The sequence below is a fragment of the Trachemys scripta genome, chromosome 1 (assembly GCF_013100865.1).
Source record: "Trachemys scripta elegans isolate TJP31775 chromosome 1, CAS_Tse_1.0, whole genome shotgun sequence".
Lineage (NCBI taxonomy): Eukaryota > Metazoa > Chordata > Testudines > Emydidae > Trachemys > Trachemys scripta.
The window spans coordinates 164,357,046-164,428,670 of NC_048298.1; the positions used below are offsets into that span (position 1 = coordinate 164,357,046).

General features: G+C 48.4%; 1 protein-coding gene across 1 annotated transcript; it reads left to right on the plus strand.

The window, feature by feature from the left end:
* The first annotated feature begins 2,532 nt into the window (after positions 1 to 2,532).
* On the plus strand, positions 2,533 to 29,842 carry CD101 (CD101 molecule). The gene is made up of 9 exons (XM_034791915.1): positions 2,533 to 3,049; positions 5,127 to 5,504; positions 6,765 to 7,178; positions 9,699 to 10,082; positions 12,204 to 12,584; positions 14,480 to 14,896; positions 25,108 to 25,521; positions 26,123 to 26,515; positions 28,595 to 29,842. Exons 1-9 carry the CDS (start codon positions 3,004 to 3,006, stop codon positions 28,861 to 28,863), a joined length of 3,096 nt encoding a protein of 1,031 aa, XP_034647806.1. The 5' UTR covers positions 2,533 to 3,003; the 3' UTR covers positions 28,864 to 29,842.
* Positions 29,843 to 71,625: the final 41,783 nt, after the last annotated feature.

Below are 71,625 nucleotides of genomic sequence, written 5' to 3' on the forward strand. Positions count from 1 at the left end.
CTTTTTGTTTAGAGAGCTCTATACACACACCTGTGGGGCTGGGTAAAGCAAGTGTATCGTGTTTTTCTTTTGCAAATGCAAAGGTCAGTTAACACATCATTTGACTTCTAGACTCAAAGCCAAATTGTCCCCCTGTGCGTATTATTTCCACCCTGACTGAAGGAAACTCAGTGAGTCTGACTTCTGCGTTTCTTTTCCGTTGCTCTGTTGGGATAGCAATGGCAGTTTGCTCTTCCACTGACTTGGTAGGGGGATTGACCTGGGATCTTCAAGTAGGAGAGGCAGGCCAGAGTCATCCACAGGGAGCCATTGCAATAAAGCACTCCCGGAATGCTCCTTAACCCCTGCCCAAGGGGGTTTCATTCTGGGGTGGAAGAACTAAAGTAAGCTAAAGCAGGTGTGGTGAGCACTGACCTAGTTCAGGAACAATGTCATGGGCTTCAGCCATTTGCTTGACCCCCACACCTTGCCAGTCATCTCCCATGATGCTTTGTCTCAATGGAGGGGCTTTTTCAGGTTTGTGGGGGAGGGCAATTGGGGAATATCCCACAGAGCTTACCCCCTCCCCCTATATATATATATATATAGAGAGAGAGATGCTGCTGCTTGTCATGATCAGCCACTTTCTACTTCCTGCCATTTGTGGAAATAGAGGGCAGAATTAGACCCTTACTTCACCAGATCCCTGAAAGCACGTGCTGCTTTTATATGGTTGCACATAGGAGGCAGGCAACATCCTGGCGAGGAGCTCTGTATGATGGGTGTGTCACCAAGGACCGAGGCTGGTCTCTGTAGCTGAGGCTGCTTGTCTGTACTGAAATCATTCAAGCAGGCTAACAAGCAGCCTGAGTAGGAGTTAATAACGTACCGAGTCTTGCAGCAAGCAGTCTCTATCTTTATCACCCAGACCTGCAGGCTCTGTCATATGAATCAGTTTATTAAAGGAGAAAATAGAGATCTTATGTTTGGTTTTGTTCTTTAAATGAACCTTGCTTCCTCTCCCAGTCTGGTGGGATCACGCTAACGGCGTTTGTTTTACAATCTGCATTCCAACGGCATGTCCCTAAACCAATGTTCTATTGCAGCCGCTACCCCAGCAGTGCTGCGGGGAGCTACACAACTCTCGACTAACCATGTTGTGTCAACAGCCTTCCTATGGAAAACTCCTTTCAGAAAGTCCCTCTAATTCAAACCATTTTCTGTGGGTTAGCCAGATGCCTGGGGGGCTGGATTTCCCCTTGGCTGGGCCATGCATCAGGCTGTGTTGCTCTCCTGCACGTTCCAGGTGTGCATAGAGACGGTGTGGACAGACCCCAGGATGCCCTGTAGGGGGCAGCTTGAAGCTGAAAGCCAGAGAGGTCATGGTGTTCCAAACCGTCCAGTTGAAATGAATGGGAAAGCAGCACTGGCCAGGACGCAAAGCTTTGCCTCTCTCTCACAGAAGGAGAGAGAAGCAGCAGTGGTCCCCTCTGTAACTGTATGTCGGACCCTGCTGCCACGGCTCCAAAAACTAGGAGTCTCAATTTCCATTGCAGTCCCCCATCCCCCTCAGCGCTCTCTGGGTTTCTTCAAATGTTTGCCAATGCCATAGGTTTTGCTGAGCCTCTTGCACGTGGTTGCCTTTCCACCAGCCTTGCTTTGCTCTGGCACATTTCATGGGTGTGTGCAGACTGCTGAGTGGGGGGGTGTCTCGTTTTACTCTGTGGCCACCATTTCCTCAGCAACTGGAGAAAGGGGGCCCAGAAGCTTTGGAAGCAGGAGGCCTGTTCAGGGATTTCCAACGCCTGACCATAAAAGTTAATTGAAGCAAATGCCCGCTTTTGGCACGCAGCCTCTAATGAGGTCATAGAGAACCGTGGGGCAGGTGCTCTGCTCTCCCGTTAACCTGCCTCATGGTGTTAAAGGGAGCTGTGGGGGGGCAGCTGTTTCCTAGCTGCAAGGCAGATAAGTGGAGGGGAGGCTTTCAAGAAATCCCTCATCAATGAGACCCCGGAAGCCATGAAACGACATCTGTGTTGAGATTTAAAGCAGAGTGGGGCTGATGGTGGAGATTAGTACATCTGCGGGCCTTCAGCTGTCCCACTAAGGGGGCTGTGATCCTGTGAGTGCTAATAAGCCGCACAGGTTGGGCCTACTCAGCATCTGGATATGAGAGAGATTCCCTTCTCCCACGGGAAAATGAGGTGGCCAAGAGTGGCGTTGGTGACTCAATCACACAGAGCCAGCATGGAGTCCGTGCCCCAACACTGTAATGGAGGTGCCACGCTGCCTGTTGTGTGAGATGTGAGGCCACGCTCTTGGCCACACGTGGTCATGTGAATCCCAGTGGATCTAAGTAATGGTTTTGTATTGCTCCTCAGCACCTTCCATGCACAATAGCGGGGCAGTATCCAGATCCCGAAGTGGTCTCTCTGGAATCGCTGGCCCTTCTCCCTCTGCTGGGTGGTGTGTGTGTGTGTGTGTGGGGTCTGTTTTGGTTTGTTTGGGGTCTCTTTTTAGGTTTTGTTTTTATTTAATAACAAAAATCAAACACAGCGGTGCGAACACCAGTGTCGGGCACATGGGGCTGTATGGTGGGCATTTTAATGGTGGCCACAGTGACAAAGGAGGGGGGTGATCTCTATCATCCGTTGTAGAGCACTCACTGCACACTAGGTGCTGTACAGACAGCAGAGAAACCACAGTCCCTGCACTGAGAGGCTTACAGTCTAAGCAGGCTGCACCTCAGCACCGGGTGAGATGCAACCAAAGCAGGGCAAGGCAATGGGGGCATCTGGCACGTAACATCTTAGTTTTGTGGCTGTGCACTGGGACCCTGCCTTTGCGGCTCTGAAATAAGTCACTTCGCCAGCCTCTTTCTGCCCACCCCCTTGAAAAAAGGGAAACCACAGCGTGGGCCGGCCGCCTTCCATCCGGTGGCTCTTGCAGGGCTTGGCGACTGCAGCTGTCTGAGGAGAACTTCCTGCCACCTGCAGGGGAAGGACCTGTCTACCCCTGTTTGTAATGGGGTCCATCCAGCGCTCAGCCACTTTGCTTCTCTTCGTCCTCGGTGAGTGTCATGGAGCTTGTTGGTTTTCCTCTCCGTTCAGCACTTGCGGGGGGGATGGGGGGGGGATGAGAGGGGGTGTAGGTAAAGGCCAAAGGGAGGGCTTAGACGTGCAAGCCATCCAGCCCCCTTCGCTGATTTTTGTCAAAGCCACCCACTCCTTTGGCTCCTCTCAGGGAGGGGACTCGGCCCCTGGGGTTCTGGGTGTGTCTGGGGTTCTCTGTCGCACTGGCCGCTGCAGCTGGCAATGAGGTGCGCTAGGGCTCAGTAATGGACAGAGATTCGCCCTCTCAGTGGCTTAGCATGGCCCACCCAGGGTGCTGAGAGCACTGCGGAGGTACCTGAGCATGGACAGGTGGGGCTGCTTTCTGTCACTCTCCTTTTAGTTGCTTCCTCTTGCTATGCTCCCTTGGCTGAGCTACTCCTGATCTCCCCCTTCGATGTTCCCGCTCCCTTCCCTTTTCTGTCCATTTACATGGTCCCCTCCTGACTGAAAGAGCAAAACCAAAAACTTGTGGCGCTAACGTGACATTTGCTGCCATCCCATCATTCACGCTGCTTGTGTGTGACAGCCCTTCCCCTGCCCTGTCTTGGCTATTTGGACTGGAAGCGCTCCAGGGCAGGACCCCCTACTACTCTCTATGCAGTGCCTAGCTCAATGGAGCTTGTTCCTGGTTGGCCCTTGATTAATATGATGCTAATCTCTCCAAAATAAATGGCAAAACTCCTGTCTGTTTCAGTGGGGCAGGATTTGGCCCATTTTGTACAACCGCTGAATGCCCGACTGGCACATGTTACATGACCTTGCTGCATACCCCCATTTATCACAAGCTTACACTGGACCTGCATGTTGCCCCATAAATTCCATCCCACGGCCTCCCTAGGGAGCTGCACCTGCTGTTATTGGTCCTTTTGCTTATGTTGTTGTTTGTACTCTACTCAGGAGACTAAGGGCTTATCTCCAAGGGAAGCTATTCCAGTATAGCGCAGGGTGGGACTATAAGGGCTGTAGTTATACTGATGTAACTCCCCAGGTGGACACTGTGTTCCAGAATACAAATGCCTTGCTCTGGGTTAGTGTAATCTACTGCCAAAGTTCAATCAGAAGAAGGCACTCTTCTTCTAGCATAGCGTCCACACAGGGGGCTACTCTGGAATGGCCATTTTGGTCAATGTCCCTGTGTAGACAAGCCCTTTTTGGGACTCTCAAAGACTTGCTCTGAGAACTCCACTTGTAATGAGGGGAGAAAAACTACCAGCTGAGTAGACGACCCGGTTGCTTCCCTTTCCCACTCCATTCAGGCCGCATGCAAACAGAAGGGGGATGGGCCATATGGCTAAGGGGTGAACCGGCCTTGCAGGCTATTCACCTCTGCGGGGATGTCCTTATCTGCCTGCTCTGATGAGGCCTCTTTTGGCACATCTCATTACCTGACATGTTCCTATAGCTGTTTTTCTAATGGCAAATCAGCCTAATCCCCCACTGCACTTGCAGCCCATTAGTTGTCCATGCTGGCTAGTGAGATCAGTTTTCTCTGCCCTCTTTCTAACATCCCTTATCATACTGATAGGCAATTCTGATATCCACTCACCCCGGCTGTGTTATCTACAGGCTAATCATGCCCAGTTCTCTTAACCTCTTCATAGAACCCCACTGAAACCTGTTATCCTCTTTGGTGCTCTCCTCTGAACTGGCCCCATTTTGCCTCGTTAGAACTGTGGGGCATCCATCTCAACACCATGTCGCTCTGCTCTTCCCCTCCAAACAGAGGTCTAAGCAGCACCAAGGAGGGCAGAATAATCATTAAAAGGACACTGATCCTTAAAATGTGAGGCTCTCAGTTTGAACATGCAGTTACTGCAGCTGTATGTGCACATGTAAATGAGAGTTGTGCTGATACCTGATTTGCTCTCGCAATTGTGGTAAATGCACAAGTGAAGTAAGCCTGTGACTGCAAGCACTCCACTTCTGCAACTTAGATTCCAGGTATTTTTAAAACCCAAATCCCCTCTTTTGGGATGTGCCTCTAGAAGAACTTGCATTGCCACATAACACTACTGCTGTTTCATTTATAAGCAGGCCTCTGCGTTGGCCAGAGAGTAGTGCTGGTTCAGGAAGGACGTCTTTACCGGGCTAGAGGTTATAACATCACCATCTGGTGCAATGTCAGTGGCTACCAGGGGCCCTCGCAGCAGAATTTCCAGTGGTCCATTTACCTGCCATCTGCCCCAGAGCGGGAAGTGCCGATTATCAGCACCATGGATCCCTCCTTCCCTTACGCCATCTACACCCAGCGTGTGCGGAGTGGGGAGATCTACGTAGAGAGGGTACAGGGAGACTCTGCCCTGCTGCACATCACAGGGCTCCAGGACCAGGACGCCGGCGAGTACGAGTGCCATACACCCACTACCGACGAGAAGTACTTGGGGAGTTACAGCGCCAAGATGAACCTCTCAGGTAAGAGCTAGAGAAGGTTGCTAGCCTCATACTTGCCATTCAGCCACCTTCCATCGGCTGCTCTGAGGCACTGGGTGAGGGTGGCCAGATAGGACGGTTCAGGTTTTGCTTTTCTTTTGCTGTTGACGTTGTCCAGCTGTGGTGGTCCATGTTGGCAGTGAAACCCTGTATGTCAGCATCCAGTTTAGTGAAGGGAGAGGCCAGTGAAGTGCAGTGTCTAAAAAGCACAGGGACATCAGATGGCTGCTCCCCCGTAGAGAGGGAGATGGTGGGGACAGGTGTCTTCTCTCTTGGAGGGAAGGGGCAGATGATGTGGTAGTGGGAGAGGAGGTGAATAGGGCCTCTTAGCTGGGCCTTCCCTTCTTCCGCATCTGGGGCTTTTGCTGCTGCTCCACCCAGTGGTGGGAAGGCTGGGGGGGCCTCAGCCAGTCACAAACCCCTCCAGCGGCTCCCACTTCAGGTTCCTTTCCTGGTGAATCTTCACTTCCACTAGGGAGGAGGAGCTGAGCCCCCCTCCCCCGAGCCAGAAAAGGAGAAAGGAAGGGAAGCTGCCGTTGTGCTCTTCGTTGAGGAAGGGGAGCTGTGTTCTCCACACCTCATTTCTTGAACCCCTAGTCATGACAGAGCTCTAGCAGATCACATCAAAATATCTCCATGGGTACAAAGGCCCTCAAAACTGACCCTCAGCATCCTTTAGACCAGGCCTATAGGACACAGGGTCACTCTGACACATGTGGGATGCCCATTGACATTCCAGAAAGGATGACCATCCTAAGGGACATCTTTGGGAATGGGGAAAGAGTTAGGAGGAGGAAGCATGACTGGATGGGAGAGGCAAAGGAAAATGCCTTATTCTGCACTCTCCTGTGTAAATGACGGTGCAGCATTCCCTGGAGAGAGATGCTCTGTGGTAACTTTGGTGGGGCCTCTGGGGTACCTCCCCCATGTTTTCCCTTTATCTTTGTGGGGAACCAGCCCATACTCTTTCGCCTACACCTGATTCTCTTTGGAGTCAGTTAACACTGGCCCGGGTTGATTGAAGAGGGCACAAGAGAGCGTTGCAGCAAAGGAGACAAGCTCTGCCCACCCGGTGCTGAGCCCCTTTATGTATCGGTGGCAATCAGCAGAGAAAGCTGCTAACGCCACAGAGTGGAAATCCATGCACCAGGAGGAGGGTGTGGCTGATAAGCAGGGTAACTATGTCTAGACAGAGAGTTGTTCCACTTGTGACCAGCATGGCTGTGTTTTTGTTGTGTTTAGTGATCCCCGACACTCTCACCGCCACCATGATACCGCAGGCCTTCACCCTAGTGGAAGGAGATCAGCTAGAGCTCACCTGTGAGGTGTCAAAATCCACAGCTCAACACACCCACCTTTCTGTTGCCTGGTACCATCTCCAGGGGTCAGGAGATGCTCAGGCCATGGTGATCCTTTCCCTGTCCAAGGATTTCATCTTGACTCCGGGCTCCTCCTACACGCAGAGGTTTTTGTCAGATGTCCGGCTGGACAAGGTTGGGGACACCACATACAAGCTGTCTATTGGCAAAGTGCAGCCCTCTGACCAGGGCCAAGTGTACTGTGAGGCGGTTGAGTGGATTCAGGATCCTGGTGGGCCTTGGAAAGATATAACTCGTAAACAAACGGAAAAGACATTGCTGATTGTCAGGAGCCGAGGTAAGATGCCCACAGCCCGTCGGTGAGACGCACTGTCGTTATAAAATACCACAGCTCCCATCTGAGGGGCTGCAGAGGGATCCTAACTCGTGTGCTTACCCTTTCTACAAAGGTGCCTTTTGTGTAAATGAGAGTCAGGCCTGTTGTGTGTTTCTGAAGCCTCTTCACCCACCCAGTTATTAAGCCACTGCACAAAATGTCACTTTACACAACAGCATTAACGTGAATGAAAATTCTGAAGTTCTAGGTCCTGTCACATTTGATTGACAGGGGCTCTAGGCAGGAGACAGAATGGCTTCGGACGTACAAAAATCCTGTGTTTGATCAGAAGTGCTTGAGGGAGGGGGAGGGATGACTCAATATTGCCTACCCCAACTCGCACATCATGAGTTAATCCCTGACAAATTTTAAGATCAGCTTAAAAATCATGACCTTTTAAAACAAACTTTGGGTTCTTATTTGCCTTTGGGCATCTGAGCTTTTAGGGTTCAAGTTTTCAAACTTTTATCTGAAACCATGAGGGCTAGAAACACTTTTTTTTTTTTTTTTGCTAAATTGAAAGCTGAGATTCTCATATAATCACCTGACTCCACTAAAAATACCCAATTGTGTGAGACTTTTCATAAAATGGTGATAGTTGGCAACACCAGCACATTCCCAGAGACAAGTGTAAGCGATGCTCCCATTGACTGCAGTGGGTACAGCATTGAGGCATTGTTGCCCAAGACAAAGGGGATTATGGCAAGCACAGAGGTAGCATGGAGGAAGGTGGGAAGGGAGCAAAAGCAGAGGGTCAGGCCTGGGGTGAGGTGGGGAAGCTAAAGCAGTGAGAGAGGAAGGAGCTTAATGGAGGATACGGGCTCTTGAAAGTGAAGACGAGGAGCTGGAGTTTGCTGGGGAATGCAGTGAAGAGGTCTGACTAGGGAAGTGACGTGGTGGGAACGGTGCACAAGGAAGGTTATCACAGAAATATTTTGGAAAAGTGGGGCTGATTTGAGATGTAAGGTGGCCAGAGGAAAGGAGGGTGTTGATGGTGTTGAGGGTGAGGAATGGAGGGTGTTGAGGTGAGAAATGATCATGGTTTGGGCCAAAGTTAGTGGCCTGGGTGGAGAGGAAAGATCAGGTTTTAGTGTGTGTGGTAAAGGAAGCTGGTGTCTAGTAAAGACCCTGATATACCACAGGAAACCAAAGAAGCAAATAGCTAGGTCAGTGTTTTTCAACCTTTTTTCATTTGCAGACACCTAAAAATTTTCTAATGGAGGTGTGGACCCATTACCAGGGGTCTGCGGACCGCAGGTTGAAAACCACTGTTATATGGTAACAACAAACTTTTGCGGACCCCTTAGACACAGTCTGAGGACCCCCAAAGGTCTGTGGACTACAAGTTGAAACCCACTGAGCTAAATGGTTCAAACAGTTCACTGAGCTATGGGCAAGATGCCATGATGTGCACCAGTCAAACACTGCAAAAACTCTCTTAATGACCGTAGATTTTAATTAGGAATGGCTGGCAGGTTTGACACAGTTTGTACTCTTTGTTCCCATTCATAGGAGAGGTTTTTGTGTGCACCATTGTTTGGAGAACAACTGCAGTTCATATGAACGTTCATAGCAGACAAGAATATTTGCTTTTTATTATTCTCCTCTTTAAAGTTTCATCATCCAATCAGAAAGCAGAAATAATACCATGTAACTTCAGTTACCAATCATATGCTATGATTCATGAATAGGGATTAGCCCAAGAGTTTGGAAACTCCCTATAGGCTGAGAATTCTATTCTACTTACATTAGTATATTACACTCATCATCAAGATATCTGAACAATGTACACCATTGTTTGAACTTGGAGGCCTCTAGATCTCATTATTCCTGTAAACAATTCAGCCAATATTTGGGAATACCAAGCATATGTGCAGGAATCAGGACATTTCTTCTTGAATTGTTTATGAGCCAAACATTTAAAACCATAGCATAACTTATTTGCAATAGATACTTAAAGCAGCTGTAAATCTCAGGAGTTACTGTATTTTTACCTTTGGACAATAATGTATGGTATTTCCCTTGGAGCTAGGCATGTCTGTGTAGTATTGTTCTAAATAGTCAACGCAATGGTCATGTAAAAATGCGACCTGTGTACAGACAGTTCTGTGTTTGATTTTTGCGCAGAATTCTCATTGATTTCATGAGTTCCATGCATGGGAGTTTGGTAGGGGATCATATTCCCCACTCACTCAGCAGTGACCAGTTTCTATTAAAATCTTGTCCTGAATCGCCTTTTGGGCTTTGTTTCAAATCTAAGAATTCCTGGCTGATGCCTCAGCAAGGGTGGAAGTTAGTCTATGTTGTATTAGACCTAAAAATACTTCTCCCTCCAAGAACAGAGAATCTTATCCAAAGGAAATGGACTAACGGACCCATTTGATCGAGGTCCCTCCTGACTCTAATGAAGCTAGTAATAGGAAGGGATAATTGAACCAGGGCCTCTTGACATACACTTACCTTGCTTTTGTTTTTCCACAGACAGAGATTTCCAAGCTAATATTGCTGCTGTTGAAAGTTCCCTTGCAGAAGGGAAGCCCTTGCAGGTAAATTGCTGTGTGAAAGCCCAGAATAGCCAGAACCGATGGTTCCAAGTGGTTTGGCTCTTCAAAGGAGTAGAAGTAGCCAGGATTGACCCACATGGGGTACTGGCCTTGAAGGAGTATGAAGAGAGAGCTGCCTTGGGACAGCTCCAAGTGGTGAAGAAAAGCAATGAGATGTATATCCTCAAAGTATACCAGGTGGGGCTGAAAGACAAAGGCACATACAGCTGTGAGGTTTCAGAAATGGAGAAGACTTCCACAGGTTTTTCCACCATCCAGTCCAAGATGTCGTCAGGCATTGATGTCAACGTGAAGCCAATAGGTCAGTGAAATTAAATGCCCTTTCTTCTAAATGAAATCTGATAAAGGTCCCTGGTCTGGGTTCCATTGCTATTTGGCCTCCTGGCTTGGCACAAGGAAGCTGTCCCCCCAAAAGGGGCAGGTGGGCTGTAGTGGTTGATACAGTGATAGAAACAAAAGTATTCACGCTGGCACACATAACACTTCTACTGCAGCAAGGGAAGTGTGCGCTCTAATTCACTGTCTGCACCAATTCACCGGGTCACCCCCACAGTGTGTCCTGATGACCTGCATCCTCTCTCCAGTAGACATAAGAGTCTTTTGCCTCTCACCTACAATCCCTTTTGTGGTTTCCACCACCTCTTCTGAGGCAGCTGCCTGTGCACACCGGGTGACTGAGAGCCTACGTTTGATAGGATCATTCTCAATTTCATCAGGGCTCTCTACTTATTGCCTTTTTTATTGCCGATGCTTATGCATGGTACAATCAGTGCTTAAAATGTGGGGAGATGCAAGGGGAGGGAGGGGCAGATTCCCCCACCCCCCTAAAAAAAGTTCAAGTCAAGCCGGGTTGTTGAGAGATGTACTTTTAAGAACTGTCTTACCAAAGATGCTGCTCCCAGATTATGAGCCACCCCATTTCCCCCCACCCCACACACATACTTTTTTCAGACCACTTTAAGCATTTGGCTACAATAGCCTATGTGGTAATGGTCCAAAGTCTGACAGCTTCCAGTATTAATACTGCTGTGTTTGGGGTTATTATTGTAGAATACTGCAGTATTATTTTTTTAAGGCCAGGATGGCTAAATGAGCTATACTGACACTCCCAATGACTTTTCCTACCATGGCATGCTGTTCTACCCAACATTACAAAGGCAGACAACCATCACCATGGTGTACCTGTGAATAAACTGTCAGGGGTGGTTACAACATTGGATTGGGGCTCAGGAGATCTGGATTCAATTCCCAGCTCTGTCACAGTGACTTTAAGCAAATCACTTAATCTCTCTGTGAAATGGGGACAATAATACTACTCTCCTCCCATCCTGCGTCTGCCTGTTTAGATTGGAAGCTCTTTGGAGCAGGGGCTGTCACTTATGCTGGCTGGCTGTGTGTGTGTGTGTGTGTGTGTGTGTGTATGTACACACAGTGCCTAGCACAATGAAGCCCCTGTTTTAGTTGAGGCTTCTAGTACTACTGGAACACAAATAATAATGAAGACCATGCACATATAAGTTAGGAGTCCACTCTAGAAAAATATCCAAGCTGGAAGAGTTCTTACTGTTTCTGTATTTACTTGCCTTTGTTCATGCAATGATGCTGTGTGAATTTTGCAACTGTGCTAGGTGAAAATAGGTATCTGACTGACTGACTTTTGCTTTGACCATCCAGTCGTGCTTGGGATGTACCCTTTACTCCTTCTCATTCTTTGGTGTCTCTGCAAGTATTGACTAGTTTTCCCTCATCATGGCTCGGCACGACTTGTCCTTCCCTATTATCTCAGCTCCCTCTCCAGAGGACACCTCACTTTCTGTTCCAGTTCACCCATACTCTTTTTAAACAGAGGCAATTGCTCTTTCCTCAGATGGTGCTACACACACTGTGACATGTAGGTAAAATCTGGCATGTGGAGCAGGTGTTTTACTGCAGGCCTCTTGTAGCCATGACAGCTCATACATTCTATTTAATACCCATAGGTGCTCAAATGCCAGGGTGATCGGCACAGTACAAGAACCTGAAGAGAATAATTTGTTTTCTTTAATATATTTGTCATAACTCTTCTTGTGACTTAAAAAAAAAACCCTTTTAAAATGAAAGTTAAATGCATCTGGCTCAGCTATGAAGAGCTGACAAGAAATGTGTCCACACTGGAGCCCGGAATTCGCCTGTCTCAATGCAGCAGGCAGAGGGAAAGTCAGAGTCTGCCAGTTGAGTGTGTTCATTGAAACATTCCCTAATGCGACGGCTCCAGGAATGCCATTGGCAGAAAGAAATGCACTTCAGGGTACCGAAAAGATGGCTCCAAATTTCAGGACAATTCCCCCTACCAGTTATGCTGAGATTTACCTTGTCACGTTGTGTAACATAAGAATACTTCTGACTAGCTTGGAAAGGTAATTGCTATTGTTGTTTTTCACAGAAAGCCACATGCAAGTGTCTGTGCTCAGCAGCGAAAGGCAGATAGTGGAAGGAGACACCTTGATCCTTCACTGTGAGGTGAGTGGAGCGACAAGCCCATTCTCGGTGAATTGGTGGCATCTGCAAAAGAGCGGAGATCAACCGGAGCACATAGTTGGGATGGAACGGGATGGCATGCTGAGGCCGGGCCCCTCCTACCAGGAACGCAGCGCTAATAGGGACCTCCGACTAGAGAAGATTAATTCTACCACGTTCACCCTGGCGATCTACAACACTTCAGCCACCAATGATGGAGGGTCTTACAAATGTGAAGTGACCGAGTGGTCCATGGACAGGAGCTGGAAACAGGCACAGGAAACATCAGTAGCCATTAGCCCTCTCAGTAAGTTGATAGAATCCCTTCCTTACATTATGCTTGGGCCTGAGAAGGAAGAGATCTGGGTTCTACTTCAAGCTCTGCCATTGACTTACTATGTGACCTTAGAGAAATCACTTAACAGCTGTGTGCCTCAGTTTCCCCAAGTGTAAAATGGGGGGAATACAACCTGATTGCCATGCAGTCTGTTTTGAGAAGTTATCAATGAAAACTGGTAAAGTGCTCTGAGCAGGGCTGGTGCTACCATTAAGGCAAACTAGGCGGTTGCCTAGGGTGCCAAGATTTGCGGGCGCCAAAAAGTGGTGCCCCCAATTTTTTTTTTTACAGTGTTCCTGGGCTGTTTTGGCGCCGCAAGCCTGGGAGGGGAGGAGAATTAGAGCGGGGGGCGGCGTGCTCGGGGAGGAGGCAGAGCAGAGGTGTGCTGAGGTGGGGAGCTGCCGCACGGCTTGGGGGGGAGCTGCCGCGGGGCTTGGGGGAGAGGGGCGGCGCAAGGTGGAAGTTTCGCCTAGGGCGTGAAATTTCCTTGCACCAGCCGTGGCTCTGAGATCCCTGAATGCCAGGCACTGTGTAAATACCAATTACTACTTAGCAGGAACCCTTTTGGATCCTCAGCTTCTTGAAACATGAAGTGATTAATCTATTGCCACAATTGTTTATGGAAATGAAACTGAACAAAAGGTCTTGCTGAGTTGTACTACAAGAGTTCTCAGTGAGGGGCCCTTGATTTTGGAACACTCTTTGCCCACCAGAGCCTAGCTTGGTTAACTTTTCCAGGCAAGCCCCTTTTCTTTTTTCCCCTTTGGCTGTTGAGGATGGTGTGAGTTGAAGTGGATATATTTAGGCACCTTTCTTTCTGTCCACGTTGTGACTTTTAGTTTATGGGATAGGCGCCAGTAGCCCTGGTTGGGCCACTGTATTTTAAAAAGTGAAATAAATACGTAGATAAATATTGCAGATGATCAGTGGGGAAAGCCTGCTTGGCAAAATGAAGCACCAGTCGTTAATCCAAAACAGACCCTTCCGTTAGTAGAGCTGTGGTGGAATTCCAGACTGTGCTGCAGGGCAGGACTGAGGTATGGTGTTGGCAGAGCTGTATGGAGGACCCAAGGCTTTGTCTACATTGCAGAGCCTGTGCTGGCAGAACCCTCTAGTGTAGACGCAGTGTACGCTGACAGTTTTTCTACCGGTGCAGGAATGCCATCTCCCTATTACGGTACTTGTGCTGACAGGAGCCTTCCTCTGGGGGTTTGTCCGTGTAGCTCTGTCACTAAGGAGTGTGGTTTTTCACATCCTGCTCCACATAGCTATGCCAGTATAAAAGTGTAGCTCAGACCTGAGTCTGGAATAGCAGGAGATGCTGCAGCTCAGGATTTAGGCACAATGCCAGAGCTGAGCATGGAATCAGGAGTGGAATAGCAGGGTACACGTCAGGAGCGAGATGCATTCGCAGAACTGAGGGATACAGAATGGGAAAGCAGGGGATGGATGACTTTAATCAGGACTGAATTTTATTGGCAATGTTTGTATGATCCAGAATAGCCTGGGGGCTCCGTGTCATGATGGAGGCACACTGACAGAGCAGGGCAGCCCAGATTGAAATAGCATTGAGGGGTAAGGAAGGAGCAAGGTGTGTTATCAGAGCTGTAGAATGGCAGGGAAGCTGGGTCAACGCTTCCTGCATAATGATCAGGACAGTGCTATTAGTTCCCTAATATCATGAGCCTAAAGTTCACTTGTAAAATAAACAGCTAAACCCCGAATCACCCAATCAGTGTGGGAACAGCTCCCGGCAGGGGAGGATAGTGCTGCATGTGAAGGGATAAAAGCAGGGAGAATGGTTGTACAATCTCTGTTATAACCTTAACCAACCCAGTTCCAATGATGTGCTTCCTTCTTAACAGGTTTGGATTTGAGAGCCACACTGATAAGCCGAACAGCAAATGTCAAATTTACTCAGGATTTTGAACTGTTCTGCCAGGTCTCTGCCCCCTATCTCATCACCCAAGTGCCAGTATCGGTAACTTGGCAATTCCAGCCCATCCTACAGACTAGTGGCTATCAACAGCTGATCAAAATCATGCCCAGTGGCACTATCGAGTGGGGGACTGCCCAACCTCACTTTCAGAGGAAGACCAGAGTCACACAAGCTGCATCTTCCTCCCAACTTCTAATCCACAGTGCCACAGAGCAGGATGCAGGCAGGTACAGGTGTGAGGTGGAGGTCTGGAGGAGAAGCTCCCAGCAAGCACGACACCCAGCTATGGCAGCAGCTGCTGCTGTGAAGTCTAACATTGTGGAGATAAAGGTCAATCCACCAGGTGAGCTGCAGCAAATGCTTTTCTCAGGAGCTGTGTGACTTGCATAAATCCAAAAAGAATGTAATTAGCAGTTACTTTGTCTCCACGATCCTAAAACTGCTAGAACCCCGCCGGGCTGGATCATGCACCAAGGCCACAGCAGTAGGTGCTGCTTGTATTAATTCTACCTTGTCTAGCGTGGCTGTTACGCATGTTTTTAAAGTGAACTTAGTGCTGGTGAGTGCAGGCCTCTGGTTATCCATTGAATGGGTACAACATGGGGAATGGCTGTTGAAGATATCCCCCACCACCACCCAGGCTTGCCGGTGGGCTTTAACCCTAACCTCTGGGGCAAAGTGGGAGTTCATTCCGTGGCCTATTCAGTCTTTGGCCTCTCTGCTCACACTGTCACAAAACGGGGCCAGTGGAGGAGCGTCTGAGACATGAATACCTCCTTATTTCACTAGAAAATACTTAGTGCTGCCTCAGTGCAGGGGACTGGTCTAGATGACCTATTGAGGTTCCTTCCAGGCTACATATCTATACCAGGCCCCCGAATGGCTACCATATGGTCACTACTGCCGTGGGTTGGACAGGAACCAGTGACTTGGATGTAAAAAGCTCCATTCCCTACTACCAATCCCTTGAGCCTTCCAGTGTCCGCTTGTCCAATGTATCCACAACACGTTCTTTTCTTCTTACCAGCCTATGCACACTAGAGGCCAATATAGCCTACTTGGGAGGTGTCATGGCTTGTGAAAAAGAAGCTGAGTGGGTTTGGGGGTTTGTTTCTGGTACTCTCTGACTCCGGTGGCTGGGAAGGATCCCTCTGAGGCATGGTACATCCTGGATTAAACAGCATTTGTATATCTGATTCTCTGTCAGTAACCAGGACTTTGATAGGGATCTGTAATCTGTGTCGTATCTCTCAGGAGTCTCCCAGTATCTTGTAGGGAGTCACAGACTGAAATTCCCCATATGGGACCATAGAATGTTGTTAGTGAATTTAATTCCTTGTGCAGATCCTCAGCTGGTCAGTTTAACTCCATCAAAATGGATAGAGCAACATGAATTTACAGCAGCTAATTATCTGGCCCCTTGAGAATACACGGTGACTGTCCAGGCCTGATCCACTAGGCCACTGAAGCACGAGCCTAGGACTGTGTCCCTGTTGCCACTGGGGATTTCCTAGTACCAGTTCTGTTCATGAAAAATCAGTCTTTTTTTTGCATGAAATATTTCCAGTTTTTCCACCTAACCTATGTCTACACTTTAAACTGCTACAGCAGCACAGCTACAACTTTGCAGCTGCACCGCTGTAGTGCTTCAGTATGGATAAGAGGGATTCTCCCATCACTATAGTTTTAATCCACCTCCCTGTGAGGCGGTAGCTAGGTTGATGGAAGACTTTGGTCAACCTAGCGCTGTCTACACGGGGGGAGGGTCAGCTTAATTACGTCCCTCAGGGGTGTGGATTTTTCACACCCCTAAGCAACATATCTGGGTCAACCCAACTTTTTAGTGTAGACCTGGCCTTTGGCTTATAAGGAATGCAGTCCCAAAAACTGAAACCTTGAGCTTTCTGCGGTCATAAGTGATGGGCTTGATGTAGTGTATTTTAATATGGCCTCTCCTGTTCAGCCCCACTCCCATGACTCCCTATAGGTCCATCACTCCTTAGAACACAAGAACAGCCATACTGGGTCAGACCAAAGGTCCATTTAGCTCAGTATCCTGTCTTCTGACCAGGGTCGTTCCTAGGGGGGTGCCGGGCCCAGGGCATAGGCGCTGAGTTTCTAATCTGCCAGTGGGTGCTCCCCCCCGGCTCCGCTCAGGCCCTGCCCACATTCCACCCCTTCCCCCAAGGCCCCACCCTCACCCTGCTTCTTGTCGCCCCGCCTCTTTCCCGCCCAGTTCCGCACCCTCCCCCTAGTGCACTGCGCCCTCCCCGCTCTCCCCTCCCCCCCATCACCTCCTGATGCTGCAAAACATCTGATGCATGGCAGGCAGTAGGTGCTGAGAGGGAGGGGGAGATGCTGATCAGCAGGGCCCGACAGTGGGCAGGAGGCCTGAGGGGATAGGGAGGTTCTGGTAGGGGGGCTGCCAGTGGCCGCTGCTCGCCTCCTCGCCCTCCCCCCCACCCGACTGCCGCTTTCCTCCTTGCCATCCGCCTGCCTTCTCACCCCCCTCCTGCCTGTCCACCTGCCACTCGCCTCCCTGTTTGCCTCCTCACCCCACCCGCCTGCCTTGCCTCCCCTCTCCGCTTGCCTCCTCACAATTTTACCAAAGCACAGGGGCCCCTAAAGTGCAGGGCATGGGGCGGTTGCCCTGATTCGCCATACCCAAGGGACGGCTCTGCTTCCGACAGTGGCCAATGCCAGGTGCCCCAGAGGAAATGAACAGAACAGGAAATCATCAAGTGATCCATCCCCTGTCGCCCATTCCCAGCTTCTGGCAAACAGAGGCTAGGGACACCATCCATCATTGCTGCACCTTTCCCTTCCCCGAAGATTTGGCCATTGTGACACTCTGGTTTGCATCTGGAATACAGACTTTCAGTGAGCCCGAGGACCCTGGGAAGCAGTAACACTGAAGGGGAACAAAGGGTGATAGTGAACAGCAAACTTAAAGTTTTAATCTAAAATGGCAGCCAAAAACACCAGTGGGAGACTGTAGGTTACTTCTGTAGATGTATCTTGGTCATGGAGCAGGAAGAGGCTAGGCTTGCTCTGTATGCCCCCAGGATGTTGAATTCATTCCTGGAAACTGCAGTATTGGAAAGATACTAAAGTTGAGAGAAGAACAACAAAAATGATCAGGGGGATGGAGGGATTGATTGGAAAGATAGCTATGTACTGTTTTGGTAAGAAGGTCATAGGCTTATGATTCTATCTGGTGGACAAAAAAGTACCAGAGAGGATGGTACAGGGGTTTGGGGAAGGGAAATTAACTTAGAAATAACAGAATGAAATTGAGTAACAGAAAAATTAGGCTGCAAATCAGGAAAAACTTTGACAATGAAAACTACTAGGCTAAGTAATATTGTCAGGTGGGAGATGGGAGCCCCATTGTTTGGGACACTTTAAATGGAGACTGGGCAAAACCCCCTAGAAAACGTAGGCTACGAAACAATCCTTCCTTTGCAGGAGGAGGCTAGATTATAAGATAACAGATCACTTCCATATCTAACTTAGGCCCTGACTGTTCAGCATCCTACTTCCCTAGGGTGGCCAATACCCATTGCTTCAGAAGAAGTTTAAATCTATCCTTAATGCACCTTAACACTGTACAGGAGAGAAGGATAAAGCTCCTTTCTAGCACTTGCCCAAATGGGTTCTTCCAGAACCCCGAGAGATGCCCTTCTGGTGCTGCTGTGTGTGTGTGTGTGTGTGTGTGTGTGTGTGTGAGAGAGAGAGAGAGCGAGCGAGCGCACAGGTAGGCTCTTTTGCATACTCCAGCTGTTCCCCAGCTTGTCAAAGCAGAAAGTGCTTTGTCAGCAGACAGGGTTCAAAGCGAGACAGTCAATGGGAGATTCTGCTTAGTTAATTAAATTGAAATTGGTTCTGTTTTTGTTTTCACGTCTTTCTATGGAGGGAAGCGGCCTGTCTGCTTTTTATAGTAATTGAACTTTAGCAATGTGGTGGTGAGAGACAGAAGCTTAAAGCAAAAGGGGTGGTGCTTTAGCAAGCACTCTGCTTCCTCTTGGGGATGATCTTTAGTGGAGTTGCAACAAAAAATCCTCTCATGGGAATCAAGTGTCCCTTGTTAATAGCAGGCTATGTGAGCACATTCCCCTCGTGAGCTCTGATGACCCCACATCAGTTTCTCTGGAACATTTCCTGGGAGGAGACTGCCAAGCCACACACATTAAAGTGAGGTCCCCTTCCCCCTCCCCCCTCAGGTTGCTGTAATGCTAGCTAGGACTAACAAGCCATCCTCACTTTTTTTTTTTTTGGAAAGGTCCCAGTTTTCATGAGTTCATCTGGAATCCCATGAGGCCACCATGAGGTTAGCCTGAATTTGTGTTACAGTGTGATGCACATTTTCCTTTCTTTCCGTTCAAATTATTGACCTTGCTATCACTCTTTGGCCTCGGCAGCGCTGTGAAGCGCGAGTGTAGTCGCGCCGCCAGTGCTGTGAGAGCTCTCTCGCAGCACTGCAAGTACTCCACCTCTCCGAGGGGAATAGCGTGCAGCACTGCAGGCGCTGATTACACTGGCGCTTTACAGCGCTGCACTCGCTGCACTCGCTGCACTCGGGGGGGGTGTTTTTTCACACTCCTGAGCGCAGCAAGTGCAGCGCTGTGAATTGCCAGTGTAGCCAAGGCCTTTGTCTCCAAAGGTCTGAGTGTATTGCAAATTATATGCAACAATCAATTTGCCACTACTGGAATAGCATCCCCTCTGACAAGCAGCTATTTTACCATGCTCAAGGCTGCCATCTAGAGGAAGAACAGGAGTACCCGTGGCACCTTATTGACTAACGGTTTGAATCTCAGATGATGAGCCTACTCTTATGAGACCACAGCTATGGTGGCCATCACAGGGGATTGAACCAGGGACCTTCAGTGCTGCCCATGAGTTGTTATAGTTTGAGCTAAAGAGCCTGCCTTTCGAGCTGAGAATGGTAATGGGCCTGTATCTTCTGTGGATCAGGCACAGAAGGGGACACAACACATAGACCAGCAGGATACAAAAGTCACAGCCTTTCAGGAAAATAAATGAAGACGAATAGTGTAACCCTTTGAAAGTGGAGGTGGAAATGGAGGGAATCAGAATGTGATTGTATAACTAGGCTAGGAGTCTGGAATTCATAGCCCTATTCGAATAAGGAAGCCCAGTATCTTTAATGACCACAAGTGATATCACGGTTTTTGCCTTTGTCTCATCTAAGAAATGGCTCACTACTCTGAGATTAAGGCGATTAGCTGAGTATTGAACAGCACCCTCTATTAAGCCATCGCACCACTTCCTCTGATATGCAGGTGTTCTCATGCCATTGATGCTGGCATAATTTTGAGAGCCCTATGGTTTGGGTCCTAGCTGCCTGAGGAAGCAACACCTTCCCTCTGCTCTGCATAAGAGCGGAGATCCGCTGGTGCTCAAGTCTAGATTTAAAAGCCTGCTGGCAAGGTATTCTCAGTGGATGCCTCTTAACCCTGGAATTTCCTTCTACTTTTAGTCAGATGGAGGCAGAGTCTGTGTTGGCCTTTAGGGCACAAAATAAGACTTCCGGATCTGGACTGGAGGCAGGCACCATTTCAGTTATATTTAGCAGTTAGGTTCAGGGGTTGAATCTGTTTTAGGTTATGAAGAGCTAATCTATGTTGCATTAGATTTGTGCTAATACCCAGAGCTGGCTCTGATGGGTGCATTTTTAAGGATGGAGAAATACAGAAATGAAGTCAAATCCAAGTCCTGCCCATGCTCAGCTCTGCTTAGCCCATGGGATCTGATGAGGAACAGTCAGAGGGGTGCCTGGCAGCAGAACAGATGACTAAAGCGGGTGACCCTTGGGACAGTAATTCACTTGCTCCTCTTCACTGCCTAGCCATTCCATGCATTCACACAGGAGCAGCCCTAGCCATTTTGCTGGCCAGGGTGGAAAATGTTTTTTGGCAACGATCTGTTTTCCCCCTTCCCCAACCCCTACCCCTTCCAGCAGTCGAGCCAAAAAAGTCAGAGTTAAAATGTTGGCACCCCCAGAGCAGCTGCCCTGCTTGCCTGCCCCTAGAGCCATCCCTGCGTTCACAGCTCACGTAGTACCTTCAAAGCACAGATGTCATCTGCTGGGAAATACAGAGCAGCAAAACATCCTGCCACCCCATTTAAAGCATCTGTCTTCTTTCTATCGCCCCTTCGTGAGTCTTGTCGCAGTAGGACCCAAATCCTCGCTGCTGTTCTCACTCTCACGGGGCAGCCTGCAAAGAGCCGGGCTGCGGAACGTGCCATTTCCACCTGCCTGAAACATTTATGAGGCCAATCCCGGTGTATTGCGTTTTCAATTTCAGAGCGACATGTGCTAATGTCTCCAGTGGGATTGGAGGGCGGGGGGAGTGAGAAATATAGAATAATACAGGGGTCGGCAACCTTTCAGGAGTGGTGGGCCGAGTCTTCATTTATTCACTCTCATTTAAGGTTTTGTGTGCCAGTAATACATTGTAACATTTTTAGAAGGTCTCTTTCTATAAGTCTATAATATATAGCTAAACTATTGCTGTATGTAAAGTAAATAAGGTTTTTAAAATGTTTAAGAAGCTTCATTTAAATTAAATTAAAATACAAGAACTAGGGGTCACCAAATGAAATTAATGGGCAGCAGGTTTAAAACAAATAAAAGGAAGTTCTTCTTCACACATCGCACAGTCAACCTGTGGAACTCCTTGCCTGAGGAGGTTGTGAAGGCTAGGACTATAACAGCATTTAAAAGAGAACTGGATAAATTCATGGAGGTTAAGTCCATTAATGGTTATTCGCCACGATGGGTAAGGAATGGTGTCCCTAGCCTCTGTTTGTCAGAGGGTGGAGATGGATGGCAGGAGAGAGATCACTTGATCATTACCTGTTAGATTCACTCTCTCTGGGGCACCTGGCATTGTCCACTGTCAGTAGACAAGATACTGGGCTAGATGGATCTTTGGTCTGACCCAGTACGGCCGTTCTTATGTTCTTATGTAGAGCCCCCCGGACCGGTGGTCAGGACCCGGGTAGTGTGAGTGCCACTGAAAATCAGCTCGCGTGCCGCCTTTTGCACACGTGCCATAGGTTGCCTACCCCTGGAATAATACATAGAGTTGGGGGGCAGGGAGGATGCAGATGCATTGACTAGGGAAAGGAAGATAGGGATAAAGGAGAGAGAGACTTGGCTAGCAGATGTGAGAGGGAGGCAGAGGCACCACCCAAGCCCCAAGAGGGGTTAGGGAGGATATCTGAGTCGAGGAGCGGCAACAATGAGCTCTGAAGGGAGACATTCCTCTTTGGCTGGAGAATTGAGGGGCTGTAGCACCTAGGTTTAGAAGGGGGAGGCACACAGTGGGGCTGGGGGGAATGGGAGGCTCTTTGGGGCATTGGCAGACATTCAGAGGAACTCTGGGAGGGAAGGGGAGGAGGAGGGGAAACATGAGGTGCTGGCATATGTGAGGGGACCTCTGGAGACAGGGAATGTCCTTGAGGTTCTGAGAAGGAATCGAGGTGCTGAGGGGATCCCCAAAGGAAAGAGGAAATGAGGGGGGGGCTCTGAATGGTGAGGGACTTCTGGGAGAGGATAGGCTGTGGAGGGCACCAGACGAAGAGAGGGATGTTAGAGGAGCCTTCAGGGCAGTGGGGAAGGAAGGGAGGATGCGGGAGCAGGCCTTGAGGTCAAAGGCCTTGCTCCTGAGGAATAGAGGAAGGTGCCAAGCTCCCACATCTCCCAATAACATCAGTGGGAGCTGAGACACACAGTACCTCACATGATCAGAGCCATAATTCTTACCCAATGAATTAATAGTTCCTTGATGCACCCATTCCTGACTCTCACTGAAGTGCGTGCATGTGTGTTTGTAAAATTGTCCTGTTCCCAGGGTGGCAGGATGTTGAATCTACATCTTCACAGGCAAATGCTTCTGCCTACCTGAGCTTCCCCTGACCATCATAGCTGGGATTAAAGATCACAGAGCTGATTTCCATCCTCCCCAGTCCTCTGTAAGTTCAATATATGGCAATGCCATTCAGCTTTCTCTGCCATGGTGGCCAGCAAAGAGTACAGCTGTCCCAGTTGAATGTATGGGGAGGTAGGGTGACCAGATGTTCCAATTTTATAGGGACAGTCCTGATATTTGGGGCTTTGTCTTATATAGGTGCTAATTACCCCCCAACCCCGTCCCGATTTTTCATCCTTGCTATCTGGGGGTGGGGGCTCTAGGACAGGATGCAGGAACCATCTATAGGGACAACAGATTCTCCCTTGCCAGCTCCTCTATCCCACCCTAAAATGACTATCAGATCCCAACTGTAAGGCAACAACTCCCCAGTGCAACCCATCCAGCCCTGCAGCTTCTGGGATGGGATAGTTTCTCTATATGCTCAGCACCCGCTGTCTAAGAGGGTGAATGAGAGCCAGAAAAGGGAAAGAAGGGAAGGAGAAAAGTCCCCAAAGACATTATCTCCCTGCTTTGTGGCTAGTCTCCCCATCTCAAATAAACAGTCCTTTAGAAAGCAGGATGTGGGTGTGTGGGGTATGTTGCATGGGGGATGGGAGGGACTACGTGAGAGACTGCATTTTATTGCTGTCCCAATTGATTTAGCAACAGGTGATGCAATCGGAACTAAGCCCCATAAACAGAGACTGCATTAGCAGGATACACCTCAGTATCATTCCAATGGGAGACGGTTGCAGAATTGAAGAGGGATTAGGATGTTTCTTTTGTTGGCATTCGAGCCATTCAGCACTTAATTGAACAATTACCAGGTATAATGACTAGGGACATTCAGAAACATATTACCACATTTCTAGTTATTAACCAAGGCAGACAGATGAGGCAGGAAGTGTTAGTGAAACCCATGCCGGCTCTTTAGTTTGTCTGAGATGAAAGGCCCTCATTATTCAGTTTCCAAAGCTGCACTTTTGTGTTAATTTATCTTCTCCTCCCCGCCCCACAGCTCCACCAAAGAGGACGGGCACCAGTGGGCTCTTCATTCCCTGTTTGTTCCCCTCCATTATCGGCTCGTGGCATCAGTCCCATGCCAGCAATGCCTCCTGGAGGGCCCACCTACCACTGTAAATATCAAGAAGGCAGATGAACTGTTTGGGATGGTACACAGGGGTCTGACTAGAAGTAATGGGATTGACTGGCTGGGGAAATTTCCAGACAGTGAGATAGCAGAACAGTCTCCCAAGGGAAGGACTGGAAGCCCAGTCGCTTGAGAAAATTAGCGTTATTAAAGTATGGGAAATATGCCTGGAAAGGAACAGTCCTGCCTGGGCAGAGAGATGGCTGGGTGACTGTAACAGGGTGACTGTCCCTTTAAGGGTAGCAAGGACTGTAGTGGTCAGTCAACACCTCTTCGGTGGTGTGACCCTTACCCTGGGACTTTGTCTTCCCTAGATCTTCATCCACTTTACAGAGCTAGCTGTTGGGAGAAAGAAGATGATCCCGGGACAATAGTTGAGGCTTGGGGAAAACCCAGGTTGTCGTTTCTTTAAGGGCCTCGGACCAGGAGCCTTACAGAGTGGGCGAGGCAGGGCTCAGCTCTGTCCCAGTGAATTGGGACGCGCTCTTGGAAGAGGACTGTATATGTTTGATTTCTACCAAGGGCAGAAGGTAGTGCCTGATGAACTCTCCTAGCCTGCGGGTGAAGGGACTGACTGGGGATAGGGCCAGCTGGAAGAGAAGTTGGCTGTGGCTCTACAGCTGGCCTAAATGATAACTCCAGCTCCTGTCTTAAGGAGAGAGAGAGAGTTTGAAGTACAAGCCAGCTCCGGGGTGAGGGCCTTCTGAGCAGGGAAAAAACTGCCCCCAGGACACTCACATGAGCCCAGAGTGGGTGTGAACTTAAGCAACTAAAGAAGTTACCCCCTGTAGAATGAGTTAATAAACTAGCCCCCACAAAGGTGGTATATGTTTGAACTCCTCTGGTCTGGGTAACTGACTGATCTGGTCTGAAAGAACAGAGGCAGGGTGCGACAGAGCCACACTTGGCCAGCAGGAGGTGCTGCAAGTCAGGCAAGTCCTTTGACAGTGACCATGGAGCTCTTCTATCTCTGACTTCTGTGATTCTCACTGGTGCATTCCTTTAGCCCTGGTGGCTGGATGGGTAGGTTTGTGCAGATTGGTTTGCTGTAGGATTGCTCCTGAGTGCTTGAACGTGTGTGCACAGGCTTGTTCTTGTAGGGTTGCTTGTGAAGGCTGAATTGGACACACAGCTTTGTTATTGTAAGGTTGCTTATGGGGGCTTTGCAAAGAAAAAGCATGTTCAAAGATTTTTTTTAAAAATTACTGAAACATTGCAAGGACTCTAAAAGAAAGGAGATTGGAATTGGGGCCGGGCGTCTTTCAGAATGTGGGATTTCTAACACCTGAACAGAGCCTTTTATGTGTAATTTCAGACTTGTTCCCTCTAGCTTCTCCTCTCCTAAGAACCAATGCTGGCTTCGTAAGCCATCATTTCAGGAAATAGATCCCTTTCCTACTGGTGTTCTAGTCCTGGTAGCTACCATAGTAACTTCTTTTTTTTTTTCCCCTCTTGATTTAGAGAGCAAGCTAAGAGTAAACACAGAAGATAGATCCCTGGAGATCTCTGGTAGCGCAGACACAGAAATCGAATGCAGTGTCACATCACTGACCCAGAGGGATTCTCAGTTAGCCATTACCTGGTACTTCCTACCGCCTTCTCCAGCTGATGCAGCCCCATTGCAAATCGTGAGGACCAACTACAGCAACATCCTGGACTACGGGGCAGAGTTCAGCTCTGCTATGCAGAAATCTAAATTCCACAGTGAGAGGGTCTCCAGCAACCTGTTCTGGCTGCGTATTCTGTCTGTGAATCACAGTGACCGGGGCAGGTATTACTGCCTGGTAGAGGAGTGGCTGTGGTCAGCAGACCGTGGCTGGTACAAACTTGGAAAGAAGGAATCAGGAAAGACCACGGTGGAGTTCAAGGTTTCAGGTAAATATGCTGTCCCAGAAGGGATCCCTGAAGCATGAGCTCAGCTTTCCTTTATCACCGCATGTATGGCCATAAGAAGCAAAGGCTGGATTCCCAGCTGCACTGAGCTCACGCTTGACACAGCTGCGGTGGGAGGCCTTCCTTGATCAATTATGCAGGGATTGCTTCTTCCAACCTCCATCATGTCCTCTCCCTGTCCTGGTGCGTCCTGCAGGCTGGAGCCCTGAGCCAGTGATTAGGAACCCTGAGAACACTGTGGTGCAGGAGTCACCTGCCCAAGTGAGCAGGTGGGGCTATGGAGGCAGGGGCTGGAGCCCTGGCTGAGCACTAAGGGTGGGAGTTAGGACTTGCGGTAGGAGGAGCCCCGAGCGCCTCACACAGGAGCAGGTCACATGACTTCCCATCAACCCTGAAAAGAATGTGATTCCAGTTCTTAAATGGGGGCCCTTTAACAGGCATCCACACTGACCCCCTCCCCATCCCCCCCACACACATACTGTATGGAGACCCAGATCAGCCTCGAACAAGCCTGTGTGTGTCTCTTTGAGCTGTGGAGCACAGTCCCTAAATGAAAGCCTTTTCCGCTTGCCTCCCACACCAGAAAACAAGCTCCATGTTGAAAAAACAAACCACAGCATCACAGCCACTGAGAATGAGGATGTGACCATGAGCTGCCTCCTGCAGGGCCCCTCCCAACCAGCTTCTCTCTTCTCTGCCGTCTGGTTCCATGGTATGGAGCATTCTGGGATGAAAACTCTGGTGAAAGTGCACTCCAGTGGCATGGTGGAATATGCTGAGAAGGAGATAGTGGAGAGGCTGCACCTTCGCCGCCCATCCGTCGGTGACTTCAGCCTGACGCTGCGGAGTGTGGAGCCGGGCGACGCTGGGGTGTACTGCTGCCAGGTGCAGGAGTGGCAGCAGGACAGCGGTGGCGCTTGGGTTCAACGGGCGTCAGAACTGTCAGGGTACACGACGCTCACTGCGCTGCCTCCAGGTAACGCACCGCCCCCCCCCCCGGGACATTCCCAGTTCCCCTGCATACAACATTCCCCATCTCTAGCTAACCTCTGCTGCGTCTCTGCAACGTTTCCGTGCAGCCGGGGTCAAGGGTTGCTGCAGGGTCCGGAAAGGGGAGCACAACTGGAATAGCAGAGATGACTGCAAGTTAGGGTTCAGTTGCACTGTCGGTTGCAGGAATAGCCTGCTGCAGGGAAGGGAGGCAGAGCGATGTTGGGGAGGTAGCTCAGAAGTGCGTGGAGTACCGCTGGCTGGTACGTACGGAACAGAAAAGGAGGGAGGAGGGCCCGCCAGCAGAAAATATACTTCACGATGCTTTTGTTCAGCAATCACCCAGTTTCCTGAAGCCTCTCTTCTCTCTCCTTGTGGTGATAGCTGGGTACCGCAAACTGGAGGGGAGGGGGTTTTGGGGTTTGGCCAGCAAGGTGCTGAGCACTGACTCCAATCCAGCAAAACACTTAAGCACATGCTGAGCTTTAAGCATGTGAACAACCCCACTGACTTCCAAGGGACTATTCTTGTGCTTAAGTGCTTTGCTCGATTGGGACCGAGCGCTCAATGCCTTGTGAGACCAAGCCCTCGCCGTCCTAACCTGAATCTTGGAGCTTGAACCTGTGTTCTCATTAGGCTCAGGTGTTTTTTTTTGGAAAAACTCAGAAAAACCAGGGCTTTCATTCCGTTTGGATAAACTCTTGGGTGGTCATCCGAATCTCTAGAGTTTGCAAAAAGCCCCTGGAAATCCCATGGGAACAGGCTTTCTTGGTGATGCCTCCAGTCCTGTCTGTTTCCAGTGGGGCCAACTATGTGAACAACCTTTCTTTGGGGAGTAAACTGGGGTGCGTTCAAGGCCTGGACAAAATTCAGAAACGCAGAGGGATTCTGCAGCAATGAAACTGAATAAACAGAACCAAAGATTTCAAACTTGTTTAGGGAGGTGCTGAAGATTTGTAAAATGCATCACGCATCTGGGGTTAGGATCTCAGTCATCCTCATAACTGGATGCTAGCTTTCTGTGGTACCGGGATGTTTCTTTCACTAGCTGTTCCTTTATGTGTATTATTTATTAACCCTCGTTGTTGCTGAGTGAAATATAGTAATTGCTGAAAAATTGCCATGGAATTTGCATATGTATTTTTGCCAAGTAGTTTTGCATCCTCAGTGTTTTAATTTCTACAAAATTCCAAGAGACTGGATATTTTTCACTGCGAAGCACACAAACTTGGAAGTGCCACTCACTTGAAAAATGTGTGTGTCCTGGTAAGGATGCATCCCACAGGACATGTGATCTAGAGGAATGAGCCAGGATATCTTAAATTCTAGACCCTCTGCTAACGCTCCCTGGCCTGAAGAATTCTTACATAGTACTTTTACTTTTATGAGATGGGGTAAATTCCTCCCATTTTACAGATGAAAGAATTGAGCTTCAGAGTGATTAAGTGACTTTCCCAGTGAAACACGGAAAGTCAGTGTCAGAACCAAGACTAGACATCAGGTTGCTTGACTCCTAGGTCCTGCCTAACTCACTAGACCACATGGGCTTTCAGATTAGTCACTTTCTGAACAATCCTAGATCAAAAAACCAACATATACAGCCCCAAACTCATGAACAACCCTATAGCAGCATGCCTGGGTGTTTATGGGATAAAGGGGAAAATTAAAGGCAACAAACAAAGATACTTAGAATACACCAAAGGGACCATTCTGATCATCTGTGCTAAAGCAGGCCAGAGATGACATTTCTGTGGCCTGCGTTATGCAGTTCACTGGAAACTGCTGATTTGCCAAACCTGAAAGTTTATTGTGAAGGGTGTGAGAGGGAAAGAGAGACTCACCCGATTGGTTGAGCTGGGATGTGGAAGACCTACATTCAAGCCCCTGCTCTGAATAAGGAAAAACAGGGACATGAATGTAGTTCTCCCATGTCTTGTGTATCCCAGCTGAGTGCCATAACCACTGGGCTATTAGCTATAACCCCCCATTAGTGCTGTGAATATTGAACAGCAGGAGGAGTAAGTACAATTAGCTGCGGTGTTCAATTGTTTTCTGTTTTTTGCAGAGTCAACAATTTCTTCCAGGATCTGTTCGTCTCCATCACTGCTCCACTTCATCCTAATCTACCCCCTGATTCTGTTCCTTGGCCTGATAGCTGCTCTCCTCTACTTGTATGTCAAGAACAGGCAAACCCACAAGGAATCGATCTATCAAAGGAAAGGAAAAGAGCTGTGGGTGGATTTGAAAGGGGCTGGAGATGTTGAGCCCACTTATTCTGACCATAATAATCTGGAGGAAGAGATGAATAATCTGAAGGAGGAAAAGATGAACTGAATGCTTGGGCGGCATGGGGGCGGGGGGAACAGCACTGTGTGCTGCTGTTCAGCATCATATGCTCTGAACCTTGAAAATGTGCATTTTCCTTCAGTCTCCTTAATGCGGCAAAGTAAGAAAGTGATAGGAGACAGATTGGATGGCTAAGGTAATTGGGACTGGAGCTTTCTTGCCTCTCTACTTGCACAGGTGCCTATGTGGCTCTCCTCCCACAATGGTAGTTTCGGAGGCCTTCATAATATTAATCAATTTATCCTTACAAAAGCCCTGTGAAAAAGGAAAGTACTATGCCCATTTTACAGATGGAGCGTTGAGACACTGAGAGATCAAGGCTGAGATTTCAAAGGGATTTGGACATCTAATTCCTGTTAACTTTAATGGGAATAAGGCATCTAAATTCAAGATGCGACTTTGAAAATCTCAGCCTAAGGGACTTGACCAAGGTCCAACAGGAGGGCTGTGGTAGAGCTGCGACCTGAAACCACATCTCCCAAGTCCTAGTCCAGTGCCTTAGCCATCAGACCAACTTTCATCTTACATCGGCTGGCTCTGGTGCAGCGGTCAGTGGCTAGTGGCTAAAAGTCATTACCAACTACTTCCTCTTGAATGGTCTATGAAAGATGAATTGGTGGATCTTAATCCAGTTCTCAGGGGAAAGGAGTCCTCACATCAATAATCACAACTCCAGCCGGCACCAGTTGGCCTCCTTGTTGGCAATCATATCTGAGTGGGCCTTGGAGACTGGACTCCCCTCCCCTTTCAGAGAGTGGTCCCTCCAGGTCAGGAGAGAGGCACAGTGGCAGACCAGTGGGGATGGGAGGGAGGGGAATCTAGAGTAGTTCCTATTTTTGGGCCTCCAAAGTGCATAAATAGAGGCCTTCACCCTCCAACGCTGTCCATCTAGTGTATTTCACCAGCATTAAATTCACTCCAAAAACGTAAATGTAAAAAGCCCCTCTATTTCCCATCCCAGCCCACCCTCAACTGTAGTGGAACACCTCTGTCCAATGCATGCTATGAATACCCCTCTTTCTGCTAGCCGCTCAGTGCAAAACGACCTGAGAGCCCTGCTCCATCTGCTAATTAAAACCCCAGTTGCACCAGCTATGGCCTGGAACAGAGCTATATTAGGTGAGGGCTGGCTGAGACCGAAAAGATGTCCATGTGGAAAACACCATGCACCTTGGAAAGGTGTCCGACAAAAGGTCTTATTGTCCCAGCAAGGGAGTTATATGGAGCTGGGGATCACAGAAACAAACAGCAACTGCCAGGCTAGCTCAGTGTCACTCATGTAATCACTTTGATGTGCCAATCTTTCTATTTCCATCCTTTTATTGGTTGACTCTGGAGAAAGCTGCATCTCACTCCCCATGGCTCGCAGGATGGCTGGGATGATGCATCATCTTTCAGCAATGACTTTGGCAAAATGAATCTCCAGTTCTTTCAGTGCAATGCACTGTATGTGTCCAGACTAGCCTCTAAGCTGCTTAGGGCAGGGGCTGAGCACATAACTAATACATAAGTGGGAAATCGGGAGATCCTGGAGCTGTCTGGCAGAGTTTCAACTCTGATTCTGCTACCACATGGCTACTCCCACCAGGCTACACTGGTTCTTTGGACAGCAGCATTCAGAGCCAGTCAGGCATGCCTCAGAGCCCGGCAGCACAAGAAAGAGAGAGATCCCAGAGGTTCTAACCTAAATATAGAGAATGTCTGGTCTGTCTGCTCTTTACACTGAATGGACAGATGGACCGACAGAACTACGGTCTTGGAACACTACCCATGTGTATGTGATCACTGATTTCTCTTCTCCTGCAATAGCACCTGTGCCCTGATTCCCCGCAGTTAGTGTTAATTCTTATTAAAACTCAACAAACAGGGTTTTTATTATATCTGCCTTACAATTTCATTTTTCAAACCATACACTCAAATAAGCATTAAAACCAAATAAGGATTGGGTGGCTCAGGGGACTGGTACTAATGGAATATGGAGCCTTTTTTCTCTAGGTTGCTGGCTCCAATCCAGATCCATCTGGTCTCGATTGAAAGTCTCTGCCATCTGAGTCGTGCTATGAATTGTGTGTGTGAGAGAGAGATTTCAGCCCAGTCGTTAGTGGAGAAGTGTGTCCGCTTCCCAAACCCCTCATCACCATTTGCAGTAACTTTGGTTGGCATTGGGCCACAGTCCAAGGGTGAGGCACATTAGCAGGGGATTGTACTGGGGGCGGCTTGCCCTGCTGCTACACATGCTAATACCTATTTTATAGACAAATAGGTGCCAGTTTCCAGTTTCTGATGGGAGAGACGTGAGGGCGTTAGAGGCCCAGTGACCGCTGGGCTTGTTGCATTCTTACTGGTGTTTAAATAGCAGATCCTAACATCCCATTGGCACAGTAGCCTCCTGGAGAATTCCACAGCCAGGCCGGGTGGGCTTCTTTGCTGTCATCTGGATGTTTGTTGAAAATGTTTTGAAATCTGTTAAAATAAAACTGATTGCACCTGGTATATCAGTGTTTATTCCGGGGGGGGGGGTTATCCCCTTCCTATTGCCACCCCAACTTTGCCTGACTAGCTACAGGCCAACCCTTACAGCACTTCCTTCATCCCTGGGTTGGGAGGCTTAATTAAAGCTTGTAAAGTGCTCTGAGAGCCTTGATTAGGTAGGGCTAGAGAAGCACAACACTTTGTTGTTTTGAATTTCCTGGCTTTGCTGAGTTTCATCAGCCAAACCTTTGACTTTATTTTAACAAATTTGATTTTCTTCTGCGAGTGAGCTGACTTATCGCTCCTAAAAAACTCCAAAACGTTCCTGTTTTTAAAGCGACCATTTTGCCTAGCACTGTGTGAGAAGGAAAGAGACAGAGGGCTGCCAGAACCCTACTTAGCACAGGAATGGAAATGGGGGAGGAGCCAACTTTGTGCATCCCCCGGTGTAACTGAGCCTTCAGGCTTCTCTAACTTACGTTTAGCTGCACCTGCCCCGTAGGGAGCGTTGCAGCAACTAAGAATAATCCGAGAGTGTAACAGTGCTTCTGCCCCTCCATGCTTTCTGTCCCGCCTTGGGAATTCCCTGGGCTAGGGATGTAACATGGTGGGCTGATCTACTGCCTTTATGCCCCTTTGACACCATAAAGCAGCATAACGGTGGGGATGTTAGAGGGCAATGGAGAGTGCGGCCAAAAGAAATCAGTCAGCTGTTAGTCAGGTTTGTAAAAGCTGCCATAGAAATAAGCTCATCAGAGCAAGATGGGAAGTGAGCCTGTATCTCTAGACTTGCCTGTCGGTACAAAAAGAGAGAAATCCAGGGAAGGTTTTCTTCAGTGAGCGATTCCCCATTTTCCAAGCTCTCTTTCATGGGGTGTGAGGAAGAGGGAATTGGGCTTGGACGTCCGAGGAAGTGAGGTGGAAATGGTAGTGTGAAGGAGAGAGCCAGTTCGGATCAAACAAACAGACCCAGCCCTTCAGCGGTCAGCCCTGAAGTTCAGCTAGCGATTTGCAAGCTGCGTTCCCTTGTTGCAGTTGTTAGTGGCAAGCTGCCTCTGGAGAGAAGCAGAAATGCCACAATGGAGATCAGTTTTACATGCTGCCACCCCAATGGATCTTTCTCAGGGTGGGGCAGATGATCACGGAGGGTTAGAAAGGAGCTGTGGGGCACTGGGTGCCCTGGACTGCAAAGCTGAGGAGGTAGGTGAGCAGGGTCTTGCACTTGGCCGGGCAGCGCTGGGTGCAATTTGCCATGTTGGTGAGTGGGTAGGCAGGTAGTGCGTCCTGGAGCTGATAGATCAGTATTTGCTTCCCTGCCATACAGAGCTGGCACTAGGCATAATTTCTAAGCAATTGCTTAGGGCCCTCAGCAGCTCAAGGCTCATCCCCCATTCACTTTTTATTGTAAGAACTTCCCTGTTTTAGTGGGGCGAGGGAGGCAAAATATTCCTGCTTAGGGCCCCCAATGGGCTAGCACCAGCACTGCTGCCATATTCAGGAACCAGTGAAAACATCACCAGCATACTTCCATGATAGTGCCAGACCCAGGGCTGTTGGAAAAGCTGCTGAACCTTCAGGTACTTCTCAGAAACAGCCCAGGGGTTTTCCTATTGCCCATCTTGTAGTGTGTCCCTCTGGGCCTGTCTCAGCTCCTAGGCCAAGTATGGTCTCTTGGTTCCTTCCCATCAGCTCTCCGGATATTTTGAAATAGGGTTTGTTTTCGTTCCTGTGATGAAATGTTTTAAACCACCAATAAAGTGTCACAAACAAGGGCATGGTTTGGAGTCTGCTTTGGTCTTATTCAGACTTTCAACATCCTGGGCTTGGTTTCCTCAGCCCCCACTGGTCTGTCGTTCAGGGAGACCTTCCATTTATTAGACCTTGGAGCACCAAGGCAAGTAGATTCTTTCCTGAGACTCCAACACTTTCTCAGCCACCAAGCAAGTGCTTCAACCCCTCTCAAGGGCTGATCCCTTCCTCCCTGCTGCTGGAGGAGAATTGGAAAGAACTTATTTCAACTCTCTGTCACTTCCCCCTACAAATCCGGCTGATGTTCTTGTTTTTCCTCCGATCAGGGCACCATTGCACTGGGCACTCTATGCACATGCAGTAACAAGACAGTCTCTGCTCCTGCGAGCTCACAATCTAGGTTATGACAAGATGTAACCGGTGGACACAAACAGGGTAGGAGGGGAGAAGATGCAGTGACAGGAAAGTACCCTAGTGTTTGCACAACACGGAGGAGGTCCTAGTTCACCACCCACCTAGCCATTGTCAATTATTTCCTGGCTCACCTCCCGCTGCTGGTTTTCAGGTTGCTGGTTAGGTGAAGCGTCAACAATATGGAGGTCAGGAGACCATGGCTGTGGGGCTCAAGGGACACTTTCTAGTAATGAACAGACCACAGCCACAAGTGTGAGAGCCTAAGAGGGCTAGGAGAGCTGCAAATAACTGCCTTGTGGCTGTGCTCGGGCTCCCAAGCCGTCCGTGATGTTGTTGGCAGTGTGTCTTATTCCAATAAATAATCTCACATAGTGCACAGGGGGCTAACTGGAGCCCAGGCACATTATTCCTAGTGGCTAGAAATGCCTGCGAACAGCTGAGGTGGTGATAGTGTTGCACCGCAGCAGAGAGGGCTGAGAAGTGCTCCTGAGCAGAGAGAAGTTATTTCTGGAAGCTGGTAACCTAGAGCTCTGGGTCGCTCCCTGCAAATCTGTCTCTCTGTGATGACTAAAAGGCAGATGTACATGGCAAAGAAATCTTGATGGGAGCGTTGTGATGCTTCAATACACCTTGGCATTGGTCTCTGGAAAACTGAAGGAAAGGGTCATTTTTGTTTCCTACCCCTTGGATTGATTTTCTGTTACAGCCCTGAGAATATGAATCTACAGCTCCTTATCCTCCCTCCCCACAGCACGCTCTCCTAGCTTCCCCTCCGAGGCTGCTGAGTGCTCCCTCTTGACCAAAGACCTAGGCTTCTTTCCAGCTGCTAGTTCTCCAGACCCTCCCTGAAAGCCGCCCTGGTGCAGGTATACCGGCTCCTATTGGTCCAACAGGAAATGCTGCTGGTGGTGGTACTAGTTGATCTCCTGGTTCACCGGTGGCAAAAACAGGGTTTGGAAGTGCCCAAACCGGGTGCATTTTGATCAGCTGCTAGTCTCCTGTGTTCCCAATAGATTAGGGCAAGCACACTGGCAGAGTCAAAGAAGTGATGCGTTTCTGATGTTTGACATTCATGTCCGTCTAGGGTGAGAACATGATTTGATCTTTCCTTACATGTCAGCTTGGTAATGACAGTTTTCCAATGACCTTTGTCCTGCCTTGCACCATCCTGAGTACCAGCAAGCAGCAATGAGAGTGGGTTAGCACAATAGGTCTCAACCTTTTTGATACCAGAGACTGGCTTGCTGCTTTCCTAAACTGTGGCAGGGAGATCTCAGGGACTGGCACCGGTTCATGGACTAGCCGTTGAGAAACACTGGTTTAGCTCACTTGTGCAGTGATGTTTTCATTTCTGTTTGCCTCTCTCCCTGTGGTAGTTGGTGGCACTGCATTAGCTGGTCTCACTGAACTCAGTAGCAAAACTCTCATTGACCTTGGTGAGATCAGGACATGGCCTATTGAACAACCAGACATTGGTTCGGCAGCAGCTGTCTGGGCAGATGACTTAAAGTTGTCATGAGGAGTGTTCAGATTCTTAAGTAGACAGAGTTAGGGGCCATTGCCACTAGTTGTGGTTGGGAAGATGTCTGGCATTGGAAAGGGGTGGCGCTCTCACTCTGCTCTACCCTAGGGCGCCTCCCCACATCTCTAGACTATGCCCTCTAACTCAGGAGTGGGCAAACTCAGGGGTGCGCATCCAGCCCATCACACCTTTTAATGCAGCCCTCAAACTCCCGCTGGGAAGCGGGGTTGGGGGCTTGCCCCACACTGCCTGCCCGGTGCTCCCTAGCCCCCGACTCACACTTCCTGGATGAGCACCATCTTCCCACATGCAGAGCCACACTACTTACCAAGACTTCACCGTGATGTTTCCGGGACCGGAACCCTGCCCCTACCTGGCACTGCACCCAATCCCTGAAGAACCAGCTTCCGCCCAAATGAACCAATGATTAAGGCAGCAGCATCGCAGGATACCACGCCTAATCGAGTCCAATTAGAAACCCCGAGCTTCATCAACCAATCCCTGAGGCACCACTCCTCTGAGAGACTCACCTCATTCCTCATCAGCTAATCACCATGGCCGGACCCTCCAGGTCTCCTACAGCTCTCAAGACTCTCGAAACTGCCCAGGGGCCGTACACGTCCCAGCTAGGGTGCCCCCTTCTGTGGCGGTGTGTGGTATGGCTGCCTTGGTGTCACTGCCAGCAGGACCCCTAGGAGTCCCCAGTACCACCCCTATAGAGCTCCCCCTCCCTCCGGGCCACACCCCATAAGTCCCTCTCCCCCCACCTCGGTAACATCCCTTTTAGGGCACCCCCCCCTGCGCCTCATGCCATGAGTCCTCCCGCCGCACCTCGGTAACATCCCTTAACTTTGTGAGAATTCAGGGCCCGCCATGCAATTTCCATAGCCAGATGTGGCCCTCAGGCCAAAAAGTTTACCCACCCCTGCTCTAACTGAATACATTCTAAAATCCACCACTTCACAGGTGTCACAAGTAGGTGAGTCTCCCAAAGGTTCCCAGCTAGAAATGCAAACAGGAGCGCCACCCTGAGGCCAGGCAGCACAAGCTTCTGCAATCCAAATAGGGAACTCAAAACCACAAATGAGAAGTTTGAGGACGAGCATCTATTTATACTTTGCACAACTTAGATGGTTGCTTTACACCTTGTCATTTACATTGCGAGGGAGATGTACACATTTATAAATGACTGCAGCAGGGAAAGGTCCAGATAAAACCAGCTCCTTCCCAAAAGCCCTGGAATGAGAGTGCTGGCAAGCACTACAAACAATTACAAAACATTCACCTCCATTTGCAACCTCATTGAAAATAATGCAAGTGTTTGTTCATAATTGGCAATGTGCTTGTTACTTCTGTAACTTGACAGGAGCAGGTTTTGTGCCAGAGACGCTCCGAAAGGAAACGTGTTTTGGGGAGGGGCTCCTGGCACAAAGGGCCTTATATATTCTCCTTTCACCTCTGGAGACCTCAGCTCACATGAAGTGAATTTAGTGCTCGCGCCCTAATCTCTTTATTTGCAAATATTGCCCAGCTAACCCAGTATTTTGGCTGGCACAATTTGATAGGACTCGAGTGGCAGAGAATACTGTGAGGTTGGGCTGATGTCCATTTGACAAAGCTGGGTGATTATTCTCAGGCCAGGATTAGTGGGAGTTACTGAGAGGCACTGGCACAGCTGAGTGAGGGCCAAGGCCTGGGATCGCATAAGAACATAAGAGTGGTCATTCTGGGTCAGACCAATGGTCCATCTAGCCCAGTATCCTGTCCAGGTGCTTCAGAGGGAATGAACAGAACCAGGCAATCAGCAACTGTGGCCCATTCCTAGCTTCTAGCAGCATGTGTTGTAGTGCATTGATAGAGCTATGTGTGTGAGGCCCTGATCTAGCCAGAGTTTTGTTAGCCCCTCAATTTCATGAACACCAAATTCAGTTCAGAATTATACAAAAGGAAAACAGCAATCCCATATCAATTGTAAACTATGAAGGAAAAAAATGCTTCTCTGCTTCCATTTTGCTCAACACAAATGTACACAGGCCTGGAGGGGAGAAGAGATATTCAGAGTTTTGGATGTGGCCCAGGGTGGTAAAAGTAATTATCTAATGGCTGTTCAGTGGCCTGTGAAATTAATTTGGTGGGGCTCGGTGCAATTCTTAGTGGGCAGGATTTCTTAGAAGAAGAAAATACACCAGCACCATATCTGAGGCTAATCTATAACTCTTGTCAACACTCTCTCCGCAGGCCCAGGGAGACTGAATGGATCAGGTAGCCTGAATTCACAGGTCAGGATTGAATCCTGTGGATGACTGGGGCCAGCACTGTCTTTTCTGTACCAGTTCTGCAGATAGAGTGAGCACTGTCGTTTCCACGGGTGCCAACAGAGCATGAAAACTGACAGGCGGGGGGGAAACGTTGTATTATTTCTTTAAAAGCTCATGGGAACGAATCCGTAAATACCAAGAGCGGTATGGAAAGATACCAGGGGCACCAACTCTTTGTGTCCTCCTTATCTGGTGGTAATGCCAACAAGAGGCATGCTGTCGAATTTCAAAGAGAAGGGCCATGACCAATCAGTGTGAAACGTGGCAAGAATGCCTCACGCAGTGGCCAAGGGATAAAAGGCCGCACCAGGCTGAACTGTAAGATTTCTCATTTCTCCGGCAATGAGTGAGACACTCTGTGGCAATGAAACTGGAGTGAGCGAGACTGAGAGAGTCTAATTGCTGTTCCCGCTTCTGCTGCTTTGATCTGAGGCAATGCCCATTTTAAATTGCAAACGGCTGTCAGTCAGATACCATCCAGCCACTGGCTTATAAAGTGGGATGTACACTTCAGACAGATAACGTTATGAGAGGCAGGAAATCCAGAGAGGAACGACTGAAGGTCTGAAATGATGGGAACTCTGCAGCGTAGCTCTCATTGGCATCAACGTGGGCTGTGTCGCACACATCCCCCCTCACCACTCTGAAAATTCCCTCCTGTGCACCAAGTCAATCCCATTGTGCCGGAGGGGAATCTCAGCGCTTACGGTCCTGTTGCCTGAGCCTTGATTATGCAGATACTGGTTTGTGCTGCAATATGTAGGCAGAGGGAGGCAATGCAGCTTTTCTGGCTTGGAGCATGAACACTGCTTAGCACTATTTCAACCTGCCTGCTGTGGGGTGGGTTACCTGGCAGGGGACTGGCTGGGGATTCAGTCCTGGCTGAGGAACAAGATTTTCCCCTTGTTTCAGGGAACAATCGTGGGGATTGCAGGCGATGCCGGGCACCTCGTGAACCAGGCCCCTGCCTCCATAGTTCTGGTACCCAGGGCTGCCCCTGACTCTCCCCAAAGACACGTGCCCTATGGCACTGAGCACTCAGCGCTGCCTCTCCTGAGACTGAGATGCCATGCCTGCCGGATGTGTTGTTCACCCGCCAAGAACACTTTCACCTTCTGTTTCTAGCTGATAAGGACACTGGGCACCTGGGATGTAGGATTGGTTTTTCATAAACCTTCAAGATGCTTTTCCTAGTATTAGTAGGGACATGCTGTGGAGTCAGCTTCTGCCAATGGATGGATCTTCGATTGTTAAGCGGATTAAGAAAAAGGTGCAGAGTAACGCTCCGGTGGCGGCGAAAGTGGGCAGGTTGGGTGCTGCCTTGTCCCTTGCCCTCAACAGTAGGGGATTCACCAAGCAGCAGCCTTGTGCCTTCTGTTCAATTTATACTATTTTGATTGAAATTGTCCCAATGTTACGAGATCCCAAATGTCAAAGTCTAGGTGGAGAGCAGCAAAGGCCAGCTGGTGCAGTCTTACTATAATTAGATCACTTCATTAGATTTCTGCAGGGTAACGGGGGCTTAGGACTCAAATGTGAACAAGGTGAAAGCAGCTGTGTCTGGTTGCTGGAAGACTGCGTGCATTACTGCAGATTACCCAAGCTTCAGGGGGTATTCAGTGGCTACTGGGTCATTTTTGCTGCCGCATCAGACTGGGTTTGGCATGTCTAGCCAGACAGAGACCTAAATGCAGGGCTCTGAGGGCATGATAAGTTTCGGAGGGTAGGTTGGTAAAACCTTTTTGAGGTGTTTGTTTAGGCAAAGGTCCAAGTTGTTTGAAGACAGAACTGTAGGGTATTAGACAGCCCTAGCTAGGTATTTACATCACACTCTGCATTGTTAGGGGTGCTCAGCTAGAACCAGGCTACAGTTCCTTTTTACAGCAGTACACAATGTCTTGAATAGACCTGTGAGCTGTTGTGCAAGGTCGGGCTAGTGTTTTACATCTACTTTGCACTGGATTTGTACTGGAATAAATAACTACACACGGTGTAAGGCAATGGTGTATCAGCTTCCTCCATCTCCCTTTTTAAAAGGCTTCATTTGAATACGAATCCTATTTGCATAAAGTAAGGAATCCTAGTCTAAGGGTCACTAGGCGAGATTAAGGTCTGAGAGAATTATATTTTGCTTTTCTATAGTACCTTCCATTTAAGGATCTCAAGGTGCTTTGCAACCTGCTATTTAGTTTCCCAGTACACTGATGAGGCAGATGAATATTATCCCCATTTTTCAGATGGAGAAATTGAGACACCATGACTTGCCAAAGACCCATGAGTCAGTGGCAGAACTAGACAAAGAACCTAGGAATCCCTCCCCCTCTCTACAGAAGACCTTAAAAGAAAGATGGAGGAAGAAAAGCTCTGCCATAGCAGGGAGAACCAAATGGAATCTCTCTCTCTCTGCTGCATCTAAAATGAATTTAGGAAGAAGTGACTTATCCTGGTAACTAATTGCTTTAATATACAATCAGGAGTCAATGGCCCCCATTTCGCAAAATACCTAAGCACGTGCTTATGTCTACACCTATTCAACAAAGTACTTAAGCATGTGACTTCTATATGTGTAAAGTGCTTTGTTGAATAGGATAGACCCAAGCCTGATTTTAAATGCTTTGCTGAATCCGGGCCTAAAATTGCTTGAAAATCCTGATCACTGATCAACTTGCTGCCCTGTTCATTGTGGTGCTACGTGCTGCTTTGCTGCTAACCCTACAGGCCTGAGTAGTTCAATCAGGGAGTTGAGCACAAAGTTCTAATAGACTCTCCCCTTTAATGGGGAGTAGAGTCACTGGAGTGCTCACATCACTGGGTATTTGATCGTTGCGTTAATTAACTCTTACTCTATTTACATGCAGATTTAAATTTACACGGGGTGTTTATTTTGCAAATGTACGCTGTGGTGATTATCAGATAATTAACTTGAGAATTGATGGCAGAAGAGGTTGAGATTTGCTCCTAATCTATCCTTCGTGCAGCTCTATTTATGGCCCACAGACTTTTTAAGACGGGATAGGTTCTTAATATCTTGCATGCTAATTGCTTTTATTATGACTATGTGCCTGTATATAATTGTTTTGTTTCAGCTAGTTGGACCTGTTTTTTCCCCTCTGTTGTGGTTTATATCAAGCTGAATGAATAGGGCAAATGAGGTCTGACTCAGAGTTTTATTTTCATTTGATGTACTAAGAGTAGAAAAAGGTTATATGGACGCAGGATCCAGCTACCCCTGATCCCAGCGATTTCCTTCCTCTGAGTTCCTTTGTCTCATAGACAATCTTTTTTATGCATGACGCTTACAGAAACTGTGATATTGTCTAGTGGCCCGTATTAAATCTCAGGACAGTAAAACAGTGCACTTAAGCTGTATCATCTTTTAAAATGAGATTGCTATTAACTTGCTGTTTGGTTTATAAGAGCAACTTACCCTAATAAACTGACACATCTGCTCAGCAACCCTGCAGACGGTCACTCAGCACTTAGCACACTCCTTCTCCATCCTGAATGGCCTCAGCAGATCTCCCCTGTAGCAGTCTCATACCAGGCACGTGAGCCGCAGAGCCATGACCAGTAGTACAGCGTGGGCCTAGTTGGGATTTCAGTGTTCTGGGACCCAAGCTTATAAAAGATCCTGCTCTACAGCAGTCCCTAGATTCCTGTTTTCCTGCCTTCAAAATGCTTCGGCACCATCTCGCTCCCATCCCCTGGACTCTCACTTTTGGAATGAATAGATGTAAATAGTGTCAGTTATTGGTAGCTAGGGTTTTAAAAGGGGCAGGGTTCCATGTTTAGAGTCCAGGGCCATGTCTACACTACAAAATTATGTCAACCTAACTTACATCAGCATACAGCCATCGGCATAGGTAGCGTCTTCACTCAGGCTATGTCTACGTTAGGTCGACTTACAGCCACCACATTAATTACTGCGGTGGCTGATGTCCACAGTACCCACCAGGAGCACTTCCACCACTTGAAGAGGGGCAGTATGGGGGCTGAGAGCCAGGGCTCTCAACTCCACGCAGCTCCCCACTGGGAGCTCTACTGCCCCCCAGGGTTTCTTGATCCACGCTCCCAACAGGGGGCAGCCACCCAGGGCTTCTCACCTTCAGCGGTGAGATCTGAGCCCAGAGTCCAGTTGGCTGCCGTGCCCCCAGTGGGAAGTGGGGAGCCGTGACCCCGGGGGCAAAGGGGCAGGGCTCCCAGCGGGGAGCCTGGGCAGCAGTCCGGCCTGGAGCAAAGACTGGGCAGCAGCCCAGCTCAGGAGCCAGATTCACTGGAGCCACGAAATTGACAAGAATGACAGCCAAAGCCAATGTAAGGCGTTAACTACGCCGACATAAGCTTATGTCTCTTGTTGAGGTGGTTTTATGATGTCAGTGTAGCAGGGGAGTTGCATGGGTGGGAGGAGCATTGCAGTGTGTACACCTCCACTCTTCTGTTGACAAAAGCTGACTTTTGTCAACAAAACTGTGTAGTGTAGACAAGTCAGTGCTACAGTGGCGGAGCCGCACTGGTGGAGCGCTGCAAGTGTAGATAAGCCCTTAGTCAGCAAAGGCCAACAAAACTGTGCTATTGGGACATTCTATCCCTTGGGGGAGCGTACTGTAACCCCCATATTCCTCATTTTCATATAATCGTGATCTTACATATAAAGCAGGCCTTGTAAGGAATCAGGGGAAAGGTTATGATCTGCTGAAAGTGATTTCTCTATCCTATATGTATATCATTAATGCATATGAAGTTATGAGAATTGTGTTGTATGGTGGTCACTAAAGCATGCTGTAAGTTGGGGAATCAGCCAGATATTAGCTCCTCAGAGGCAACAGCAACAAAAGTAACCAATGCCTGGGTGGGATGTCAAACAACCCATCAACAGCTATTGTCCAGCAAGGGAGCTACAATGCAATGACTCACCTGCATGAGGCCACACCAGGGGAATTGCTCAACCTTGATTCAGCAATGCCCTCCAGACATGTCTGATTGTGCTCCCCAAGCACATGGACTGAGAGTATAAAACAGGCAGAGTGGAGACATACTGGTACCTTATCCTGCCCCCACCTATGCTGCAAGCAACCAAGACACTGAGAAGAAAACAAGACTCCAACACAGGAGATTGGCCCAGATTTAAAGAACAAATCTGTATATTAAGGACTGCAATATCCAGTGGGGTGAGAAAAACTGCTTAATCTAGTTGCTGCCCAGTCTAATAGAGTTGAGAGTTTAGACTGCGTGTTTATATTTTCTTTTCTTTTGGTAACTAACTCTGACTTGTTATGCTTTGATTTATAATCACTTAAAATCCATCTTTATAGTTGATACATTTGTTTGTTTGTTCTACGTGAAGCAGTGCGTTTGGTTTGAAGCATGTCAGAGGCTCGCCTTGGGAGAAAAAGCTGGTGCATATCAATTTTTTTGTTACATTGATGAACCCCTATAAGCTTGCAGCATAACTGGTCACTGCAAGACGGAGGTTACTAGGGTTGTGTCTGGGACCGGAGATATTGACCAGTGTCATTCACTTGCAAATAACTGGGAGCAGCTTACATGCTAGAGGCTGTGCGTGAACAGCCCGGGCATGGGGGTTCTCACAGCAGAGCAGGGTAAGACTGGCTCCCAGAGTCAAGGATTGGAGTGACCTAGCAGATTGCCAGTCCGGATAACACTAGAGGGGAACGTCATCGCTATGAATACATCTTTTGTTGTAATTTTTGCATATACACCAGCTGGCACTCAGCCTTCCATTACTTTCCCTGTGAGATTATTTTTGGACTCTGCAAACCCATGCTTCCCTGTGACTTGATCTTCAGGAAGCAAGAACCACCTAGGCCTCCTGTACCTACATAGGTGGGTAATGCAGTGGAGTCTTACATCTTACATAGGGAGGAGGAATAGCTCAGTGGTTTGAGCACTGGCCTGCTAAACCCAGGGTTGTGAGCTCAATCCTTGAGGGGGCAATTTAGGGATCTGGGGCAAAAATCTGTCTGTCTGGGGATTGGTCCTGCTTTGAGCAGAGGGTTGGACTACATGACCTCCTGAGGTCCCTTCCAACACTGATATTCTATGATTCTATCAGTGATCTGAGGAGAGCATTCCAAAGAGTGAGCTGGAAGCAAGTATGCCAGGTATAGGATGCCAGGAAAAACAAGAATTATGTGCCCATCCTGGAAGGAAATAAGATGTGGCTATGTAACTGGAAAAAGCAGCCTGGTTTAAAAAAAAAAAAAAAAATCCCAAACTTACTCCTTTTTGGAGGGGACCTTACAAAAGAGTTAAGAAAACAAACCATGTATCCTTGCTGATATAAAAAGCAAGAGCTCCTCCCTTTCTGGTGCATTGAGAACTAGTGCCCAGATCCACTGAAAGAAATGGGAGGGCAATCACTGAGGATGCTCAACAGCCATCCCAGAGGGATGCAGAAGAGGATTTGGAGGGACCCCAGCAGAATCCTCTGGCTCACGGTGGGAGACCAGTTGTGGATGAAGAATTGCTGGGGTGTCGTTGGCACCTCAACCCACTGCAGTCTTCAACAGAAAGTCTGTCCACAATTGGATAAGCCTAACCTGGAGGACAAGAAACCTGTATATACTGATAATCTAGATCCAACTATGAATGATAGCTCCATGACTGAATGTAGGACTCAACTAAGCAGACCAACATGGAAACCTGTGTGGACGGCAGATTACCTGGATTCCTAGGAGTTGCAACAATATTAAAACTTTCATTATTGTTTTAAATTCTTATTTAACTAGAGGGGGGGAAGTTGTAATGATCAGTGTAGGCAGCAACTCCACCAACAGGTGGTGCAATATCTTTATTTTAGTGGTGTTGTCTTGTATGTTGTATGATCGGAAAAGGGTTTTTTGTAGTAAGTCTAAATCTTACTGGTGTGTGCTGGAGTTGTTACTTGCAGTGTCCCAATAAATCTTTAGAGTTCTATCAGTGGGTATTACAGTACTCAACAAAGGCCAGTTTCTCATCCCCTTACTCATGCTGAGTTAGAGTAGCACCTTTACTCCACAAGTGGATCAACTAAAATCAGGGACACTATTCATGTAGCAATACTCGACATGAAAAAAGATATGAGATTTGGAATTTTCAGGGTGTTCAGATTGGAGGGCACAGAGCAGAAGTGCTCTCTATGGTTTTGGGTGGGATCCAAAATGGCAGATAGAGGCTATTTCCAAATCTGCTACTCAGTACGAATACGGGGATAAAAATTTGGCCCCGAATATCTGGCAGAGATTAGTGCCCATCATTGTAATTTAGATTTAGAGCCTTAGCCACATTTGCAAGAAACAACCTGTACTCTGAAATTCTGGGGGGCCAGATTCCTTTCCATAAGTAGGCATGATTCAAGAGATTATGCGTAAGATTTTATGTAGGCTACACATTCTCAAGATATCATTTATGGTTTCCTAGCCAGGTAGATTTCCATCCTGAATTTACGGCGCCTATTATTTGCATAAGAAATTTAAGTCACTGTAAGGGAAAACTATTTTTAACAATCTGAGATCTCTTATTTTTAGCCATTTTTCTGTAATTAGTTCTGTTTCCCGCTAATTGTTTGAAATGCGGCATCTATTCCTGCCGCAAAGTGTTGCTTTGATAATTGGTATTATGGGATAAGATTAAAAGTGTTGTTCGCGCTGGAGGGCATGAGGGAAAATGCAGAGTTGTTTGTGATAAAATAACTTACCGTATGTGGAAGTGGGACGGATTGTCTAGGAATCCCAGCTTAAATGGAGTGAAATATTGATGAGGTAGGTAGCACTGGTAAAATCCTATTAAATGAGGAAAACAGCAGTCTGTAACCAAGCAAGTATGGGATGTTAAGTTTTAAATACATAATTTCTTTCCAGAATTGAATTTACTTCTGGCAATGAGGGGATTCGTATTTTATCCATGTAGCATCTCCATTGTGCCTTGCTAGCAAGCTGCTAAGACACTCTGGTCTTCTTTTGTTAGTATTTAGAGATGGATCTCCACCAAAAACCTGATTTTGAAACTCCCCCAACCATTTGGGCAAGTGAGATCTGGATCAGACCTTCCCAGCTCCATGTCAATTGTTATAATTTGCTGAGGGCTGTCAGTGTGATTTGTCCCTGTACAAACACTAAGGGGAGATTTGGCCTTAGAAGAAAAAACCTTCAGATCTGAACCCCTTGAATTTTCAGGGAGTTTGGCTTGGAGAGTCCTTGAAGTACTCTCTGGTTTGGGATTGGATGCAAAACAGCAGATGGAGGCTATTTCCAAATGTGCTTAAGACAGCCCTGGCTCCAGAAAATGCTGCACAGCGCATCACTTCCTGGTGAAGCCCAATCATGGGCCACACAGACCTGCTGGAGGGTTGTAGGGCCTGTAGATTGGGACAGTTTGGATCAGCCCTAAACTTTCAGATACTTTTCAGAACTAACCCCCAAACGTTCTGAGTTCCCTGGTTGCTTAAGCCTCTATTTTTGCTATATGGGGGCTGTTTACTGCACCTTTGCTAATGTTGGTTGGTGGGGCTGTTTTGCTGCCACTTCCTCTGTGCACTGGCTGTGCTGGGGTGGAGGATGACTTATTGTCTACTCCTGCACCCTGGGTAGTTCAGCAGTGGTTTATGTAGGCTGAAACAGGCCAGGACGCACGCCAAGTCCAGCGGTTGGATGCTGTTATGGGCAGTGAAGTCATGTGGTGATGGGACATCCCTTCATGCAGGACAATGCAACATGGCACATTCATTCTCTCCCTCCCAATCTGTCCCCTGTATCTCATAGGAGTCCAGATCCACAATCGGGCCCATAGCCAACCAAGCACAAGTAAGTGCATGTGCCTGTGTAGAATGAAGTGCTGTGGAAGGGAATAATCTTCTGTGCTCCCAAACACCCTCCACATCCAGTGGTGTGCCAAGAGGAGAAAGGGAACTGACTGGGCCATTCTGAGGAGGGAAAGAGGCAGGTTCTGCTTTCCCTCTCTGAAGAAGATGCGAATCAGCAGGCAGGCAAATCTTCCCACAGAAGAAAAACAGTAGAAAGGGGGCCTCTGAGCTTGGACAACTCTTCTCTCATCAGGTGCTGGTGCAGATCCACTGACCTGTGAGAAGACAATGGAGTGCCATAAATTCCCCAGCCAGGTACCATCTCCTGCTGCTCCTGTGTGATGGGCCCTGACTTCTGCAGCCAACAGAGGCAGGTAGAGGGGGAGCTCTGGGGGAGGGCCAAGGAGAGGATGGGTCTCCCTCTGCTTTACCACCAACAACTGATAACAAATATTGAGCAAATCTAGGTGCTGGGCTGATGTCAAAGGGCAGGGCTCTGAGAGGTTAACAGCTCAGCATGTCTACTTTGCTGGGAAGTTCCAAGGCCTTTTGAGCTCATTGAGCAAGCAGCACCTCTAATTTGTTGGACTGCTACCAAAGCTCAGGTCTCTATGGAAATATCAAGCCTGGATTTCATGTTTTTATTCCTGGAAAGTGCTGACCACCCTCAACTTCACCAAAATGACCACTGTACCCACTGTAAAAATGCAGCCATTCTTGTGGGCATCAAAGCCACATGGACTTGAGGGTCATACATGATCACAGGACACTAATAATGGAGCTGGTGAGTGGGAGCAGCAGGAATTTCAGCTGTCATGGCTGGAAATGTAAAATCCCACCAGTTGAGACATTTACATTTGCACTGAATCACTGGGGATTATTATACTATAGGGCAAGTTCTTGTCTGCTCGGGGTGGATACTATGGGTGTGTCTACACTGCACTGCAGACTACGAGGGTGTGATGTGCAGAGCGCACCAAAGTGTTGTGTTGCAACTGCCCTCTGTGGATGTTGCTGGTGCGAACTACAAGCTAGCTAGTTCCTATAATGTAGTCCTGAACGAAAGAGGTCTACACTAATCTTAACCCCACATTCTACAAGCCATTATCCTCTGATCCCACTGATGATTACCAAAAGAGACTACACCATCTGCTCAAGAAACTCCTGGAGAAAGCACAGGAACAGATCTGTACAGACAAGTGCCTAGAACCCCGATCAGGTGTAATCTATTTGCTACCCAAGATCCATAAACCTGGAACTCTTGGATGCCCCATCATCTCAAGCATTGGCACCTTAACAGCAGGATTGTCTGGCTATGTGGACTCTCTCCTCAGGCCCTACGCTACCAGCACTCCCAGCTATCTTCGAGACACCACTGACTTTCTGAGGAAACTACAATCCATCGGTGATTTTCCAGAAACCACCATCCTGGCCACTCTGGATGTAGAAGCCCTCTACACCAACATTCCACACAAAGATGGACTACGAGCCATCAGGAATAGCATCCCCGATACCATCACAGCAAACCTGCTGACTGAACTTTGTGACTTTGTCCTCACCCACAACTATTTCACATTTGGGGACAATATATACCTTCAAGTCAGCGGCACTGCTATGGGTACCCACATGGCCCCACAGTATGCCAACATCTTTATGGCTGACTTAGAACAATATTTCCATAGCTCTTATTCCCTAACACCCCTACTCTACTTGCGCTACATTGATGATATCTTCATCATCTGGATCCATGGAAAAGAAGCCCTCGATGAATTCCATCATGATTTTAACAATTTCCATCCCACCATCAACCTCAGCCTAGACCAATCCACACAAGCGGTCCATTTCCTAGACACGACCTTGCTCATAAGCGATGGTCACATAAACACCACCCTATACCGGAAACCCACTGACCGCTATACTTACCTACATGCCTCCAGCTTCCATCCAGGACACACCACATGATCCATTGTCTACAGCCAAGCTCTAAGATACAACCGCATTTGCTCCAATCCCTCAGACAGAGATAAACACCTACAAGATCTCTATCAAGCATTCTTAAAACTACAATACCCACCTGCTGAATTGAAAAAACAGATTGACACAGCCAGACGAGTATCCAGAAGCCACCTATTACAGGACAGGCCCAACAAAGAAAATAACAGAACGCCACTAGCCGCCACCTTCAGCCCCCAACTGAAACCTCTCCAGCGCATTATCAAAGATCTACAACCTATCCTGTAAGATGATCCCTCACTCTCACAGATCTTGGGAGACAGACCAGTCCTCGCTTACAGACAGCCTCCCAACCTTAAGCAAATACTCACCAGCAACCGCACACCATACAACAAAAACACTAACCCAGGAACCTATCCTTGCAACAAAGCCCGATGCCAGCTCTGTCCACATATCTATTCAAGTGACACCATCATAGGACCTAACCACGTCAGCCACACCATCAGGGGCTCGCTCACCTGCACATCTACCAATGTGATATATGCCATCATGTGCCAGCAATGCCTCTCTGCCATGTACATTGGCCAAACTGGACAGTCAATACGCAAAAGAATAAATGGACACAAATCTGACATCAGTAATCATAACATTCAAAAACCAGTAGGAGAACAACCTCTCTAATCACTCAGTGACAGACTTGAAGGTGTCAGTTTTGCAACAAAAAACTTCAAAAACAGACTCCAAAGAGAGACTGCTGAATTTGAATTAATATGCAAATTAGACACAATTAACTTAGGCCTAAACAGAGGCTGGGAATGCTTGGGTTATTACACTAATTGAATTTTTTTTCCCCATGTTAAGTTCTCCTCACACCTTCTATGGGTCATCTCGATTATCACTTCAAAGTTTTTTCTTCTGCTGCTACTGATAGCTCATCTCAATTGATTAGCCTCTTACAATTGGTATGCGTACTTCCACCTTTTCATGTTCTCTGTATGTATAAATATCTTCGGTCTGTGTGTTCCATGCTATGCATCCGAAGAAGTGGGCTGTAGCCCACAAAAGCTTATGCTGAAATAAATTTGTTAGTCTCTACGGTGCCACAAGTACTCCTGTTCTTTTTGCGGATACAGACTAACACAGCTGCTACTTTGTAACTAATCTTAACTAGTTACCTTTTACTTCGTGCCAGCAACACCCATATCGGGCAGTGACAGCACAATACTTTGGGGCACTCTGCCGTTAACACCCCCATAGTGCGGACTGCAGAACAGTGTAACCATAGCCTGAGGTTCCCCAGCCCCTGTTGGAAGAATATCCAGTGTCCTTGGTCAAAATTTCTTTTTCCGCATTGTGCCATGCGTGCAGTGCTACCCTCTGCATCAGAGATGATGTGCATATGGTGTGCAAAGCTCTTGTGAGACAGGAAAGGGACCATACAAAAATGAAATGTTCTTTTTGAATGGAGCCAATGAGCCAGTTGTCCTGAGAGATCTTTTCCGTCTCTGATCTGTCTCCCACAGAATGGATCAGACAGGCAAAGGACAGTTCTAAAGGAGACAGCATCTCTCTACAGACCTGTAATCTTGGTGATCATCCATGAGGAATGAGGAGAGACACGAGATTTAGAAATGTGGCAGTTGAACGGGGTTTTGATAGATGATAACAACATACAGAGGGAGTTTTGCCCACATGTGACAAGGGTCAGTGTCACAGCATGAACTGGGCCTTTGAGATGAGCTCAGGCCCTAGCTCTCACCTGTGCCTAATTTCCCCTTGGTAGGCTGAAAGCCAGGCCTATTGGGAAGTGAGAACCAGGATAAAAGCCAAGCCACTTTCTCAATGGCTATGACCAGGGGTCTGTACCAAGGCTGCCCTCGTTCCCTACTGATTAGGGGCTGGGGAAGGAGTCTGGCAGGGGCTTGGCTGTACGGCAGAAGAAGTGGCCCTGGGAAAAAGGGAAGCAAAGTGGCTTAGAGTTTGGGCTGGGCAGCTGCTTCGCTGTTTTGGGTCCCTGGGCCTGTAGCAGAGGGAAGGAATGGGCTTCCCTATAGAACCACTGACGGGTGGCATGGAAACCCCCACAACCAAGGGCAAGGACTTGGAGGGGCAATGGTCATGCAGCAGGGAATTGTCTGAGAGAAAGGTCATGCAGGGGCCAGGACTAGTGGGTTGTAGCTCAAGGAGGGTGATTAATTTCATTGTGAAAAGCCCTTGAGGTGTAGTTGGACATCTGTTTGCTGAACACAAGGAGTTTTTGGTTTGGCTGGAGTGCTAAATCAGCCAGTGACCAGGGAAGAGAATCAAGAGGCACAGCTGTACTCAGACAGCGGATGAGGTAAGTCACACTATCAGTCAGGAAAATCTTGGCTGACCCAGACACCGGGGTGGGGGGGGGGGAGGGAAATCAAGATGTGTGAATCTACCGCTACTGGAAAGTTCCTTCAACTTTTAGGGAAGTATCATAGGCTTGTGGTCAGGACAGCAGACAGCAGCTGGCTCCCTGGCTCCAGCACTGAGGAACTGGCTTGTTGATTAGACTGAGCCCCAGGCCTCATGCTGCAGCATTGGCCTGGCAGTGGCTTATCACTTCTGGAGCTTGTAGTCAGTGTTGTCTGCTCCCACCCCCCTGAATTCTGGGGTAACAATCAGTGGAACTGTACTGCTTTCATGCCGAAGTGGTTTCTTGTCCACACTGAGTCATTCTCTCATTGTGGGCTCTCCCTCCAGTATCAGGGTGCATCAGCTGTGGGGAATGGGCCCAGGAATCTTAAATCCAGACCCCCATATATTTAATACTGGCAGAAGCATGCCTGGTGTGAAACACTGTGTGTGACAAAATGGTGTTTCACTTTTGTGGCACAGGACACGGTGTTGCCACTAGCTGTTGTGACAGGCCTGTGCTGAGATGGTGCAGACCCCTGCCCACTGAAATATGCATTTTATATTGCACTTTTCAACCTAAAGACGCTCAAAGCACATTATGTTACAGATTGTAGGCCAGATCCTCAGCTTGTGTAAATCGACCTAGCTCTGTTGAAGGCTGCAGAACTGTACTTGTTTACAGCAGCTGAGAATCTGACATGCAAGTATAAACAAGAATTGCGTCACCCTTCTGTGAAATGCAACCACCTTTTAGATGGAAACATAGGAATGGCTCACTAGCATGCATCAGTGTTATTCAAGTTTAGAACTGGAGTGGAAAATATTATTTGTCCAACTGGCAGTGGCATCTGAGAAGTTTCCCCTACAGAATGTGTGTGATCCTAAACTATCCATTTCCTCAAAATCTAAGCTTTCATTTAATTTCTCTCTCTCCCCCCCACCTCAATTCTGTATCCCTTATGAGTGCATAGCAAGCCTTACAGTGTCATCTTCTTGAGTCCAGTCCAGGGTCTACCTTTCCAGTTGCTTATTACCTTTCCAACCAAAGAAGCCTGAAATTGACAAGAGCCTGGTCAGTTTCACTAGCCACTACCTAGATCCTTGTGGGCAGCTGGGACACTGCCAAAAACGATGTCAATTTCAGCACTTTTTTTGTGAAAACTCTGAGCACCAGCAAAGTCAGGCACTAGAGCTGATTGGCTGCAGACTCAGGAAGCTGAGCAACATCTGGCACTGGATCTATCAACTGCGGAGAAGAACCCAGAAAATTGAGGCAAGGGGGAGGGCTAGAGTAATGGAAAGGAGACTCCCATCCATCTTGTAGCAGCCAGCGGGTTGTGGAGGGGAGAGAAGAGACTGAAGCACCTTCTCTTTTCCAGCAGATAGAGGGGGTGGAGGTTTCAGAGGATCAGACACCAACTAGCCACAGGAGGGTGATAAAGATGGAGTCCTCAAACAAGGCTCAGGGGTCCAACTCCCCACAGCCAGGGATGGGAAAGGGGGCTTAGCTTCTAACCATGGTGTTGTCCCTGCCAGGACCTTGTTGTGCACCCCTTTCCTGGGAAGTAGGTATCTGGTCATTTTAAACAGGACTTGAAGTTAAACTGAACGTAAATACGGTAGCCAACTGAAACTTTAGAGGAAATCTAGTGAAGCAGAATGTACTGATCTTTATTGAAGTTTGGCCTACACACCAAAGCCAATGCTCTTTTGTGACATTCTGTACTTCGGGGGAACTCCCAGCGCCACTGTATTCATCCTCATAATATGATTAGGTGGTATCTAAAGCAAAGTTTGTCATGTCAGGTGTCTTTGAAAGTCTCATGATGTATTGAGCATTGTTGTTATGGTAATGTTATAGTAATCATTGTTATAGTAATGTTTGTTATAGGTTATAATTTCATGTATATAATTATGAGGCTGAAAATGTGTCCTCATGGTGTAAAGCAAGCCCAGGCAAAAACTCTCCAGAAGCAGAGGGGCAGTTCACACCTCATCAAGGCATGTATGGGACAAACCCAGCCCAGCCTCACAGGAACAAAGGACAGTGGCCTCGGCAACAACAAAGGATCTGTTGGACTCTCGAGTGAGTCACCCCCCTTCCTTTAGTCAGTTTGGGACTGCGATGAGGTAATGCTCACCTGACTCTGAATGGGGGGGGGGCAAAGCCAAGAGGGAAGAAAGGACATGATAAAAGGGAGGTCGTTTTCCATGCTCTTTCTCTCTCTTCCACCTCCATCTACAGACATCACCACCAAGCAACTGAAGCGCTGATCAAAGGGGAGAGCCTGGCTGAAGGGCAACCCACCAGCCTCTGGTGAGAAGCATCTAAGGGTATGTCTACACTATGAAATTTGGTCAATTTAATAGAAGCTGATCTTTTAGAAATCGAGTTGATACAGTCGATTGTGTGTGTCCCCACTAAGTGCATTAAGTCGGCGGTGTGCGTCCACAGTACTGAGGCTAGCATTGACTTTTAGAGAGTTGCACTGTGGTAGCTATCCCTCAGTCTCCGCCGCCCATTGGAATTCTGGGTTGAGCACCCAATGCCTGATGGGGCAAAAATAGTGTCGCAGGTGGTTCTGGGTACATGACATCAGGTCTCCCTCCCTCCGTGAGAGCAATGGCAAAAAATTGTTTCTAACCTTTTTTCCTGGGTTACCCGTGCAGACGACATACCACGGCAAGCATGGAGCCCACTCAGCTCACTGTCACCGTATGTCTCCTGGGTGCTGCTGGCAGACGCAGTACTGCAGTGCTACACAGCAGCATCCCCTTGCCTTGCCTTGCGGATGGCAGATGGTACAATACGACTGCTAGCTGTTGTCATCATCCCGTGGGTGCTCCTGGCCGACCTCGGTTAGGATGGTTGGGGGTGCTTGGACAAAAATGGGAATGACTCCAGGTCATTCTCTTCTTTACGTTTGGTCTAATGGAGATTCAGTCCTGCCTGGAATATCATGCCAGTTGGAGGCTCCAGTTGGCAGCACCGCGCAGTCACACCTACCCCAGCCTACCCCTTGCTCCCATGGCTCATGAAGCCTGGACAGTAGTAAGGAGCAGATCAACTATAGGCTGAGCAAGTGCAGAATGGTGGTGGTAGAATGTGCCTTTGGATGTTTAAAAGCTCGCTGGCGCAGTTTACTGACTTGGTTAGACCTCAGTGAAACCAATATTCCTATCGTTATTACTACTTGCTGTGTGCTCCACAATATCTGTGAGAGTAAGGGGGAGACGTTTATGGCGGGGTGGGAGGTTGAGGCAAATCGCCTGGCCGCTGATTACGTGCAACCAGACACCAGGGCAGTTAGAAGAGCACAGCAGTTTGTGCTGTGCATCAGAAAAGCTTTGAAAACCAGTTTCATGACTGGCCAGGCTATGATGTGAAAGTACCGTTTGTTTCTCCTTGATGAAAACCCGCCCCCTTGGTTCACTCTACTTCCCTGTAAGCCAACCGCCCTCCCCTCCCCCCTTTGATCTCTACTTGAAGAGGTAATAAAGTCATTGTTTCAAATTCATGCATTCTTTATTAATTCATCACACAAATGGGGGGATAACTACCAAGGTAGCCCGGGAGGGGTGGAGGAGGAGGGAAGCACAGGGGTAGTTGTAGGGGCACCCACTAGAATGGCATGCAGCTTATCATAGAAGCGGCATGTCTGGGGCTCTGACCCGGAGCGGCCGTTTGCCTCTCTGGTTCTTTGGTAGGCTTCACGTGGCACTGCTATGGGTTCCTGTATATAACCTCTGTCCTTCATGCCCTTGGAGATTTTTTCAAATATTCCGGCATTTCGTCTTTTGGAACTGAGTTCGGCTAGCACGGATTCGTCTCCCCATACAGCGATCAGATGCAGTACCTCCTGTTCAGTCCATGCTGGAACTCTTTTGTGATTCTGGGACTCCATGGTCACCTGTGCTGATGAACTCTGCATGTTCACCTGTACTGATCAGCTCGCTATGATGGCCAAACAGGAAAAGAAATTCAAATGTTCATGGGGCTTTTCCTGTCTACCTGGCCAGTGCATCTGAGTTGAGAATGCTGTCCAGAAAGGTCACAATGGAGCACTCTGGGATAGCTCCTGGAGGCCAATACCGTTGAATTGCGTCCACACTACCCCAAATTTGACCCAGCAGGGTCGATTTCAGTGCCAATCCCCTCGTCGGGAAAGAGTACAGAAATCGATTTTAAGAGCCCTTTAAGTCGACAAAAATGGCTTCGTCGTGTGGACGGGTGCAGGGTTCAATCGATTTAATGCTGCTAAATTCGACCTAAACTCGTAGGGTAGACCAGGGCTAAGTTTGTAAGGGCATTGAAAGTGTTAAGATCAGCTAAGAATGCATTTAGCTTTTATTTCATTTGACCAAATCTGACTTGTTATGCTTTGACTTATAATCACTTAAAATCTGCCTTTGCAGTTAATAAATCTGTTTGTTTATTCTACCTGAAGCAGTGTGTTTGGTTTGAAGCGTGTCAGAGACTTGCCTTGGGATAACAAGCCTGGTACATATCAATTTCTTTGTTAAATTGACGAACTCATATAAGCTTGTAGTGTCTAGCGTGCATAACTGGACACTGCAAGATGGAGGTTCCTAGGGTTGTGTCTGGGACCGGAGATAATGGCTAGTGTCATTCGATGGCAAGCAGCTGGGAACAGCCTTCATGCTAGAGGCCGTGCGTGAACAGCCCAGGAGTGGGGGTTCTCACAGCAGAGCTGGGTAAGGCTGGCTTCCAGAGTCAAGAATTGGAGTGACCTAGCAGATCACCGGTCCAGATACCATCAGAGGGAAACATCACATCTTCCCCCTGCTAAAAGTGCCATGGGGTCTTTAAGAAGCATAATAGGTCAGGACCTTGGCTTTGTGTCTTATTGAAAAGGCAGGGTTTTGGCTCAGGGCTGATTCAGAGGGGGAAGCACCACTTGCTGAGCCACACACACTTCCTGGACTCTCCTAGCCACATCTTGCCCAGATCTGAGCCTGCTTAACATGTGAGTTTGGGTAGGATCTCAGGACACCAAGATGGCAGTTGTAGGATGCAGACTTGTTTCCTTGCTATCGATGTTACTCTTGTCGCAAAACATGTTAGTTTTTCTATATAACTGTGGCCTCCAATCAGCATCTCTAGACTAGCCCAGCTACATTAAGAGCTCTCATGTCAAACACATTACAGCATTTGTCACATCAGAACTTCTTACAGTGTGACCTTTCCAATGAGCTGACTTTCTCATAAAGCCTGCAGTGTGTTTTTTCAAACAGAAAAACCACCACAGCCACTCAGACATGTTTGCTAACATCGAGGCACAAAGTAGCACGCGGAGCAGGAAACCACTGCATGAGACAGTGAACGGCTGCAGTCACCACAAGGCCCGACTCGCAGGAGCCATGGTTTCCAAATGTCGCTTGCTCAAATTCAACACCATTTCCCCCCTTCTGTCAGCAGACGCATGGCAACATGCCATTGCGTGTTAGTCACTTCTTAATAGTTTCCCAGTGGACAGCACCCAGTGTCTGTGGCTTTTTATTGTCAATTAAATAGAGGAACAACACTATGGGTCCCCTCTGATTCTGCCTTTGGCTTGGAAGCTGGTGTTGGCTATGTGTGTGCAAGTGTGTACTTACTGTGCCTTCTGTTGAATGTGCATGAAGGGGTGGGTCTGTAGATTTTTGCTCATAACACATGCACATCCTCTTTGAAATCTAGCCCTAAGGAGCTCTGGGGGCTGACTAGTACGCAAGCCTGAAAGAACTGTATAGTCGCTTGTCCCCATTGTTTAGTTCCAATAAGCACATACATGAGCTGACTGTGTAGCTGTACCAATAACAGAATGAGAAGCAGTGGAGAATTGCCTCCTGCTTTCAGCTGGATATTCAGAGGCCATGATAAGAGTGACACCGGTGAAGCTTGATTAATCATGAGTTCAGGCATATGGGTTAGGGACATTCTCACTGTTTCAGGATAGCTAGATGCTATGCAGGGATCACATTTCTACACTAATCCTTAGAATACCAGACAGTCTCCACTTGGATAACACCTCGGAAGCAGCTGTTTGTGAGTATGGCTGTGCGTTGGGTAGAGGTTGCGTTTGGAATTCATGGATTTCAAGGCCAGAGGGGCCATTAGATCATTTAGTTTGACCTCCTGTATAGCAGAGGCCAGAGAATTTCACCCAGCTACCGCTGTATTGAGCCCAGTAATTTGCCCGACTAAAGCATGTCTTCCAGAAAGGCATCCTGTCTTGATCCGAAAACACCGGGAGATGGAGAATCTGCCATTTCCTTTGGTAGTTTGTTCCAGTTCTCAGTCACACTCACTGTTAAAAATGTGTGCCTTACTGCTAACTTGGATGTGTCTGGCTGGCTTTAACTTCCAGTCACTGGTTCTTGGTATGCTCTTTCCCTCTAGATCCAAGAGCCCTTTAGAAACCCAGTATTTTCTCCTAGGGAAGGTACTTATACACTGTAATCAAGTCACCTTCCATCTTTTGATAAGCTAAATAGATTGAGCTCTTGAAGTGTACTGGAAGGTTTTTTTTTAGCCCCCTAATCATTTTTTGACTATTGCAGGGAATATATAAAAGGGAAATCAGAAGGGTCAAAATGGATTTCGAAGAGCAAAAAGCTAAAAGTGTAAAACCAAGCTAGATTCTTTAAATCTACGTGAAGCAGGACGCCTGCAAAAGAATTAGTGGGTCCACTGGATCCCCAGCAGTTAAAAGGGAGCAATTAAGAAGATAAGGACATTGGTGAGAAGCTAAATTATTTCTTCACCTCTGCCTTCACTGCAGATGATGTGGGGCGAAATCTACCCAGGATCTGCTCTTTTATGGTAATAAAAATGAGATATTCTCAGAGATTGAGGTAAAAGAAGAAGGGAAGCACTGGAATGGGTTACCTAGGGAGGTGGTGGAATCTCCTGCCTTAGAGGTTTTTAAGGTCAGGCTTGACAAAGCCCTGGCTGGGATGATTTAGTTGGGGATTGGTCCTGCTTTGAGCAGGGGGTTGGACTAGATGACCTCCTGAGGTCCCTTCAACCCTGATATTCTATGATTCTAAGGGGTGCTAGAGCAAATTGATCATTTAAAAAGCAGTAGGTTACTAAGCCCAGATGGTACATCCAAAAGTTCTGAGGGAACAGATGAATGAGTCGGCTGAGTTGCTAACAAAAATATACAATCTCTCATTTTTTAAAAAACCTATTGTTCCAGAGGATTGGAAAGCAGCAAATATAGTACCTATATTATAAAAAGGGGTCTCAGGGTGATCCAGGGAATTAGATCAGTAAACCTACATCTGTACCTGGCTAATTTGTAGAAATGATTAAAAATAAAAGATCAGCATGGATTCTGCAAAGGAAAAATGCATCTCAATAATTTCTTAGAATTCTTTGTACCTGTCAAAGCAGTGGGTAAAGGAGAACTGGTTGACATAACTGAGACATTCAAAAGGCTTTTGGCAGGTACTGCACAAGAGGCTACTAATGAAGCTAAGTTAATCATGGAGTGAGAGGCAAAGTATTGTCATGGAACAAAAATTGGTTACGAGTCAATTTCTAAGGCCTGGTCTACACTATGGGTTTAGGTCGACTTTAGCAGCGTTAAACCGAATTAAGCCTGGACACGTCCACACAACAAAGCCCTTTCTTTCGACTTAAAGGGCCCTTTAAACCGGTTTCTTTACACCACCTCCGACGAGGGGATTAGCGATAAAACCGGCCTTTGCGGGTCGGAATTGGGGTAGTGTGGACGGAATTCGATGTTATTGGCCTCCGGGAGCTATCCCACAGTGCTTCATTGTGACCGCTCTGGACAGCACTCTCAACTCAGATGCACTGACCAGGTAGACAGGAAAAGACCCGCGAAGGTTTGAATTTCATTTCCTGTTTGCCCAGCGTGGAGAGCACAGGTGACCACGCAGAGCTCATCAGCACAGGTAACCGTGATGGAGTCCTCCCAGGATCGCAAAAGAGCTCCAGCATGGACCGAACGGGAGGTACGAGATCTGCTCACCATATGGGGAGATGAAGCAGTGATAGCTGAACTCCGTAGCAGTAAAAGAAATGGAAAAGTATTAGAAAAGATCTCCAAGGCCATGAAGGACCGAGGCCATAACAGGGACACACAGCAGTGCCGCGTGAAAATTAAGGAGCTACGGCAAGCTTACCACAAAGCCAGAGAAGCAAACGGAAGGTCCGGGGCAGAGCCGCAAACTTGCCGCTACTACGCGGAGCTGCATGCGATCCTAGGGAGTGCAGCCACCGCTACCCCAACCGTGTGCTATGACTCTCTCACTGGAGAAACACACAGGGAAGACGGTTCGGGGAACGAGGAAGATGACGATGGAGGTACTGTAGGTAGCTCACAGCAGCAAGGAAGCGGAGAAACCGGTTTCCCCAACAGCCAGGATATGTTTGTGACCCTGGACCTGGAACCAGTAACCCCCGAACTCACCCAAGACCCTCAGGGCACACAGGAGACCTCTGGTGAGTGTAACTTTGTAAATATTTGTAAGCATTACAAAAAAAAAGCAAGCAAGTCTGTTAACGTGTATGGGGATGGAGCGGAAATCCTCCAGGGACATCTCCAGAAAGCTCTCCTGGTTGAAATGGGGTGATTTTATTAAGGGGGACATTCAGAGGCGCCCGTTCCTGCTCTTCTGACCAGAAATGTTCCCCACTGTTAACCACGCGGTGGGGGGAGGGGTGAAGTGATCATCCCAGAGAATCGTGTGTGTGGGGGGGGTTTACTTGTGTTTGTGCCGCATGTTAACCGGGAAACCGCAGCCCCCTCCTTTTACATTGAAACCCCATTTTAAATGGACAACCCAATTCATCCTTGATATGGGAAATGCGCTGCTGTTTGCAACCTTTCCCGCATGTTAAGGTTAAAAAAACCAAAACACTGTGGCCTACGATGGCTGCCTGCAAGCCGAAATATGCGACCTTGTAATGAAAGAGTGTACCCATTGTTCCCTAAAATGTGTCTTTTTTAACCACCTCTCCCTTCTCCTCCGCCAGCTGCAAATGTTTCTCCTTCGCAGAGGCTCGTGAACATTAGAAAGAGAAAACGTAAGACGAGGGACGAGATGTTCACGGAGCTGCAGATGTCCGCCCAGGCTGATAGAGCACAGCAGAATGCGTGGAGGCAGTCAATGTCGGAGATGAGAAAAGCCCAATATGAACGAGAGGAGAGGTGGCGGGCTGAATCGCGGGAAGAACAGAGCAAGTGGCGGGCTGAAGACGATAGGTGGCGTCAGCTTGCAGACAGATGGCAAGAGGCAATGCTCCGTCTGCTGGAGCATCAAACTGATATGCTCGAGCGTATGGTTGAGTTGCAGGAAAGGCAGTAGGAGCAGAGACCGCCGCTACAGCCCCTGTGTAACCAACAGCCCTCCTCCCCAAGTTCCATAGCCTCCTCACCAAGACGCCCAAGAACACGGTGGGGGGGCCTCCGTCCACCCAGTCACTCCACCCCAGATGATCGCCCAAGCATCAGAAGGCTGGCCTTCAATAAGAGTTAAAGTTTTAAAATGCAGTGTGTCCTTTTCCATCCCTCCTCCCCCACCCATCCCAGGCTACCTTGGCAATTATCCCCCTACCTCTGTAAGGAACTAATAAAGAATGCATGAATGTGAAAAAACAATGACTTTATTGCCTCTGCAAGCGGGAGGGGAGGGTGGGGTGGGGTGGTTGGTTTACAGGGAAGTAGAGTGAACCGGGTCGGGGGGGTGGGGGGTTGGAGGGTTCATCAAGGAGAAACAAACAGAAGTTTCACACAGTAGCCTGGCCAGTCACAAAACTCGTTTTCAAAGCTTCTCTGATGCGCACCGCGCCCTGCTGTGCTCCTCTAACCGCCCTGGTGTCTGGCTGCGCGTAATCAGCGGCCAGGCGAGTTGCCTCAACCTCCCACCCCGCCATAAATGTCTCCCCCTTACTCTCACAGATATTGTGGAGCGCACAGCAAGCAGCAATAACAATGGGGATATTCTTTTCGCTGAGGTCTGAGCGAGTCAGTAAGCTGCGCCAGCGCGCTTTTAAACGTCCAAATGCACATTCCACCACCATTCGGCACTTGCTCAGTCTGTAGTTGAACAGGTCCTGACTCCTGTCCAGGCTGCCTGTGTACGGCTTCATGAGCCATGGCATTAAGGGGTAGGTTGGGTCCCCAAGGATCACGATAGGCATTTCAACATCCCCAGTGGTCACTTTCTGGTCCGGGAAGAAAGTCCCTTCCTCCAGCTTTCGAAACAGAGCAGAGTTCCTGAAGACGCAAGCATCATGTACCTTTCCCGGCCATCCCACGTTGATGTTGGTGAAACGTCCCTTGTGATCCACCAGGGCTTGCAGCAGCATTGAAAAGTACCCCTTGCGGTTTACGTAGTCGGTGGTTTGGTGCTCCGGTGACAAGATAGGGATATGGGTTCCGTCTATGGCCCCGCCACAGTTTGGGAATCCCATTTCAGCAAAACCATCCACTATTGACTGCACGTTTCCCAGAGTCACTACCCTTGCTATCACCAGGTCTTTCATTGCCCTGGCAAATTGGATCACAGCAGCCCCCACCGTAGATTTGCCCACTCCAAATTGATTCCCGACTGACTGGTAGCTGTCTGGCGTTGCAAGCTTCCACAGGGCTATCGCCACTCGCTTCTCAACTGTGAGGGCTGCTCTCATCTTGGTATCCTGGCAGGGGAAAGCAAGTCACAAAGTTCCATGAAAGTGGCCTTACGCATGCGAAAGTTTTGCAGCCACTAAGAATCGTCCCATACCTGCAGCACGATGCGATCCCACCAGTCTGTGCTTGTTTCCCAGGCCCAGAATCGGCGTTCCACGGCATCAACCTGCCCCAGTGACACCATGATTTCCACATTGCTGGGGCCTGTGCCTTGTGAGAGGTCTATGTCCATGTCAATTTCCTCATCACTCTTGTCGCCGCGCTGCAATCGCCTCCTCGCCTGGTCCAGGTTTCGCCTTGGCATGTTCTGGCTCTGCATATACTCCAGGACAATGCGCGTAGTGTTCATAGTGCTCATAATTGCCGCGGTGATCTGAGCGGGCTCCATGATCCCAGTGCTAGCTATGGCGCCTGGTCAGAAAAAAGGCGCGAAAGTAGTATCTGATGGACCAGGAGAAGGAGGGAGGGAGGGAGGGAGGGCCGAGTGACGACATGGCGTACAGGTACAGGAACAGGGAGAAACACAAACAACTGTCACACAGAATGGTCCCCCCAAAGATTAAACTGGAAACCCTGGGCTTAGCAGGCCGTTGATTTCACGGAGGAAGGGGAAGCAAATGAACACAGAACAAATCTATTTTTTACATCTTAAGGTGGCAGCCGACGGTGCAGCATGAGTGACAGCCATACCAGTATGACGACGATGGGTACCAATCATAATATACCATCATCTGCCAAAAGGCAAGGGGCTGCTGCTGTGTAGCAATGCAGCCCCACGTCTGCCAGCCCCACGTCCGCCAGCACCCAGCATCGCCCTCGGCCTCTTCTGGGTGCTTAGCAGACAATACTGGGCAATTGGCAGAAAATAGTATATTACGACTGGTAACCATCATCATCAAAACAGTAGCATGTCTGCCCAGGTGACCATGATTGACAGCCATACCAGTATGACGATGACGGGTACCAGTCATAATATACCATCGCCTGCAAGGGGCTGGTGCAATGCAGCCCTACGGCTGCCAGCCCCACGGCTATCACTCATGCTACACCGTCTACCGCCAAAAGGCAGTTAGCAGCTGCTGCTGTGTAGCAATGCAGTCCCACGTCTGCCGGCACCCAGAGGACATATGGTGACGGTGAGCTCAGCTGAGCTGAGCGGGCTCCATGCTTGCCGTGATATGTTGTCTGCACAGGTAACCCAGGTAAAAAGGCGCGAATGTATTGTCTGCCGTTGCTGTGACAGGGGGGAGGGGCCTGACGACATGTACCCAGCACCGCCCGCGACACTGTTTTGCATCATCCGGGCATTGGGATCTCAACCCAGAATTCAAAGAAAAGGCGCGAACCGCTTCTCGGCTCTCTGAGCTGTGGCGCAAACGTAGTATCTGACGGACTAGGGGAAGGAGGGAGGGGGGCCGAGTGACGACATGGCGTACAGGCACAGGGAATTAAAATAAAGAACGGTGGCTGTGCATCAGGGAGAGACACAAACAACTGTCACAGACTGGTCCCCCCCAAAGATTAAACTGAAAACCCTGGGTTTAGCAGGCCGTTGATTTGACGGAGGGAGGGGGAAGCAAATGAATACAGAGCAAATCTATTTTTTTACATCTTAAGACGACGGTGCAGCGTGACTGATAGCCCTCGGCATCTTTCTGGGTGCTTGGCAGTAAATACGGGGCGGTGTATGACGATGGTCTTCAGGCCTATTGCACAATCGGCTGCTCAGGGAAGACTCTGCTAACGTACGATGACCCGACTTGTAATAGGATGGCTAACAGTCGTAATACACCATTTACTGCCAAAAGGCAAGCCCCACGGCTGCCAGCACCCAGATCGCCGATGAAGGCTACCAGTCTACTGCACCGTCTACCGCCAAAAGGCAGTTAGCAGCTGCTGCTGTGTAGCAATGCAGTCCCACGTCTGCCGGCACCCAGAGGACATATGGTGACGGTGAGCTCAGCTGAGCTGAGCGGGCTCCATGTTGTCTGCACGGGTAACCCAGGTAACCCAGGTAAAAAGGCGCGAATCTATTGTCTGCCGTTGCTGTGACGGGGGAGGGAAGGGCTTGACGACATGTACCCAGAACCGCCCGCGACACTGTTTTGCATCATCCGGGCATTGGGATCTCAACCCAGAATTCCAAGGGGCGGCAGAGACTGCGGGAACTGTAGGATAGCTGTGGGATAGCTACCCATAGTGCAATGCTCCGGAAGTCGACGCTAGCCTCGTACTGTGGACGCGGTCCGCCAACTAGAGCACCTAGAGCATTTTATTGTGTGGACACACACAATTGGCTGTATACAACCGATTTCAATAAAACCGGCTTCTATAAATTCGAACTAATTTCGTAGTGTAGACATACCCTAAGTCAAATTAGTTTTACACTGTTAGCTTTTTGCTCTTTGAAATCCATTTGAACCCTTCTGATTTCCCTTTTCTATAGTCAATTTTCATCTTGACAAAGGGATAACTGTGGAGGCCTTGAGATTTGAGTTGTCGGCTGTTTCTTACTGATCTGGAAAAGGGGTAGCAAAATTTGCAGTCAACACCGTAATTTAGGTTACTTAAATCTAGAGAGTGAGCAACCTAGAGAGACTTAAACAAGCTGCGTGAATGGGCAATATGATGGCAAATGTAGTTTAATGTTGATAAATGCACCTTAGAGGGGAAACATTGAACTACTATGCACACATGGCATAGGGTCTAAATGAAGTGCATTAACTCAAGAAAGGGACCTGGGTGTCATTGTGGACAGCTTACTGGAGATCTCTGATCCATCCATAGGGGTGGTCAAAACAGCTAATAAGAAGCTTAAGGAATGGGATGGAGACCAATAGAGAAAATATAATGGCATTATATAAACCAGTGCTGCAGCCTCTCTGCATCCTGCATGCAGTGCTGGACACCCCGGCTCAAAAGATTGCTGCAGAGTTAGCAGGAGTTTGAAGGAGGGGGACACGAATGTTCAAGAGCTTGGAAATATGCCATATTGGCTGAATGTTGGGAAAGGAAGTGGGAACGGACAGCTGACAGTTGGGGCAAAGGCAGGAGCGGCGCCAGGGTTTTTGGCGCCCTAGGCGTCCTTCCACGCTCCCAGTCATCGTCAGCAATTCTGCGGCAGGGGGGTCCTTCCGTGCTCCCAGTCTTCGGGGCACTTCGGCGGCGGGTCCCGGAGCGAGTGAAGGACCCGCCGAAGACCCGGAGCACAGAAGGACCCCCCGCCTCCGAATTGCCACCAAGGGCGGCAAAATGCCACCCCCCACAAATCCTGGTGCCCTAGGCGACCGCCTAGGTCGCCTATATGGAAGCGCCAGCCCTGGGCAAAGGACAGATTGGAAATCTTCTGAGTCCCTGTGTCCCCATCTCTAGAAAGCCTGCATGATGCTTGGACACATCCACATTTCCCACTCCCCTGCTGTCAGTTCCCAATCCAGAGGATTTGATTGGAGGGGGGAGAAAGGGGGATGCCCAGGGAGGAGGGGAAGAGAGCCGTAGAAGGTCAGAAAGGCGAGCAGGTTCATTTATGTAGAGGCTGAGGGGGGAAGAAGAAGGGAGGGATCAATAGTCAGAAGGGGATCGAGGCTTTTGCTGTGGGGGAGAGAGGAAGGAATGAGGATGAAATAAATTCTTGAGGTGAAAATACTGCGGGAAAGTGTAGCTTTTCCTGGTGTTCTAAGGCTCAGCCCCCATCCCTCCAGGCATTGATGTGAAGGAAACCAGCAGTCATGAACGAGAGACGCCAGAGCTGCTTTGCGCTAGTAGCCCTCAAGGACTCTAGCTGAAGGAGACGGCAGAAAGAGACCTGTAGCAGGTGGAAATCTGAAGTGAGGAAGATCCCAATCTCAGTAACGATGAAGTGAATAATTCCAAAAGCAGACTGCAAGCTCTCACTGAGCCATAAAAATGGAACAGATCAATAACTCAACGTCTCGACTGGCACATTAGCACAGTCAATTATCAGCTCTGCTCTCAGCTTCCTTGATTATTATTTCAGCATGTAGCAGCTGTTTTGCAAGCGTTATGGCCCATCACACACTGAAGGGACTTTGTTAAATGCAGATTATTGACCTGTGAGACTATAAGAACATACTGTAGAATATGCCATCGTGCTGTCCCAAAAATCCATAGCAAGAGCATTTATTTTTGTGAGCGGAGTTTTCTGTGTCACTGTTGGAGCCTTGAGAAATCCTTTCCCTCCCCATTGCTGCATTTAAACAGCTACCCCTCTTCTAGCCCGCTGTTTTTATTGGCATTTCATCTTCATGTGACTGAACTTGTTTTTTTTTTCTAGCTTAACATTTTGTATGTGTTTGATTTAGGATTCCTGGGTCCTGTATCACACTGTACAGGGGCAGACTGCAATAAATATAAGGTTGAGTTTCAATTTCTATTCCAACTCCAATTTTTCTGTGGCTTATAAATTTCTCAAATTCAGTTTTGGCTGAAAATTTCCATGCTTGGTCTCAGCCTAAGTTCTGGAGAATTTAAGCAGAGTTAATTATTTTTCTTGGCATGAGCTAATCTTGTTTTTTCCCTTATGTTCCAATCACATATGTGGGGACAACAAATCCATGGAACAAGGGATGTAGAGATATTAAACTTGACTTGTTCTGTAAATCTCACTGAGCTCTAAGAGTTAAACCAGGTTTTTTGGGGGGGAAGAGTTCTATAGTTTTAAGGTAATGAACATTTACATTGGGGAATGCTGTACATCTGTGTTAGAATTTTTTCTATTTTTGAGAAGTTTTTAGTGTTGCTCAAAATGTTGGCTGTGCCAGCAGCACACTAGCTGCACTATTCCCTGAATCTAAAACCTGGTCTTGATTGGGCTGTTGTCCAAACTAGATTATTAGTAGTTGATTATTCCAAGGATAATCCATGCTGGCATTGTGCAGATCTTTGTCCCCCTCTAGTGGCTGGACCATGTAAGAGGCTTATGATTCTGCTACTGCCTCCAATCTGATGGATCTGGTCCTTTTAGCTCAAGTAGCAGCATTTCATGCTCTTAGATCAAGGTGTTCTAGTTTCCATCCCTGTGAGTGATCCATCCAAGAGTGTCATTTACATAATCACTGGAGGGGAAAACAGTGAATGTAGCTGCTTTGTAGTGTATATTAACAACATGGGTAATTCCAGTTACGGAAGGTTTGGTTCAAGAGGTATCAAGCCAAACAGCTCCAGACCAAGAAAGTTAGGAGCTCCGTGAGCCGAATAATCAAATTATGGAACAATAGCTGTACATTTTCCTGCACCGAGTGTTGGCTTTTTGAGGATTGAGTGGACTACTGCATTTTTCAGGGAGGCTGAACGGTTTGCTTCCCAGCGGGGATTTTTGTTACTAGTAGCCATAGTTATTTTTCGCTGGTTTTCAGCAACCAGGAAGGGGATAGACCTGTTGAGTAGGTAGTTGTGTAGCAACTCAAGTGTGACTCTGTCTCCCTCTAGTGATGGCTGAGCTACATATAGTGGTTAGTAAGGCTGAAGTAGGACTGAGTCTTTTAGCTCAGGCCGTAGAGGCTCATGCTTTTAAGGCATCCCTTCAAGCAGAGATCCCAGGTTCTATCACTGCTGTTGACAACTCACTTTAGGGCATGCAGTGTTACCATTGCTGGAATATGAAAGCTTGTCTGTCTCACCAACAGAAGTTAGTCCAATCAAAGATATTACCTCACCCACCTCCAGTCTCTAATGCTGGAGCATGTAATTTGCCTAAAGCAGAGCCGTTTTGAGATGGATATTTCAGATCCTGGTTGAAAACAAAACATATATATGAACCAAACCAGCCCTCAGCAGGGTCAGTGTCAAAGGATTTATATTAAGGAGTGCTTCTACTCGGAGTAACTAAAACAACCTCAGAGAATCCAAATTACTCCAGCAACTCCGTAATTCACACAAATAAAAGTCCTCAAGCAGGGGAGGGTGCAGGTAGGGCTTCCTCACTTTGCATCAATGTTGAGGCAGTTTTTAGACCATTCCCCTCTTGCGAAGAAGAATTCAATTGGGAGTTTGTCATCTGACACTAACAATTCCCTCCCCCCTCCTATCCCCCCACCCCCCCTTGAGAAGACCCTTTGGTTCTGAAAAGATCATGGTCTGTTCTGGATATTTGTAGTGGGAGCATGATCATGGAGAGGAATGAAGTTGAAGCACTTGTGCGTTGATGGAGTGTGGGACTTTAGGAGAAGATATGTGTTGCTGCACTGCCACCTAGTGGTGATGTTCCATAAGAAGGACTTTGAGAAAAACGAAGGCTGTGTGGTATAGTGGTTTGGCCAGGCAGCTGGGAGTACAGAGCTGGGGGCAGGGGGTGTCTGGTCCTGGCTCCTCTACTGACTCAGTGTGACCTTGGGCAAGTCATTTAGTGTAAAATTTCCGAAGGCCCCTAAGTCCAAAGTTGACCCATTAACCTTTCTGCTTCAATTGACACTGCTGCAAAATTGATCTAAAAATACCCACCCCACAAAGGAGCTGAGTCTAACCATGTGTCAAAGTGCTTGGAGGTCCTTCAGGAAAGATGGTGTAGCATTGTGAAGTACTGTTATCAGACTTGGCAGACCTGTCCCAGCGTACTGCTCATGTTGTAAATGTCGTCTTACAGTCTTGTCCTGCTTGTTGCAGAGGAGCCAGTAGCACAGTGGTGTTAGACGCCTACGGGGATGTATTTATGTGGCCCATCCGGCACAGCCAGATTCTATAATCTCTCCGTGTTCATTGAAATAGAAAAGGTTTGTGGCCCTTATGACGGCAAAGGAAACCCTCCAAATGTGAACAAGTATAAATTGATACAGTGTTATTGTCTGCAGACTGCAGAAGTCTCCATTACTCGTAGGGTGGGCAGAAGGGAGGGATGAAGGCTGAACAATTCCAGGATCAACCTAAAATCTGAGGTCACAATGCTGCATCTACCCTGAATTCTTTTTTTAGGACTCTTCCCCTCCACCCTCCAGTGGTAGCCCCACTGTGGGAGTGCAGCTGTAACACTAGCAGCTGCTTGCATGTTTAAACCACTTCCTTTAGCCTGTGTGGCTGGCCATGTCTTGCACTGTACAGCTAGCACCTGGGGAACAGCAACTAGGACATTTTAGGGAAGTGCTCATTATAGACACAACCTTCAAGGATCAGACCACAGGGTCATTACTCAGCACAGCGTGTGAAGCAGAAGAGTGGATATACTCTGTGCTGTGCCTTGGTTTCTCACCCCAAATACCCCGGAGGAAATCTGCAGAAAAGCTAATGCACCTGCAGGCTGTCCTGCTTTGTCTGTGACCCCCCTCTCGCTGTCTGCACTAGATTCCCTCCACCCTCTCCCCTCCTGAATTGTATTCCACTGGCATGAAGGTCTGAGTCGCCGGGGCAGGCAGGACAATTACAGATCTTCAGTGCATGGATTGGTGTGGCAGGGTGCTAGTTGAGAAGCCCATAATCAGCTCCTGCACCTCCAGCCCCAAACTAGGGGGATGGATTGGGGCTGGCTGAATAGCCCTGTACCTGTCTGGTAACTGGCCGCACTTAGCCCAGAGCTATAAAGGCTGGGGGAAGCCAGAGATGGGGTCGGAGAGGGAAAGAGAAAGGCCAGGCACAGAAGGAAGTGGGAGCTGCCTAGTCTGTTGCTGGCCAGGCCTGTTGTAGGCAAAGTAGCTGTGAAGCCTGTATATAGTTGGGAACTGGTGGTGGGAAACCTTTTGAGAATAAAGAGCACGGGTGTTGCACCAGACTGAAGTGTCCCTGACTCACTGAAGTGGGAGGCCGAGGGACCGAATACCCACGGGTACAGAATGAACCCCATTACAATTGGTTACAGTAGCAGTACTCTCAGTCTCTGCTTCTATGTCAATTCCTTAGATCCCTGCTTTATTTTTTTGTTTGTTTTGCTGAAGGCTGTTTTCTTTGTCTTTTTTTTCCTTTTGCTCATTTCACACAAATGAAACTTAGCCCCAGGGATTCCTGTTCAGAGTGCGAAATAGTCGGCATCAGACCCTGTGGAAAACTCCAAAATGCACTGAAACACCTTCGTTTAAATGTATGTCAGCCTGATGAGAGGGGTTTGCTGGGGATTCTGTTGACCTCTGTAACTAGAGCATTATTATGGGATGACTGAGGAAAAAGAAGTATTTTGAGAGACTCTGGGAAAGGAACATCTTGAAGGGGCCTGTGTCCCAGGAAATAGGTTTGTGGGGGGGGGGGGGAGGGGGAAGGGGAATAGGGAAAGAACAATTAATTATTGAAAATATTTACCACTTGTAACTGTTAGAGATATTTGCCAACACTGATTGTGTATCTTCCTTATAAATCTGGACTATAGATGCTGTAGATACCTACTGTAGTCTCTGTGTGTATCTTGATGCGAAGTGCTGTCTCTGCTCATTTTATAATGTCAAGTTGTACACAGACACTCTCCTGGTGTGGGATATAAAGACTTCACTGACATGCACTTGGGGTGGGTGCACTTCTCAGGAGTGGTGAAGCCAAGAGTGAGTTAGGCAGCTCCTCCCAAGCACACGTCACTAAGCCCTGTGCCCCAGCACACCGCACAGGGTTCTGTACCTGGCATGTATGTTACAGGGAAACTATTTCAAGAATGTCAGGTTGTTGTTTTTTAAACCCTTAACTCTTTTCCTTACCCCTGTGGCTGTAAAGTCAGGTATCTCCGTTACTATGGGCCTGACACTCTGGTGGTGTAACCTGAGGTCGCTCAGTTGCAGTTAATGGACCCACACCAATTTCCACCAGCTGAGGAACTGTCCCCGTAGTCCCAATTTTCAGATGTGGAGTCTAATTTGCATCCCCAGGAAATGTACGTGTTCACTGTGCTCACACAACGTGCACTTGAATTCAGACTGGGCAGCTGCACACATTTGCAGTTGGGCATAGTGTTATCTGATGGGTACACCAAGCACATGGCTACCCAGACTATTGTGGAGATGCAATTTATGCTCCCATGTTCAAAAATGGGCCCTTTAATCTCAAGAGCGGGGCCCAGTGCACCTGTTGCTGACTACCTGCTGCCCAATTGGGCTTAAGGGAAGGCACCTGGGCCTTATAGAGAGAAGAGCTGTCGAGAAGGCTGAGGAAGGAAGCAGTTGGGGAAGCTGCTGGAGGAGCAGCCTAAGACACATGCCCAAGAGGGGGCCTGTGCTACCTCCTGGCCCTCTGGGAAAAGACTGAGCAGAGCCTGGGAAGGGCTGATAACTGAGTCTAGCAAGAGAGACTTGGAGCCAGGCAGACCTCAGGGAGGAGGGGCTCTGTGCAGTGGGAAGCTGGGGTAGAGGAGATTTGAGGTTTGACTTAGTTTGGGTTTGTTTCATGTTAGTAAACCAGCCCACAAGGAGGGGGAGTTGTTGAACATAAGCCTCTGTGGATTATTCCTGTGGAGGAGAAACTGAGGCAGGGTGCCACAGAGCCAAGCTTGGCCAGCAGGGGATACGACAGGGCAGGCGCAGTCAGTTTACAGGCTCCCAGGGGCTACCGTGATATAATCAATACATCATAATGGCATGTGGGGATGTTGTGCAACTTGATTAGCTAATGTTTGTAAATGCTTTGAGATCCGTGTCTGGAAGGTGCTAAGGAGATGTGACACCAGGTAATAATTTGCGGTAATTCCCTGGTTGCCCATGGGGGGACCAGAGCAAAGCCTGCTAGTCATGCAAAGCGCTCTCTGCTAGCTGTCCTTATGCTGGAAGATCACTCTGTGTCGAGAGATCACATATGCTGAGCTCTGAGCGTGCCAGAATGTCAGCAGAGGCTTAGCACTGTGCCCTCAGCTCTCCTCAGAGAGCAGCATATGTCTCAGGTCGGTTCCATGAGGGATCGTGGGGGTGACTGTTAACACCTCATGGACGCCGCTGGGGCGCTATCCATGCCATGCCGGCCGGCGCTGTCTGCTTGCTGTCAGATTAATGCCGGAGAGCCGACTGAGTGCGCTAATATGCACACACGGTCTGTGCAGCACACCACGGAGAGGCTGCTTCAGCAGCTGAGCCCTTGATGAGATGTGTCAGCTGAGAGGGGCCAAAGGGAACAAGACTCCCCCCGATGCGGGAGCCAAGAGACCCCGAGCAGCCCTCAGGAGGGAGATGCAGATTCAGGCGCGTGGCCCAGAAATGCCAAACAAACGAGACGGTTATGGACATCCCAGTGCCACCGTGATGCCAGGGGGGGAGTGGCACTCATGTGTGAGGTGGTGATGTCTCCATGGCATGCCCTGGAGGGGCTGGTAGGTAGAGAGACATGTTGAATGATGCCTGGATCAATGCTCCAGAAGGGAGGAGGGGGTGTGCTGGGCAGAAGAGGGTGTGGGGACTGAGGACTGTCCTGGGAATTTCAGAACACGGCTAGATTGAGAGCAGTGTGTGGAGTCAGAAATCTAAGGGGCCTCTTCAGTGTGCACAGCCACCTGACGCCCTGGGATTCTCCACAGGGTGCAGGGGGTGATGCTGCTGCTAGCAGTGTCCAGGGTGAACC

What these genes read in the sequence shown, in the direction of transcription:
- CD101 (XM_034791915.1), top strand. Translation starts at nt 3,004, where the DNA reads ATGGGGTCCATCCAGCGCTCAGCCACTTTGCTTCTCTTCGTCCTCG. An exon ending in GCTGATTGTCAGGAGCCGAG is followed by an intron (nt 7,179 to 9,698) that starts GTAAGATGCCCA and finishes GTTTTTCCACAG; the next exon opens with ACAGAGATTTCCAAGCTAAT. An exon ending in GATAAAGGTCAATCCACCAG is followed by an intron (nt 14,897 to 25,107) that starts GTGAGCTGCAGC and finishes CTCTTGATTTAG; the next exon opens with AGAGCAAGCTAAGAGTAAAC.